The 70,364-nt window shown below is 50.3% G+C and overlaps 2 protein-coding genes across 4 annotated transcripts; both read left to right on the top strand.

The window, feature by feature from the left end:
- Nucleotides 1-4,207: 4,207 nt before the first annotated feature.
- On the top strand, nucleotides 4,208-17,422 carry LOC309856914 (RNA-binding motif protein, X chromosome-like). Of its 3 annotated transcripts, none has more exons than XM_082718706.1 (9): nucleotides 4,208-4,266; nucleotides 6,573-6,692; nucleotides 7,173-7,279; nucleotides 10,607-10,781; nucleotides 12,154-12,306; nucleotides 15,122-15,236; nucleotides 16,088-16,213; nucleotides 16,291-16,379; nucleotides 16,859-17,422. In XM_082718706.1, the coding sequence occupies exons 2-9, from the start codon at nucleotides 6,584-6,586 to the stop codon at nucleotides 17,158-17,160; spliced, it is 1,176 nt and encodes a 391-aa protein (XP_082574832.1). In that variant the 5' UTR covers nucleotides 4,208-4,266; nucleotides 6,573-6,583; the 3' UTR covers nucleotides 17,161-17,422. The 3 variants fall into 3 exon arrangements, with proteins under 3 accessions (XP_082574832.1, XP_082574831.1, XP_082574833.1); XM_082718705.1 differs by having other exon boundaries at nucleotides 10,607-10,826; XM_082718707.1 differs by lacking the exon at nucleotides 16,291-16,379 and having other exon boundaries at nucleotides 10,607-10,826; nucleotides 16,859-16,945.
- Nucleotides 17,423-29,044: 11,622 nt separating this feature from the next.
- LOC309856935 (uncharacterized protein) lies at nucleotides 29,045-34,517 on the top strand (the record flags this gene model as incomplete). The annotated part of the gene is made up of 6 exons (XM_082718742.1): nucleotides 29,045-30,160; nucleotides 30,548-30,625; nucleotides 30,764-30,875; nucleotides 30,975-31,120; nucleotides 31,215-31,299; nucleotides 34,450-34,517. 6 exons carry the CDS (start codon nucleotides 29,045-29,047, stop codon nucleotides 34,515-34,517), a joined length of 1,605 nt encoding a protein of 534 aa, XP_082574868.1.
- Between the last annotated feature and the right edge of the window lie 35,847 nt (nucleotides 34,518-70,364).

The following is a 70,364-nucleotide window of genomic DNA, read 5'->3' as shown; positions in this document are numbered from 1 at the left end:
TAGTGATTATTCTATATCAAAGAATTATAGGAAATTTATATGGTTTGACTCTCTTATACATACTATACCTGCCTAACATTTCTATGGGCCAATTTTTTTTAATTATTCATGTATGTAGAAGAAATTTGTATTCAATTTGGAAAATATCGATTCTATTTGTTGGATCTGCTGCATTTAGCCATGTGACCCTTTGAATCTACTAAACTTCAGTTCCTTTAAATCTAAAATAAAAGATTAAAACTCAGGGCACCTGGGTGGCTCAGTGGGTTAAGCCGCTGACTTCGGCTCAGGTCATGATCTCAGGGTCCTGGGATCGAGTCCCGCATCGGGCTCTCTGCTCAGCGGGGAGCCTGCTTCCTTCTCTCTCTCTCTCTGCCTGCCTCTCAGTGTACTTGTAATTTCTCTCTGTCAAATAAATAAATAATATCTTTAAAAAAAAAGATTAAAACTCAGTGTCTAGGTGTATCTCCAAATATAAGACTATATAATGGCCCCCCAAAAAAGAATAGTAATTTATAGTATAGTGGCAATAATCAAATGAGATAATCAAGTTAAAAGTAAATGAAGACATTTCCTATAATATCAAGCAGAAAGTACTCATTATGTTTTTTTTTTTATTTTCAGCATAACAGTATTCATTATTTTTGCACCACACCCAGTGCTCCATGCAATCCATGCCCTCTCTAATACCCACCACTTGGTTCCCCCAACCTCCCACCCCTGGCTGCTTCAAATCCCTCAGATTGTTTTTCAGAGTCCATAGTCTCTATGTTTTTGCTTTTATTTTACCTTTGGGCCTGCAGTATTTATTTCCATTTAGGAAATGATCCTCTTTCTAATTTATAATTTGTATTATCATATAGTTCTTTTGTCTTATATTTGGAGGTTATGTCTGTAAAATGAATTGACATATTTAACTTTTGTCTCCTGAGTTCTACAAAAAACAAAATACTATAAAAATTGTATGTATGTTTGCTTACATTTATAAACAGTATAAATTTTTCAGACAACCCCTTCAAATTCACTATGAACTAATTATCTCAGGATTTCTATTTCTTCTTGCATAATTCTTGACAAATTATGTTTTTTAAATCTGTTATCTCATTTTCAAGTGAGTTCTATTACTAGAAGAAGGCACCAAATATTTCCTGTAATTCTTTTAAAATTTTTTCTATTGTTAATTTACTCTCTACTCCAAACTTGTGTGTCAGTGTTCTGTCATACCTTTCTATCCCTTTTTAAGGCATATTATTAGTGAAAGCATGTAATAATGATTCACTTTATGGAAAATATCCAGAGCAGCCAATTCTGTTTAAAATGCAGCTTTTTAAAAAAAATTAGTTTCAGAGGTAGAATTCAGTAATCCATCAGTTACATTTAATACCCAGTGCTCATTACATCAAGTGTCCTTCTTAACACCCATCACCCAGTTGCCCCATTCCCTCACGAACCTCCAATCCAGCAACACTTAGTTTGCTTCCTAGAGTTTAGCATTTCTGTGGTTTGCTTCCCTCTTAATTTTCATCTTATTTAGTTTTGATAGTGTTTACCAGTCCCTAAACAATGTGTGGCTTTTAGACCTCCACTTAAAAGAAAGAACCATGAGAGACTGTGGACTCTGAAAAACAACCTGAGGATTTTTGAAGGGGCGGGGGTTGGGAAGTTGGGGGAACCAGGTGGTGGGTATTAGAGAGGGCACCGATTGCATGGAGCACTGGCTGTGGTGCAAAAACAATGAATACTGTTACGCTGAAAATAAATTTAAGAAATTTTAAAAAAAGGTAATTATATAATTTCTACCATTTTTTGAATTCTGTATTATGTATTATGTTTCAGGTTTTGTGTTCACAGGGTGCTCAGGACATTATTTAACTTTAACTCAATAGACTTATTTGATAATACCATTATTATCTCTATTTTGCAGATTCAGTGAATTTAAGAGGTTAAGTATTTTACTTAATTTCATAGAACTGCTACATTTTGAAGTTTAGATTCTTTTTGCTAACTCTGACTACTTTACAGTGTTGTGTTAATCAACAGATACACTCTATTTTGTAGATCTTAATATTGCTGGTCAAAATTCTTCCCCTTTTGCATTTAACATTGCATGCTTCTGTACCTTTTCCCAGGCAAATCACATTTTATAATGTTCCCTTTTTTCTCTTCTTCTACATTATTTTTAGTAATCCCACGACTCTGCAAATGTTATCCCTGTCTAGGATATTCCTTAAGTAGTAAGTCTTAGGTTATTTTTTAAAGATTTTATTTATTTGAGATAGATAGATACATAGACAGATAGACAGACATATAGACAGACAGACTGATTATGGGTGGGAGAAGGAGAGGGAGAGGAAGAGGGAGAGGAAGGAGGAGAAGCAGACTCCCCATTGACAAGGGGGCTTGATGCACAACTTGATCAAAGGACCCTGGGATCATGATGTCAGCTGAATACAAGACACTTAACCTCTTGAGCCACACAGATGCCCCATGTCTAATAAGTTATAATTCATTCAAAACACATCTCAGTAAATTTTTAACATGCATTTATGTAGCAGTTTTCTTTAACAACAAAGTATCTGGGGACCATTAGATTTAAATCTTTAGATTTAATCATTTAGATCATTAGATTTAAATCATAATTTTTCTAGAGATAGATCCTTGAAACTAAAAAAGGTTTAATGTTCTGTTTGTTTCCTCTCTTGAAAATGAACATAATGCTACAGGAGTTCCCAATGTTAACTGGCTAAGACTGTACATAGAGATATTTTATCTAAATAGCTGATCCTGATAATTGTTTACAAAATGATAGTCACTAGTATGTGTACTACTTTTTAAAAAATAACTGGAACATTATCTCATCCTGTTTGTGGCCTATAACACATTGCATTATTTCCATGTCTACTTTCCCAATGAGGTACTTTCACTGGCTAATATCTTGATTGTTCATTTGTATTAACTATCAATTGGTAGTGATTTATTATTTAATTACTCATAATATTATTTATAAAATTATTAGTAAAATTCATTAATAAAATCCATTTCCCCAAGAAAGGGGACATATTAATTATACAAAATTTTTAAAAAAGTAATTGTTAATGTTGATCTGACTATGGTAAAATCAATGTATTTCTGTTAAGAATATAATACATATGGGGATATGATGTTAGAATGGTTTACGAAACTGTCAGTAAAAGCAAATTTCTAAAATAATATTAGGTATGAAAATAACTTTACCTTTCACACATAACTTCACTGCTGAGTTATTTACCTGAAAAAAATACTGAAATGAAAAATTAAGATTTTAGTGCAGAATGGTACATCTAAAAATTCTCAGCACTTAAAAATTTGAGAAATATTGTAAAAATTGACAGATATAGGTTTGTTAAAAAAGATATGAACACTAAAAATGGTAACTATAGTACCATTTTTAACTTGTAAATTCTGATGTAAGACAAATTGTCTATGCTAAATGTGTTGACAAATTCTAGAGAATTTCACAAAAATAAGTTTTAGTTGTATTCTGCAGTTATTTAAATGTATTCTCTCATGTTAGGTTGCATTTTGCAAATGAACTAATTAAAAGGAATAATTTTATTATAACAAATAGTATCGGCTAATAAGTATGTTTTTCAGGAATAGTAGTATATTTTACCACATAGAATTATTTATTAAGGGTTGTGTTTATTATACAAAGATTGAGGTCCGAAAAATTGAGGTCACAGGTTTGTTATTTTTCTTAATTTTTATAAGTTTTGTTCAAATACGTACTTACTGAGGATAACAGCATTACATTTTTCAAATATGTGTATTTCAAAGATAGTGAAGCTTTGGATTAGAAAATACTGTTACTATTTTTATTCATTTCTCTATTGTATATTCAATCACAATACTATTATTTTTCCTTTTCAGTCTTAAAAAGTTTTAGACACCATGTGGTAGTGTACTGACAATATTTGAGACAGTGATGTTACAGATGGTTAATAATAAAAATTTAGTTCCTCCTTTACCTGGATTAAAGTCACCGGAGAAAGACACATTTTGTCTTTCAATCTTTTCTCAGTGTTTTCCCTCAGGATTCTCTCGGCTCACTCTTCCACATTACCCATATTCCTTATTCCCTACTTCCTCTGCGGTTCATCATCCAGTTACATCCGGGTTCCTTAGCGCAGTTAAATTGGTTGCGCAGTTGTTTTCGGCCGTTAGTTGAGCTAGTGGTCGCTCGGCGAAGGGTTGAGGCGGGACGTTAGGAAAGCTGGAGGAAAAAAGGTAAGGAATTCAGGGTTTTAAGGATGAAAGAGAAATTTATACCTCTGAAATAATAGCGAATACCGATATTGTGGTTTATATATACTTACGTTGTGGTAACTAGTTCTTTTAATTTTTTTCTCAAGCATTTTCAGTAAACTTTAAGAGCACGTGCACAATGTAGTTGAATATATGTGTGCATAGAATATTTAGAGGAGTTAGCTGCCTTTTTTATTGGAAAGTATGTTTATGCTTTTCTTCTGCTGGGGAATGTGTTCCTGCTGCAGCAGTGGAAAGTCCGTGAAGTTCTCGGCTTTTGTTCATGAATGGTGGGGGGATGGGTTAAAAATGTATAGGTGTAATGTTTGGGATCAAATATACAATTATAGAGTACCTTATACTCAGGCAGAGAAGTTTTAATTTAATGACCTTATGTACATGTTTTGCTGTATAACTTGGCTTTTTTCTTTATATTATGGTACATCATTGTGGGTTGTCGGACATATAGCGAGGGCGCCATTTTGATTCATGTGCATTTTCTTATATGATTTTTTAAATTAAGTTGATTTATTTATTTTCAGAAAAACAATTCATTATTTTTGCACCACACCCAGTGCTCCATGCAATCCGTGCCCTCTATAATATCCAGCACCTGGTATCCCGACCTCCCACCTCCCGCCCCTTCAAACCCCTCAGATTGTTTTTCAGAGTCCATAGTCTCTCAATATTCACCTCCCCTTCCAATTTACCCCAACTCCCTTCTCCTCTCTAACTCCCCATGTCCTCCATGCTATTTGTTATGCTCCACAAATAAGTGAAACCATATGATAATTGACTCTCTCTGCTTGACTTATTTCACTCAGGGGTTTAAGAAAACTCAGTTTAATTTCACTCAGGAATTTAAGAATACTCCTTAAAAAAAAAGTGCATAATCTCTGGAAGAGATTGCACTTTTTTTTTAAGGAGTTTTCTTTATGATTCCGGTGTTAAGTGAGAAAATTGTATGCAAAATATTTAACCACTGTGATTACAAACTTTTTTACTAGTCAGACATCAAAATATTGATTCACTACACAGGAATTCTCAAGTGTTTAGCATCCATTAAAAAATCACACAATTTTAACCAAAATTTGCTAAAGTCTTTTCTCCATATATATTCATGGCTTAAATTCCATCAATGAAGGTTTTAATTTGTGCCTTAATATTATGACTTAGCATTTTAGAAATTTTTTTTTGATGTTTTAACTTTTTATTTTTTATAAACATATATTTTTATCCCCAGGGGTACAGGTCTGTGAATCACCAGGTTTACACACTTCACAGCACTCACCAAAGCACATACCCTCCCCAATGTCCATAAGCATTTTAGAAATTTTTGAATAAAGCAATTACCTATTGCTTTTGGAGAAAGCAATTACCTTGGTCACCTATTTGATAGGTGACCAAGATAAATGGAAATAGATTTGGGCAGGGGAAAACCTCTAAATAAATTTGTCATATTTATGTGCACTTAAGAAAAGTTTAAATGTTAAGTCTTAAGTGCAGAAACTCATTTGTTGTCACTTAAAAAAAAAAAAACCCACACTATGGATGCCTGGGTGACTCAGGCTCAATGCCTTAGGTATCTAACTTTCAGCTCAGGTCATGATACCAGAGTCCTGGGATGGAGCCCGCTTTGGCTCCTTTTTTTTTCCCACAGTGTCTGTTGCTCCCTCTCCCAGTTACCTTGACTTGTGCTTCCTCTCTCAGGACCTCTTTTTCAAAAGTAAGTCTTAAAATTATCCACACTTAAAAAAAAAAGCCTGCATATTGCACACAAAACGAATGGAGTGGGCTTCAAAAACATAAGGTTTTTATGAACTACACAGGCATTTCCTCATTTTAAGTTTTTATTTATTTTTCAATAATCTCTAACACTGATTGTGGAGCTGGAACTCATGACTGTGATATTGAGAGTAGCATGGTGCTATGTTGAAACAACCAGACACGCCAAGTTGCACTTTTTTTTTTTTTAAGATTTTATTTATTTATTTGACAGAGATCACAGTACACAGAGAGGCAGGCAGAGAGAGAGAGAGGAGGAAGCAGGCTCCCTGCGGAACAGAGAGCCCAATGCGGGACTCGATCCCAGGACCCTGAGATCACGACCGGAGCCGAAGGCAGTGGCTCAACCCACTGAGCCACCCAGGCGCCCCCAAATTGCACTTTTAACTAAAAAACAAAACAGAGCTTATTACCATTGCTTCATTTAAATTTTACATACACTTTATAACAAAATTAGGTCTTTTGGCTTATATGTTTTATGATGTGTTTATGTTTTAAACCAGTTAACAGCAAAATGGTGGAAGCAGATAGACCTGGGAAGCTGTTTATAGGAGGCCTCAATATTGAGACTAATGAAAAGACTCTTGAAGCAGTATTTGGGAAATATGGTCACATAGTGGAAGGTAACAAGACCAATATCTCTGTAAATGTTCAAAGTAAATTATACTAAACATATATAATTGAACAGCTAAGCTAAAATTCTTTTCTGTCTTTTTAATTTATATGAGCACTTTTCCTTAATATTTTTGTTTTATATTGGGAAAGCACTAATAGCAATAAATGAAAGTATCCACCTACAAGTCTTTTACCATTGAGAAGAGAAAATAAATAAAGTATGTATACTGTGGAGGTAGGGCTTAAAATGGGATAAAATAGACTAACTATAGAGTTCTTCAGTATTAATTTTTAGCAACTCATAATGATGTAAAATGTAAAGTTTTTAAGAGAACTAGCAAGTTTTTTTTTTTTACTGTTATATCCAGGATGTCAGTTAAGTTAAAAAGAACTTAGGGAAAATCACCAAAGGGTGAATTGATAATTTTCAAAATCTTAAGAAAGCATTTTTTATGTGCATCAAGTTTAAAATTTTATATGCATTACAGTTCTTTTGATGAAGGATCGGGAAACCAAGAAGTCCAGAGGCTTTGCTTTTATTACATTTGAGAGTCCTGCTGATGCTAAGGATGCTGCCAAAGATATGAATGGGAAGGTAAAGGAGTCTCTTAAAAGTTTTCTAGCTCTATTTTTCATTGAAGAGTATTTCTATGATGTTTTATTTTATTTTTCTAATTTTTAAGGTATCATAATGTGTATTCTAGAATTCTTTACTTATCACTTTGTCACAAAAATACTGGAGATCATGGTTAAAAGGGCTGAAATGAACGTTAGCTTTAGCAGTATACGTTAATGCATTTCTACATTAACATTCCAGTATTTATTTTTTAAGTTCTTTTTTTATTATTATGTTAGTCTCCATACAGTAGGTCATTAGTTTTTGATGTAGTGTTCCAAGATTCATTGTTTGCTTATGACACCCAGATCTCCATGCAATATGTGCTCTACTTCAGCAGTTGACTCATTATTATTTTTCTCTCTTCAAAAATTGAGTGCCTATATGAAAGTTAATGTTTTGTTCAAGTAATAACCTTTTTAAGAATTGTTTTCTTCATAAAACAGAAATTAATCTTTTCTATTTGTCTTGCTAGGTTTTTATACTACAGAACACTTCTATGAATTTCAATAGATTTTTATAAACTCTTCTGTATTATTTTTGTGCAGACTGAGCAGAACCTTTACATTCATACAGACATTCAATTCTTTTGTTTCAAAGATTTTTTATTTATATATTTGGGAGAGAGAGAGATCACAAGTAGGCAGAGAGGCAGGCAGGGGGGTGCAGAGAGCCTGATGTGGGGCTCCATCCCAGTGCCCTGAGAAAATGACCTGAACTGAAGAAAGATGTTTAACGAACTGAGCCACTCAGGCACCCCAGCATTCAATTCTTGAGGACAAAAATAATAATGAGTAAACTGTTGCAGTGGTAATCAAAATAATTACTTGGTCACCTTACCTAACTTTCCTGTTTTTTATTCTATAATCAGTATTTTTTGTAAAATTGATAAGTGATTACTATAGTGGTTGAGGGTTTATTTTGATCCGGTCTTTAATGTACTGATAAATAAAGCAGATAGTTTTATTTTCTTTCTGGATTTTAAAGTCAATAATTATGTATCTCCTATATACTTTGAAGTTTTTCAGTGATTCTGTTAAAATACTGAATACTTTATTGCACTCTATATCATTCCATTCTATAATTTTTGGATTCTTTGTTTCTTAGATTATTCTAATCTATTTTATAGCTTTATTTTTCGTTAAGCTGTCCCCAACATTTGTTTGGACATGTCAATACCTGGGTCAGCCTGATAAATAGCATTTTGGTCTTCAAAAACTCAAATTGAATATTTATTCTAAAATTTTATCTTTTCCTTATTTTATATTGTAGGTGTTATCTTTTTATACTCATACTATAAGTTCATTTTCTAACTATTCAGTTATTTTATTTTTTAATATTTTTATTGTGTATATTTAGTTAATTTTTAAATTATTTGAAGGACTTTTTAATTTCACATAGTGTAGAATACATCTTAGTTTTCTTGTTTTCCCTGCAGATTGGTTTCTGGTAAAAAGCAGGCTCTCATTACATACTGACTTTTTTAATGTTATATTTTATGGCTATTAGCATGCAGAATTTGGGTTTGGCTAAGGATTTTGTATTGTGTATGGTGGTAAATTAGACTTACTTAGAATAATTGATTATTCCTCTGTTTTCTGGTTTTTTAAGGGCAAGGGCATGAGTTTGTATAGACATTAATTACTAAATTCTTTCATTCAGTAGATGTTTTATTGAGAACTTATGTGTTAGCTTTTGATAAAGCAACTGAGTAATGGCTATAAATCACATTAGCTATTTTCTTGCATTTGAGACTGTATAAATAAAAATAATTAGTTCCATAAAAATAATTTAAAATAAAATAATAAATAATGAGCAACTTGTTTTATATGTATAAGAATTTCATAAGAAATAAAAGGAGTAATAGAATGTACAGGGGGAGTGGACAGGACATTGTTTTAATCCATAAAGATCAAGGGTTTTAGGATTTTATAAAACTGTTTTATAAAGTAAGCAGCCATACATAACTTTGCAGAAAATATTTTGGACGCAGAAATAGCAAATGTATCCCTGGTGTTGGAACTGCTAGTTGTGACTGTTTATTTTGGACTGTGGACCATACCTACCAGAAGCCTTGGTTTAGGATTTGAGATTCTTTTCCCAAAGTAATAAAAAATGGCCAGAAAAAAAAATGGCCAAAATGTTTTATATGGGATAATTATTACAAATTAGGTTTTTAAAAATCAAATTGGCCCGGGAGCACAATAAACCATTCTGAAATTATTAGGAGATTAAGAAATACAATATTATCTCTGAAAAATGAGAATAATGAAATACCATATTAACAAATTGCTTTCTAGGGACATACTTAAAGCAAAGCTGAATAATAATGGAGTATGGCAAAACATTAAGACCAAATAGTGTTCTATTAAAAGCGAAGAAAGTTACAACAGTACCTAACAGTCATATTAGGAAATTTCCTTTTAATTTTTAACAGAAAAAATACTAAAAAATAATACAGAATCTAAATCATTTTGAATAAGTAATAGTAACTTCTAATTGACAGTGCATATTGATATATCCTTGGGATACTGGAAATTTTAAATGATAGAAATGCAAAAATGGCACCTATGTGCCTCAGTCAGTTAAGAGACTGCCTTCAGCTTAGGTCATGATCCCAAGTTCCACATCCAGCTCCTTGCTCAGCAGAGATCCTGCTTCACCCTCTGCCTCCTCCTCTCTTTGTCTCTCATGAATAAAGAAAGTATGAAATAAGAAAAAAAATGAAGGGAGTTATACATTAGAAAATGAATATTTTCAGGGAGCCTGGGTGGTTCAGTGGGTGAAACCTCTGCCTTAGGCTCACATCATAATCTCAGGGTCCTGGGAGTAAGCCCCACATCCAGCTTTCTGCTTGGCAGGGAGCCTTCCCCCCCACCCCACCCCCGCATGCTACTCTGCCTCCTTGTGATCTCTCTCTCTCTCTCTGTCAAATAAAATATTTTTTAAAAAAGAAAATGTATATTTTCATGATATGTGAGAGCAATTAATTATGATACTAGATACTTGAAGGAGTCTCAATAACCAAGACACATGTATGCATACATATTAATTATCTTAATAACCAATAAATCTATACATACACTGTATACATATAATACAATAACCAATACATACATGTAATCATTCTATACATAAGAGGATTTAATGGAAAGCAGTTATTAGTTAAATGTCTAATATTTGGCAGATAAAGGACCGGATAGTTGTTTTCTTTAGTTGAACTTGATTTTTACATTCAGTAATGAGTAGATTTGTAAAATTTGCTAAATTGGTGCAATGTCCTGATATTATACTTAATCTCTTTAGTCTTTGGATGGAAAAGCAATTAAAGTGGAGCAAGCCAACAAACCATCATTTGAAAGTGGTGGAAGACGGAAGCCACCACCTCCTCCAAGACACAGAGGCAATCCAAGAAATGTGAGGTGTGGAAGAGGAGGAAGTGGAGGAGCAAGAGGGCGTTCCTCACGTGGAGGACACTTGGGTAATGTGTTAAAATATAAGGATGCAACCATAGGACTGGAAAACAGTAAGTGTGAATGTATGGAAATACCTTATTTGGGGAAATATCTAGGGGAAACATCTAGAGCTTCTTTATATTTACTCAGAAAAACATTAAAAGCCCCTGCTTCACAAATACATATGTATCTTTGTTGTGTGTATTGGAGGAATAATGAATCATTGAAAATGGTATTTATAGAAATTTTAGAGAATATGTTTTTTGTCCCATTTAAGGCAATTTTGTTTTTATTCACTAAACTGATCTTGAGAATATTTTACGTATTTCTGCCACGTATGAAAATATTCCATGAGAGACTATGGACTCTGAAAAACAATATGAGGGTTTAGAAGGGGTGGAGGGTGGGAGATTGGGGGGGCCAGGTGGTGGGTATTATAGAGGGCACATATGGCATGGAGCACTGGGTGTGGTGCATAAACAATGAATTCCGTTACGTTGAAAAGAAATTAATTTAAAAAAAAGAATATTCAATTTTTTACCTGTAAAAATACTGAAGAATGAGAATACATCTAAACATTTTTCTGGTTAAGAAGGTGAAATGATTCTTGATTATTTAATATGCATTTTTGGATTTTATTTATTTCTTTATTTGACAGACAGATCACAAGTAGGCAGAAAGGCAGGCAGAGAGAGAGGGGAAGCAGGCTCCCCGCCGAGCAGAGGGTCCGATGTGGGACTAGATCCCAGCACCCTGAGATCATGACCTGAGCTGAAGGTGGAGGCTTAACCCACAGAGCCACCCAGGCACCCTTAATATGCATTCCTAATATACCAGTAAAATTGAACATAACAAAATTTTTATTGGCTATTATTTAAGTGCATTATAAGAGTTTTATATTAACTTACTCTTTTAGATAAAGAATTTTGATGCATCTTTCCTTTTAGATTTCAAATATGTTGCTTTATTGTGAATATAAAATGCTTCTAGTTGACTTTTTCTAGGTTTTCCAAACTTTCACAATACGTCTTTGATCTGTATCATGTAAGAAAACACTGTTAATTATGAATACTGAAGACCTTACTTAGTTTTGTTTAGTAAAAATTTTCAAACAGTGATTGAAACTTAATTGGAGGGGAGAGGAACCATGACTCACCCTAACCCTAAGGTTAACCCTAATCCTAATAAACAAACTGAGGATTTTAGAGGGGAGGGGAGTGGGGAATGGGTGAGACTGATGGTGGGTATTAGGAAGGGTGTGTATTGCATGGAGCACTGGGTGTTATACATAAACAATGAATTTTGGTACACTATGTCAAAAACTAATGATATATGGTGAATAACAACACAATAAAAATGTTGATTGTACTTCACTAAAAATATTTTATTTAAACACAGATGATGGAGAATATTCTCTTAACCTCCACATGAGTTCTTCCAGGGGACCCTTTCCAGTTAAAAGAGGTCCATCTTCCAGAAGCGGAGGTCCTCCTCCTAAAAGATCTGCTCCTTCTGCTCCCGGGCGTAGCAATAGAGGGATTGGAGGAAGAGGTAAATATTGTGAATTACCAAGACAGTAGTTTATTATGAATGAAAATCAGTTATTTTTAGGAAGGTGATTTCAAGAAGCAAAATGGAAAGAAAGTATATGGTCATATTTATTGATCACTATTTATTTTGGTTATGATCTAATTCTTTAGTTTTTAATTTTAGATGCATTAGGTGATTAAGAAACAGTGTTAAGACACTAAGTTTTGTATTAAATTAAATCCACATTTGCTTTAGAATGCCTCTTCATATTTTTAAAATTTCCTGCTAACATGCTTTTGTCAGTGGGTTCCTTATATTGCATGATTTCAAGATCAAGATTTTCTTGAAAATTAAAATGTCCTGTGAGAGAGCATTTTGATGTGTAGCATAGTTGGACTGTGTATTTTGATCATCTGGTTTCTGTTAGTTATTAACTAGTTATAAATAATAAATGCAACTTGCCATATTTTTTCCTTTCTCTATTTGGACCATGATGGTGCTTTACTAAAAAGATTCTGTTTTAAATGCAGATGATGGTGGATACACAATCTGAGCATGAATTCTTTGAAAGTGTGCCAGTGATGTCCTAATCTAAGTTATTAGAAAGTTCAATTTTAAAATCCTAATTATGTGCATATATTGTTTTTGTTTTGTGAAAATACTAAGAAATGGATAAAAAGATTAGTTGCTTCCAAGAATCCTCTTCTTGGAAAGGAAATACCTAGTATTAAGGATTACATGATAAATAAATAAAAAACATTTTGTTATTTAGACCATCAGAGATCACTATGGGGTTTGATGGTTACTTAAAAAATAAGCCTTGATAGACTTAAAACATTTAAATAATCGACATATAAACTTTAAATAATTATTTAAGTTGGAGGAAATCATAGAAGTACACTTAGTTATGAAGCTATTATCATATAGTTATGAAATATTTGAAGATACAAGTTCATCACTGAGGTTGATGAAGAGATGTTTTAAACCGTAAGGTAACTGTCCTTAGGAAATTTGAAATCACTTGAGAGAATTTAAAGCAGGAAAGAGATAAGTAGAATAAAATATAAGAACAGATAATTTTGAGGAGGGGTAAGATCTTGGATTAAACAGAGTAGGAATCAAGAGGGTAAAGAATGTCTTAGTAAAGAAATAGACAATATATTTTCAAATATAGAGAATGTAAAAAGTTCAGTTATTTTAATTTGTCATTGCTGTATCTATCTCTTAGGGTAGAAGTTGTCATTATCAGATTTACCTTTCATATGTAGAAGATAAGTGAAACTAAGTATGATTTGCCGTTGTCTTAAATACAGAAGAAGCCTATACATTTCCTATGAAAGAATTAAAATAAAGGAGGGCTGAATTATAGGAACCAAGAATAATAATTCACCTGTGAAGAGAATATTTATGGGATAAAATTTCATATTTAGGATACACTGCTTTCCAAATAAGCTCTTAAATAATAATGCTAAAACAGCACTAGGCATCAACATTGCCATCATTACAAAGACCAAGCTATTAGCCATTTGGTATGATAAATTAGAAAATATATGTAAAGAATTTGGCATCTAGTGCCCCAAGGAAAGATAGTACTGTTGGTGCAAGTGGGATGAATTGAAATTAGTACTTTTTTTTTAATCTGAAAAAAGATACATACGTATTTCAGTTAGTAAACAACTTGCAGGTTTTACATGTTTTCTTTGTGCTGTTAATATTCATGAACAATTGGTAGGAAAAGAAAAAGAAAATATCTTTGAGCTGGAGCAGCTTTAATGACTGAATTATGTGAATTTTTTGTTTAAGCTTTTGAGAAATACTGACCACAAAGGAACAGTGGACTACAGAAAGCTATGGGAAATACTGAGGTGATAAGGAATATTTAGGAATTAAAGAGAAAAACAGCATTGTAAATGTGCAGTGAGGTATAGAATGCAGGGTATATCACATATACAGAGTACTAGAAGTTTTGCAGTTGGGGCAGTAAATAGAAGATAATGGAGGGGTGCCTGGGTGGCTCAGTGGTTTAAGCACTGCCTTCGGCTCAGGTCATAATCTCAGGGTCCTGGGATTGAGCCCTGCATCAGGCTTTCTGCTCGACAGTGAGCCTGCTTCCCCCTCTCTCTGCCTGCCTATGATGTCTTTCTGTCAAATAAATAAATAAAATCTTTAAAAAATTTAAAAAGGATTATTTAAAAAAGGAAATAATGGAGATACTTGATGAAAGCCAGAAAAGGCATAATTTGTTTCATGTAGTGGAGAGACAGTTTTAAGAAAAACAAGGATTTGTAGTAGAAACATATTTGAAATAATTAAAGTGACTACAGAGAAGACAGTAAAGGAAAGTGATGAATAATGGGATAATTACTTAATACCTTAAAGTGACTCATAAATCCCTTTGCTTTGACAATAGGCAAGTATGCTTGGCAGTGTCAGTATGTATACATGGGTAAACAAGAAAGCACATGGTGGGGAATCTCGAAATCTTAAAAAAAGATTATGAAATGACTAAGGTAAATAGGAAAATAGTTTGACACTTAATTGTAATAGCTTAATAAATACTATGATCTTTGAGGAGCAGTTGAAACATATCAGCTAATATGCTGATTTTTTTTTTTTTTTACCTTCTGATGGTAATGTAAAGATTGCACAAGATGGACAGAGAAGGAGAAGATACCAGAAGATGAGACATTCAGAAATATGTAAAAAGCAGGCAAAAAAAATCATAAATAGTATTTTAAGGGAGAAACCTTTAAAAATTGTGGAAAGAAATCTGTTTTGAATTTTTCTTTTTTATAAAAGTTACTGAGATACTTATTTAAGAATTTTTAAATTAAAGGTCCACAAACACGTGGAAGAGAAAATTATAGAGATCCTTCACGCAAAGAGCCAGTCTCTTCCCGGAGAGATGACTACATTTCACCAAGAGATGATGGTTACAATACCAGAGATAGGTAAATGAAAATAAAGTATATAAACTGTTAAGTCATAGTAGATTTTTTTTTTGTTTTGAAGTGGAATTCACTAACTAAATATTTTAAAGTTAATAACTCAGTAATACTTAGTACATTTACAATGTTAAGCAGTTACCATCTTTATGTAGTTCTAAAACATTTTTACCATTCCCAGATAACACTTAATTCCAGGGCCTAACAAACACCTCTCTTCTGTCTCTGGATTTCCCTATTCTGCATAGATCATACAAATGCAGTCAAAACATTGTAACATTTTGTGTCGGACTTCTTTAGCACAATTGTTTTTTCAAGAAGCATGCATGTTATAGCATGAATCCTTATTATGGATTTTTTATGGGTTTTTATATTCCATTGTATATGCAATTACCACATATTTGCGCCATTGTACAGTTGGAAGCATTAATCTACAAATATCTGAATACGGTTTTCAGTTCTTTTGGGCATATACTTAGGTGTGGAGTTTTGGGGTCCTATTATTATTATGTAATTTTTTAAGGAACCACCAGCCTTTCCCACAGGGACTGTGCTATTTTACATTTTTACTATCAATATACAGATTCTAACTTCTTTACATTACTAATATTTAATATTTTCTTTTTTTAAAAATCCAACGTATTAGGTGTAGTAAAGAAGTAACTGGTTTGTGTTTTGATTTGTATTTACCTAATGACTGAGTGAGCATCTTTTGATGTACTTGTCCATTTGTTTATCTTCATTAGAGAAAAGTTTATTCAAGTCTGCCAAATGTTTTGTCTTTTTATTGTCAGTTTTTTATGTATATTCTGGATATAAGAAACTACATTTTAAAAATTTGCTGCTTTATTTTTAAGTTATTCGAGCAGAGATTATCCAAGTTCCCGAGACACCAAGGATTATGCTCCACCAACCAGAGACTATGCTTACCGTTACTATGGCCATTCAAGTTCTCGGGATGAACATTACTCTAGAGGATATAGGTACTATGAAAATTTACATTTTTATCAAATAGCTGCTTGCAGTTCTTGTTGCATGAATGCCTTTTATTTTATTTTAGTGATCGTGATGGCTGTGGTGGTGGTCGTGATAGAGATTACTCTGAACATTCAAGTGGAGGCTCTTATAGAGAGTCATATGATAGTTATGGTAAGACTCCAATTGTTACTGAATATTCATGCAATTAGATTCAGCAGACTAGATTGTTGGGCATATATTGTGACTTTTAATTTCACAGGCAGAACTACAGCATGGCCTTTTATTAGCTTGAAGATTCTTAAATTACTTTTTTATTGTCCATAACAGGTTCCTTTTGAGGGCAAATTGATAGTCTCATCAAAAACTTTTGTCATTTTTAAAGCATAATAAAAATATGAACGTCAGAATTTCAACCCCTTTTTAGAAGCTGTGACAGAACATTTACCATTTAACCTAAAACATGCTACATTTTCATTTCCTTTTAAAATAAAAAAAAAATCTCATTAGTGCAGCATATTATCTTTTCACCAGAGGCAGATGCAAACATAATTCTTCCAAATATTTAGTACTTAAACTATGATCATGGGTGTAATGATGCCACAAAATTGTAGTGTAGTAAGTATTTTACTTTATCATTGACCTTACTACAGGTAGCTCCCGTGGTGCACCACCAGCACGTGGGCCCCCTCTGAGTTATGGTGGAAGCAGTCGCTATGATGATTATAGCAGCACACGTGATGGATATGGTGGAGGTCGGGAAAGTTACTCAAGCAGCCGGAGTGATCTCTATATAAGTCGTGAGCGTGGTGGCAGACAAGAACGAGGGTTTCCACCTTCTATGGAGAGGGTGTACCCTTCTCCTCGTGAATCGTATGGTAGCTCAAGTTGTGGGGCTTCCAGAGGAGGTCGTGGGGGGAACCGATCTGAAAGAGGAGGCCGTAGTAGATACTAAAAATAAGTTCTCTACCAATTTAAGGGAAAAATTAAAGAGAAAACTTAACTGCAACCTTTTTTTCTGTTATTCTAGTACTAATAAAAGAAAAGTGTTACTTAAATGAGAAAGGCATACATTAACTTGCCTTCCATGAATTTTTGGATAAGATGTATAAGATGAAAAAGAAGTATTCAAAGTAATTTCACAATTGTTAATGTTAATTGATGAAAACTAGATAAGCTGTTTGAATGTAATGTTTCATTGTTAAAATTTTTAGAATAAAAAATGCCATGAAATATTATTTCTTGTCTGAATTTATTACTGACTTAAAGTAAAAGCAAAAGAAAAAAATAGGAAAACAAATTTTTATGGAAGGTGAAATACAGTTTGCCTAAAATGTCTTTTACTGACACAAGTAACATACTGAAAAGCAGTATGTTACTTCTCCACAGCAAGGGGAACCTATTTTCTACTTGGGCATACTAAGCCAATTGTATGTTCTTTTTTGTTAACATAGGTGTGTAAAAGATTTGCTAAATCTCCAAAAAGGCTACAAAAGAATGTGTTTGCCTCATTACTCAAGTGTCCTCCTAAAGAAATGATGTAAGTTGAAAGAAAAATTAGATCTTGCAGGATAAGAAGTTGAGGAAATAAAGAAGTAAGCACCCATTTCTTACCCATATTAAGCAGCAAATGACAAGGGTGGGAGTAATGATAGTGAAACCAGTTTTTCATCTATAGCAAAACTCGAGACAGTTAACTTTAGAGAGAATTAAGATTTAATTAAATAAATGTTCCTAGATTTAAAAACATTGGTAAACAAGCAAAAGTATTGGTAAACAAATTTTTGTTTTGGAATTACTCATGAACTATCTTGGCACTATTTGAAAATGTAACTCAAAGGCTTCATATATTCTCTTACAAACATTGAGTTTTCAGTAAAATTAGGTGAAAATCAATAGGAAGTTTAAAAATTCATTTATGTTTGGAAGCTGAGTGTCTACAAAGCCTTGATAAGCCTGCCTAATTGAGTTTGGAAAAATACAGGAAAATTGGATTTTTTTTTTAAGGAAAACCATAAAGGAAAACACATACTGGAGCACTGGAAGTTTAACTAAACTAAAAATTCCCTTATGATACTGAAATGGTAAACGGAGACAAAAGGGAAAAACCCAAATTTTGGACTAAAGTGAAAAATCAATTTCACAAGTACTTCCAAATGTTTAACTTTTAATTCTTAAAAATACAGACTAAGGGCATCTGGGTAGCTCAGTGAGGCATATGCATTTGACTCAGGTTATAATCTCAGGGTAATTTGACCCATCCCTGCATGTTTGCCTGCTCAGCCAGGAGTCTTTCTGTTCATCTCATGCTTATGCTACCACATGCATGCATAAGTTCTCATTCTCCTTCACATAGTTGTTAAAAATATAGACCACTTTTACAAGAGGGAAGTATTTTCATGAGTAAATGTTAAGATCGGCAATAGGAATACTCAAAAGTTTAGTTAATTTGAAAAACTTAACCCCAAATAGTATTTTTCAAAGGAACCATTGCCATCTTTGTATATTTGGGTAAAATTTTTACTGTTACGAAGATGTTTTTATTCACTAATGCTGTAGGCTTATGAAGATTGAACAAGAAGGATATGAATTTCTCAGCAATCTTGCCTATTTTTACAGTGGAGGACAGGAAATAGCATCTGTGATATTCCAATCTGGGAGCTTTAAACTCCTGAAAGATTCTTGACAAGATGTTGTCATTATGGTAATATAAGTTACGTGGGAAGAGAATAATAACCCAAAATATAAAATTTCTCTCCCACTCATTAACAAGTTAGAGTAAATGTTGAATGAAAATCATAACCAGAACTGAAAGTGTATTTCCTTAAAGTTTTCATAGGAACATAATTCTCAGGGAATAAATTTAACTGTAATGCAGAGTAGAAATTTATTTAAATTGGACTTTAAAAAAAAATAAATAAATTGGACTTTTTAAAAAATTTATTTTTTAGGACTAATTTTTATTTTATAGGACTAATAAAAGGAGATGTTTTTGAGTCGGTTCTACATATAGTTTACATTAGTTGGCTTTGAAAGATAGCAATCATAAAATTCCTAATTGAACAAACGAGTCAAAGTTAATTATGGGGATGTCTGCGAGGCTCAGTAGGTTAAAGCCTCCACCTTCAATTCAGATCATGGTCTCTGTGTCCTGGGATCAAGCCCCACATCTGGCTTTGTGCTCCCCCCTCTCTCTGCCTGCCTTTCTGCCTACTTGGTCTTTGTCAAATAAATAAAATCTTTAAAATGTTAATTATGTGCTGTTCTTGATTCTAGTCATTAAAACTGGTTTGTTATCTTAAAGTATATTATGCTGCTTTTAGAAACTATGTGTAAACAAGGCCACAACAGGTTTCCTGTGTTTATTGATTCAGGAATCAATTTGCATGATCATTCGTAGGTGCTAAACATAACAGCAGTGTTTAATATAGATTCTCTTTAAAAAATGGTAATTTTTAAAAACATTTTTAAAGGAGCTGTAGGTTGATAAGGAATAAATTTCCTCTTTTTAAAAAATCCTAGCTGGAGTATGAGTGACATTTATATGAGGCAGATTAAGAGGAAAAAATTTAACTTCGTATCAATGGGGAATCTACACAAATATGAAATTCCAAATGATGTAGGAAAAACCTTTGGGTTCAAATCCAATGGCCAAGAATAAATTATTGAGACATCTTTGGTGCAAAAACGTAAATATAATACAGGGACAGGACCTGTGGGTAGAAAGCTGCACCAGGGTCATGAGGAATGGCCCATTATATACTTTGAAGTTGGGAGAGGTTTAGGGAGAGTGCAAGTCTCTAAGGAGTCTTAGAAACAAGGATTCCAGGATCTTAAGGGGCTAGCTATTGTTGGGGAAAAAGTCATCTATTACCATCTAATAAAACCTGAGTCATGAGAACCTTCAGATGTATATTTGAGGGCCATATGCTTGGAGAATTATTCCCAACATATAGCTTGGTGGGGGGGCAGTAGAAATAAAGAAGTTTCCAGAGGAATTTTTATATGTTAAAGAAGAGTTAAAGGATCTTGGGGGTCGGGATCAGGGGGTCAGATCTTGGTTGTTTTTTTTAATCTTCTATTGATTTGCATTTCTTCCCTCAAGGGCCTAGATTCCCAGCCCCTTCTTAGCACAGAATATAGTGACATATATTGCATTTATCCTGTCTTTGTGATGTGGGAAACAAAGGCAGAAGAAAAATTATTAAATTCCCTTACTCCCTAGAGCCCACTCACAAGTCCTTGAAACAGGCAGAGTGACATTCCTTGAGGAGCACAACTACCTTGATGTTAATACCTTGCTAAGGGATAACCTCTAATTCTGTTCCATATAAGAGGGTACCCTATCATTTCATTGTTTTTTCTTTCTGCCTCTGCATAGGTAAGTACCAAGTGATAAATTATAGAGGCTTTGAATCTTTTCCCCCTTTTCTCTCTCTCTTTTTTTTTTTTTTTTGAAATTTCCTTTTATTTTAAGCATAACAGTATTCCTTTTTTTTTGCACCACACCCAGTGCTCCATGTAATCCATGCCCTCTATAATACCCACCACCTGGTACCCCAACCTCTCACCCACCGGTCAATTCAAACCCCTCAGATTGTTTTTCAGAGTCCATAGTCTCTCATGATTCACTTCCCTTTCCAATTTCCTCCAACTTTCTTCTCCTCTCTAACTCCACATTTGTCATTGCAGTCCTCCATGCTATTTGTTATGCTCCACAAATAAGTGAAACCATATGATAATTGACTCTCACTGCTTGACTGATTTCACTCAGCATAATCTCTTTCAGTCCCGTCCATGTAGCTACAGAAGTTGGGTATTCATCCTTTCTGATGGAGGCAGAATACTACATAGTGTATATGGACCACATCTTCCTTATCCATTCGTCCGTTGAAGGGCATCTTGGTTCTTTCCATAGTTTGGCGACCAAGGCCATTGCTGCTATAAACATTGGGGTACAGATGGCCCTTCTTTTCATAACATCTGTATCTTTGGGGTAAATACCCAATAGTGCAATTGCAGGATTATAGGGAAGTTCTATTTGTAATTTCTTGAGGAATCTCCACACTGTTCTCCAAAGAGGATGCACCAACAGTAGAAGAGGGTTCCCCTTTCTCCACATCCCCTCCAACACATGCTGTTTCCTGTTTTGTTAATTTTGGCCATTCTAACTGGTGTAAGGTGATATATCAATGTGGTTTTAATTTGAATCTCCCTGAGGGCTAGTGATGATGAACATTTTTTCATGTGTCTGATAGTCATTTGTATGTCTTCATTAGAGAAGTATCCATCCATATCTTCTGCCCATTTTTGGATATGCTTGTCTGTTTTGTGTGTGTTAAGTTTGAGGAGTTCATTATAGATCCTGGACATCAACCTTTTGTCTGTACTGTCATTTGCAAATATCTTCTCCCATTCCATGGGTTGCCTCTTTGTTTTCTTGACTGTTTCCTTGGCTGTGCAGAAGCTTTTGATTTTGATGAAGTCCCAAAAGTTTATTTTCGCTTTTGTTTCCTTTGCCTTTGGAAACATATATTGAAATATGTTGCTATGGCTTATATCAAAGAGATTACTGCCTATGTTCTCCTCTAGGATTCTGATGGATTCCTGTCTGACATTGAGGTCTTTTATCCATTTTGAGTTTATCTTTGTGTCAGGTGTAAGAGAATGGTCGAGTTTCATTCTTCTACATATAGCTGTCCCGTTTTCCCAGCACCATTTATTGAAGAGACTGTCTTTTTTCCACTGTATATTTTCTCCTATTTTGTTGAAGATTAATTGACCATAGAATTGAGGGTCCATATCTGGCCTCTCTACTCTGTTCCACTGGTCTATGTGTCTGTTTTTATGCCAGTACCATGTAGTCTTGGTGATCCCAGCTTTGTTGTAAAGCTTGAAAGATGCCCTTAGTTTTATTTTTGTTTTTCAACATTTCCTTAGCGAATTGGGGTCTCTTCTGGTTCCAAACAAATTTCTGGGTGATTTGCACCAGCTCTTTGAAGAATACCAGTGGGATTTTGATCAGAATAGCATTAAAAGTATATATTGCTCTAGGCAGTATAGAAATCTTAACAATGTTTATTCTTCTGATCCAAGAGCATGGAATGGTCTTCCATCTTTTTGTGTCTTTTTCAATTTCTTTCATGAGTGTTCTGTAGTTCCAGGAGTACAGATCTTTAACCTGTTTGGTTAGGTTTATTCCCAGGTATCTTATTGTTCTTTGTGCTATAGTAAATGGAATCGATACTCTAATTTCCCTTTCTGTATTTTCGTTGTTAGTGTATAAGAAAGTCACTGATTTCTGTACATTGACTTCCAGTAGTTTGGGGGTGGAGTCTTTTGGGTTTTCCATATAAAGAATCCTGTCATCTGCAAAGAGAGAGTTTGACTTCTTCATTGCCAATTTGGATATCTTTTATTTCTCTTTGTTGTCTGATTGTGGTTGCTAGAACTTCTAATGCTATGTTGAACAAGAGTGGTGAGAGTGGGCATTCTTTCGTGTCCTGATCTCAATGGGAAGGCTGCAAGCTTTTTCTCATTGAAGATGATATTTGCTGTGGGCCTTTTATAGATAAATTTGATGAAGTTCAGGAATGTTCACTCTATACCTTTACTTTGAAGCATTTTAATAAGGAATGGATGCTGGATTTTGTCAAATGCTTTTTCTGCATCAATTGAGAGGACCATGTGGTTCTTCTCTCTTCCCTTATTAATTTGTTCTATCACATTGATTGATTTGCAAATGTTGAACCATCCTTGTAGCCCAGGGGTGAATCCCACCTGGTCATGTGGATAATCTTTTTAATGTACTGTTGGATCCTGTTTGCTAGGATCATGTTGAGAATCTTAGCATCCATATTCATCAGTGATATTGGTCTGAAATTCTCCTTTTGGTAGGGTCTTTTCCTGGTTTGGGGATAAGGATAATCCTGGCTTTATAGAAAGAGTATGGAAGTCTTCTGCTTCAATTTTTTGAAACAGCTTCAGGAGAATAGGTGTTATTTCTTCTTTGAAAGTTTGGTAGAATTCCCCAGGGCATCTTTCAGGTCCTTGGCTCTTGTTTTGGGGAGGTTTTTGATCACCTCTTCAATCTCTTTACTAGATATTGGTCTATTCAGGTTGTTGATTTCTTCCTGGTTTAATTTTGGTAGTTTATAGTTTTCCAGGAATGCATCCATTTCATCTAGGTTGCTTAGCTCATTGGCATATAACTGTTCATAATAACTTCTGATGATTGTTTCTACTTCCTTGGTGTTCATTGTGATCTCTCCCTTTTCATTCATAATTTTATGAATTTGGGCTTTCTCTCTTTTCTTTTGGATTAGTGAGGCCAAAGGTTTGTTGATCTTATTGATTCTTTCAAAAAACCAGCTTCTAGTTTCATTGATATGTTCTACTGTATCTCTGGTTTCTACCTCATTGATCTCAGCTCTAATCTTGATGATTTCCCTTCTTATATGTGGAGTTGATTTGATTTGTTGTTGATTCTCCAGTTCTTTAAGGTGTAGAGACAGCTGGTATGTTCTGGAATTTCAATTTTTTTGAGCGAAGCTTGGATGGCTATTTATTTCCCCCTTAGGACCGCCTTTGCTGTATCTCATAGGTTTTGGACTGAAGTGTCTTCCTTCTCATTGGTTCCCATGAATTGTTTCAGTTCTTCTTTGATCTCCTGGTTGATCCAAGCATTCTTAAGCAAGGTGGTCTTTAGCTTCCAGGTGTTTAAGTTCCTTCGGAAACTTTCCTTGTGATTGAGCTCCAGTGTCAAAGCATTGTGATCTGAAAGTATGCAGGGAATCATCTCATTCTTTTGGTATCGGTTGAGTCCTGATTTGTGACCCAGTATGTGGTCTATTCTTGAGAAGGTTCCACGTGCACTTGAGAAGAATGAGTATTCTGTTGTTTTAGGGTGGAATGTTCTGTATATATCTATGAGATCCATCTGTTCCAGTGTGTCATTCAATGCTCTTGTTTCTTTATTGATTTTCTGCTTCTATGATCTCTTTCTGAGAGAGGTATGTTAAAATCTCCTATTATTAATGTATTCCTATCAAGATGACACTATCTTGATTAACAGTTTTCTTATGTAATTGGCTGCTCCCATATTGGGGGCATAGATATTTACCATTGTTAGATCATCTTGGTCGATAGTCCCTTTAAGATTGATGTAGTGTCCTTCTCTATCTTTAACTACAGTCTTTAGTTTAAAATCTAATTTATCTGATATGAGAGTCACTACCCTGGCCTTCTTTTGAGGCCCATTGGCATGAAAGATACTTCTCCATCCCTTCACTTTCAGTCTAGGTGTATCTTTAGGTTCAAAATGGGTCTCTTGTAGACAACGTATGGATGGTTCCTGTCATTTTATCCAATCTTCAACCCTGTGCCATTTTATGGGCGCATTTAGGCCATTCACATTGAGAGTGATTATCGATAGATACGTTTTTATGGACATTGTGTTACCTTTGAAGTCTTTATTTCTGTAGATTGTCTCTTTATCTGTTCAATGCTAATCTTAGGACTTTTCCTCTTTTATAGAACCTTCCCTTAATATTTCCTGAAGTGTCACGTTGGTGGTTGCATAGTCTTTTAAGCCTTGCTGGTCTTGGAAACTCTCTATATCTCCATCCATTTTGAATGTCAGTCTTGCTGGATAGAGTATTCTTGGCTGCATATTCTCATTTAGTGCCCTGAATATATCTTTCCAGCCCTTTCTGGCTTGCTAGGTCTGTGGTCAGGTCTGATGTTTTTCTGATGGGCTTCCCTCTATAAGTAAGGAGACTTTTTGTCCTACCATCTTTCAAGAAATTATACCTACAATTATGATTCCTCAATTTGACTATCAGATGCCTTAATGTTTTTTGAAATGTTTAATCTTGGGTGGAGACCGTTCAGCCTCTAGTACATGAACACTTGTTCAAATCGCAAGATTGTGAAAATTTTCATCAAGAACTTTTCAACTACATATTCTAGACTTCTTTCTTTCTCCTCCCCTTTTTAGGGATTCCAATAATTCTGAAGTTCGAACATTTCATGGCATCATTTATTTCCCTGATTCTGTTTTCGCAGATTCTAAGCTGTTTGTTCCAGGCTTCCTCCTGATCCTTTCTCTCTATCTGTTTGTCCTCCAGATCACTAATTCTATATTCTGTCTCAGTTACCCTAGCTTTGAGAGAATTTAGATTAGATTGGAACTCATTGAGAGCATTGTGAACCTCAGCCCTGGTAGCTTTTAGCTCTGCCATAACATTGAGAACATCATCTCTGGTCACTTTCAGTTCAGCCCTATCAATTGAATTGGTCATCCATGGCTTTCTCCAACCTAGGTATTACCTGGATAATTGTTAGCCTGAATTCTCTTTCCAATATATTTTCTATGTTGATAGCCATGAGCTCTGTTGCAGAAGGTCGATCCTCTGTATTTTTCTTCTGTTGGGCATTCCTTCTCCTAGTCATTTTGGTGAGAGATGACTGAGCAGATGTAGCGGGATATATCGACTATGGTGCAGTCACAGTGCACCCTGGAACACTTCTGAACAATCAGGATTCCCCACCCAAATGAGAGAAAAGAAAAATTAAAAAAAGGAGAGAGAGAGAGAGAAGCAGGAAAAAAAGGGAAGATAAAAGAGAAGGTTCAGCCCAAATGGGCCCCAAGGTAAGGTTTATGAAGTATACAAACACAAAGACTGATTAAAGTATATGACTAGAGAAAAAATTATATATATATTTTTTTCCTCTTGTCATATATTTACTTGCTATATTTATTTATTTCATTATATATTTATTATATATTATATATTTATTTGCATATATATATATATGTTATTCCCTTATTTGGTAAATATATAATGGTTCTTCCTTTATTTGCATATATATATATATATACATATATATATATGTATATATACACACACACACACACACATACATACACACACACACACACATGATCCCGGCTCGCAGGCATGACAGTCGGCCAACAAAAACACAGTCCTGCTCATGTAAACACACAACTAAGAGATAGACACCTACACACGCGGCATCCAACACATGTTCACAAAATCTCACATGCGTGCACTGAAACCGACACACACACACAAGTCAAGCACACATGCCCACACACAGAGAGAAACCTACACACACATGCCGGCATGCACATGCTGCACATGTGAACATACCTGGCCCCTATGTACATGCAGTCACATGAAGCCTCGCAACACTTTCACCTATGGGTGTGCAAACACACAGACACAAAGCATAGACACACACTGTCGCCAGGATGCAGGCATCCACACTTCTCACACACACAAACACACATATTCGAGCACACGAAAAACACACATACATAACACCAACACACACGATGTCCTAAACACAGGGCAGCAAAAGACAACATACAATTCCACACACAACCTGTAGAATCATACACACATGGTCCCCAGCTTAGAGGAATGCTCAATAGGGCACAGGTACTTCCTCATGTACGTGCATGCACACACATACATACACACACACATGTGTGCAGGAGTGGAGCTGCCCTCAGCTGCTCCCACATAGAATACTCACCATGTCATCCATCCCATGGAGCACACCTGCATTCCCTCACACATCCGTGGAACAGACTCCTCCGCTGGGTGGTGTTACCCACAGGATGATCTGGAGCCACAGGGACCATGGGGGACCGCCTCCTCTTTGGTCCTCGCACGACCCTTGGTTTTGCGCTGGGGCTGACCAAGAGCATGCATGGCATTGCAACTCAGCAATGCAGGGCACAGTTACAGGTTCAAGGGCAACAGAAAAAGCTCTCCAAGCCATGTGAATAGGGTGGTACGAGGAGCCCAAGGGGCCCCAAGACACCACTCGTGAGCACCTTACCCCTCCTGTGTGCCCAGCTCTACAGACAAGAGTTCCCAAGAGAGCCCCGCATCTTCCCATCCTCTGCCAGATCCTGCTTAAAAGGGTGGGGTTCTCTCCCCAGGCCAAGAATGGCTGCACCCTGCCCCCTTGCTCTCCATCACCCCCACCCATGGAATCCAACAGGATGGGGGCTGGAGGGTTCCACCAGGCTTATTGCCTCCTTGCCATTTCCTGTGTCCCCAATATAAAACCACACATGGACACAAGGTGCTTTGTAACTTGTTTATGGCCCTTCTCCCTGACCCTGCAGCTAGGGGCAGGATCCTCTCTGGCGCTGCCCCTGCTGATCCTTGTCCCTTTGGCTGTCCCGTGCAGGCTGAGCACCACGGAGACGAGCCCATCCATGTCTCTCAACAGTGGAGGCCTCATCAGATTCTTCTTGGTGGTGCAACGGGGACGCTCTGTGATGTCCACTTCCACACAGCTGCCATACCTTGACACACACACACACACAGACACACACACACACAGAAATATGAAAATATACACAAAAGTCTTAGCTATTTGTGAAAATGTATGATGGTAGGGATAGTGAACGTGATGTTGTGAGCATGCCTTGTCCTCGTGGGATCCTGGTTCCTCCACAGCCAGAGCACCCTACCCTGCTTGGGATGGACGCGGCATATGTGGCCCTTTGACAACTGAGATGACTGAGATGTGGTTGTAAGAAACACATCCGTTGCTGTAATGCTGGGGGAGACCGGCTTGCAATGGTTCTACACCAGTTGCCCCAAGCCTACTTTGTTGGCCCGAAGCAACACTTTGGGTATCCTCTCTCCACGTGTGGGGGCCAGCACTGGGGACGTGATGGCCCAGCCTGAAGTTCAGCTCACGGCCTGACCTGTACAACTGCAGGGGAAGGCTAGAGAAGATGTGTTCTCCTCTGCAGGCCAGACAGGCTGGGAACGCCTTCCCCATGGCATTTGAAGCTTCACCCGAAGGCAACGGAAGACACGCTGTCTCTGCAAGTGAAGGTACGGGCCTACGTGCTGTGTCACCTGGGAGCCAGCCTCAGCTTCTTGTCTCTGGCCTTCCAAAGGGTGCATCCTGTGGTCACCCGGCCAAGGACATAATGTCCAACTGCCCATCCACAGGGTCTTCCCAGTCATCGATTCAGGGGAGGGACATCCGGGTTCCCTTTGCCGTATGCCCTTGGCTGCCCGAAAGGCACGCCTCCCTCCGTGCTCCATGCCAAACACACTGCGTGTCACTGGGTAAGTGTGTGTGCTGTGTGTGTGTGTGTGTGTGTGTGTGTGTCTGTGTGTCTGTGTGTGTCTTCGAGGATTGCGTGCGGGAAGGGCAAGGGACAGTTTCTCCCTGACAGGCTACAAACACCGGGCGGAGAGCGTGCTAAAGGAGGCGACGGGATGGAGGGGAAGGAGTTGTGGGCACTGGGGCCTGGGGCTCCTTAGGTAGAGCCCGAGGCCATCCCGGAGGAGGCGCACTGGCTGCCTCCCTGGCCGCCTCCTGCAGGGGGTGAGGGGCAGGGCCCGTGGCGGCCACGCCCACCCCCTTGAGGCTCCTGGGGCAGGGGGTCCCGCCATTGTCCTGGGCGCGGATCAGGCCTCCTGGGCGCCAAGACCCGAAGCGTGCCGCCTCCACCTCTGCCCCGTGGGCTCCTGGCCGGAAGCCCTTGTGCGCATGCGTCCCAGACTCCGCTGGCTTCTGGGAGGAGGCGGCGGACGTCCACCCTTCGCGGGGCCGCAGAGCTCCACTGCCCGGCCGCCTGCGGGAGCCGCGCGCTCACCCGCCCCTGCTCCTTTCCCCTGCAGCTGCCCCAGCCGGGCGCCACGTGGGACACGGGACTGCCCCGGAATCCTGACCAACTCAGTCGAGGGAGGGGTCCATCAGGACGCGGCTGTCCGTGGACATATAGCCCCAGCCCCGCAAGAGAGGCGAAGGTGCTGCTGGGCCTAGGCGGTGGGATGGCGGCAGAGCCTGGGCAGCAAGAGGAAGGCCGTTGGGAGAGAGAGGGCGCCATCCTGGCGGTGGAGCTTGTGCTCGTCGGGGATGACCTAATGTTGGTGTGGCAACTTGTGGTGGTCGGCGTGGCGGAGGACCCCGGGGAGACTGAGGAGGAGGAGGACGATGACCACGAGGCTAGGGAGGTTGAGAGTGAGGCTGAGGAAGACGGGGAGGCTGAGGAGGGAGAGGAGACCGAGGAGGACGACGACGAGACGGAGGAGTCCGAGGAGTCCGAGGAGGAGGCTGAGGAGAACGGGCAGGAGGATGGGGAGGAAGAGGAGGCTGAGGAGACTGGTGCGCGGGAAGAAGCGGAGGAAGAAGGGGAGCTGGGGCCTGAGGAGGGGGCGCCTGAGGAGGAGACGGAGGACGTGAAGCCCACAGAGGAGGCGGCTGAGGAGAAGGGGACAGAGGAGGGAGAGGAGCCAGAGGAGCCAGAGGAGGAGGAAGAGGAGGCAGAGGAGAAGGCTAGAGAAGCTGAGGAGGTGACGGAAGAGGAAGAGGAGCTTGGGATGGAGAAAGAGGTGGCAGAAGAGCAGGAGTGGCAGGAGGCTGAGGAGGAAGCCGAAGAGGCTGAGCAGGCCGAGGGTGGCAGGGACAAGGAGAGGGAGGTTGAGGATGTTGAGGAGGAGGAGGTGGTGGAGAAGAAAGAGATGGAGCCTGAGGGGGAAGAGAAGACTGAGGAAGAGGAGCAGGTGCAGGAGCCTGAAAAGGCTGAGGAAGAGGAGGGGCAGGAGGAGGATGAGGAGGCTGTTGAGGATGAGGTTGCAGAGGTACCTGTGCAGGAGGAGGAGAAGGCAGACAGGAGGGAAGAGGCCTGGGAGGGGAGCCAGAAGGAGGGAGACGCGCAGGAGCAGCAGGAGAAGCGGGAAGGGGAAGAACAGCCAGAGGCACGGCCAGGTCCGGCCCCGTCCCTGCTCCAGGCTCTCGCGGCCCTGCAGTCAGAGCTGGAGCCCCTGCACAAAGACGCCAGCGGGGCCTGCTCTGGGCTCAAGCTCAGGTTGTGGCAGAGGCGGCGGAGTCACCTGGACCACCGAAGCGCCCTCATCCGGGGCATCCCTGGCTTCTGGGCCAAGGCTGTATCCTTGCTACCTTCGTGGAGGGACCCCGATGTGGCCGGGCTAGTGCAGCAGACTCCTGTGGCAGGGGCCCCGTCTCACGCCTCGGTGATCGGGGCGGTTTCGAATTCCTGCTAACGGGTGGGGGTGCCCGGTGGGGCCGCAGGTTGTCCTCGATGTGCCGGGGACGGGGCCGTGGGTCCAGCTTTCTCTGTGAGCGCCCAGCAGGGAACCACCTGACTTAACGAATGCAGCGGGCCGTGCGGGGGCGCAGGGGGCCTTGACACAATCTGTGAGGAGGGAGTGGGTCCCAGCGGTAGGGACCCAAGGCTGCACTTGCTGTGCAGACGTGCTCCGTTGTTGTAGCGCTTTCTTCTACAGCCCTGGAGAGTCCTTGACCCGAAGCAGTTTGGGAACCACCCGCAGCTGTCAGCCATGCTCAGTGAGCAAGATGAAGGCATACTTGGCTCCATGACGGATTTGCAGGTCTGGCCCGGGAGATGGAGGCCAGCCTGGGGAATGGGAGAAGAGGGGATAACGGAAGCGATTTCTCCCCAAGGCCAGGAGGGGAAGGGTCTGCTGGACAGACATTTCAACCCTCCTCCCCACTTTGCCGCCCGGCAGGTGGAGGAACTCGGGTCTCCCCGTGATCGCCGCAGGGTCCTGCTCTTCTTTCGCAAGAACTCCTACTTCCGCAATGAAGTCGTTGAGAAGGAGTATGTCCTCAGGGCTGCTGGTAAGGAGCCTCTGCGTGGAGGGGTGGCAGCAGGTGGAGGCGGCAGGGTCGCACCTGATGCATTAGGCAGCGCCTTTGCACGTACCCACCTTCCTGCAGGGTACGAGCCGTCTCATTCCACTCCCATCCAGTGGCACCCCTGTTATGAACGGGAGGCCCGTAGCCGCAGACACCACAACAGCAACCTAAACTTCTTCAACTGGCTCTCTGACCACAGCTTTGCCGGGTCTAGCAGGATAGCTGAGGTGGGTCCTGGGGACAGACCGCGCACGTGAACCTGGCTGAGTTCCCCAGCAGATTGGGATGGGCCTCTGAGCCCCGCCCCGTTTCCCCTGCCAGATCGTCATGGACGACCTGTGGCCCAATCCCCTGCAGTACTACGTGAGGAAGAAGGCCCCAGCCGAGGGAACTGAGAGGAGGGCAGGTGAGACTCCCGGTACGTGGGTGCTGAAAATGCTCCGTAGGCCTCCGTGGGACCTGGGCGTCCCAGATGAGGAAACGGCGGCTCAGCGGAACGCTCTAGAGGCAGTGACCCCGTGTGCAAAGGGCATCAGCATGAGTCAGGGAGTGCGGTTTCAAACTGGTTCTGCCTGGGGAGCTTGAGGCACGCGGGTCAGGACACACCAACAAGCAGAGCTGGAGAAGCAGGCGCCTCAGCTTTGAGCACCGCCTCAGCTTTGAGCCCGCCTCAGTGCCTCTTGCCACCCTTGGCACGGATGTTTGGGTTCCCTGGTGTGAAGGCTCATGCGTCACCCCGTTAGCTTTCTGTGTTCATCGGTAGAGTTTTCCCAGCCATCTCCCAGGGCAATCTCCTGTGCCCACCGCAGTCATCCAGAGAACACTGGCCAGCTTGCACAGAGAGATTTGCTACGTGGTTGGAGGACATGTCAGGCGATCGCCATCAAGGCCCGGGGAGGGGGCAGGGCAGGGCAGAATGACCTCCGATCCCCGAAAGGGTCTTGAACCCTCTAGCAAACCTGTGTATGGCCCATAGAGGATACTCACCGGCCTCCTCATGTGTGCCTGTGTGTCTGTGTGTCTGTGTATCCGTCTCTCCCAGGAAATTCAGCATGTTGAGGTGAATACGCAAGAGCCTTGCGCTTGACCGGAAAGAGTCCAGGACCTTTCAGAGGGAGCCGAATGATCAGCTTGGGCCCTCGAGCAGGGACCCCCTCGAGCCTGGTGTCGGGGAGAAACCCAGGGCCGACAGAGGCCCCCTGTGAATTTATTAAAATGTGGAAGAGCGATGTCAGCCGTGCTTACGTGTGTTACTGTGGGTACGCTCACACAAGGTCTTCTTCATGGAAAGGGGCAGGTGGGGTGCCGGGGCTCATGGGATTCCCGTCCATGCTTACCACGCAGCCTGGGCATCCTTATTCCGTGGAAGGGAATCTGCATGCTTGCCCCGAGGTCTAGGTCACACAAGCTCTGGGACTGCATCCCAGCGTGGCGGAGGTCCTTTCCCCGGGGATGGTGGAGGTGGGCGGGGAGAGGAGATGAGCGAAAGGCCATCTGACTGAAAGGGCTCATGTCTTCCCTGAGGACAAGGAAAGGGAAGGACGAGCCAGGGCCAGACATGTCCAGTGTCAAGTTTTGGTGGATGGCCATGACCCTCTTCCAGAGATGCTCCCTGGTGGATGGGCTCAGACACAGCAAGGGTGGGACGGTAGTTTCCTTAGTCTCTTGAACCCCAGAGCCAGTGCTCTCCTTTCTTCTAAACAGGCATGCCCAGGCCCTTGCTGACACAGTCATCCTCTCAGCCCCAGATACAGCGGGAGCGAGTGGGGGCCAGGCCCTGTGGAGGGACTGTTGGAAAGGGGAAAGTGGGACGAGGGAAGGTAGGAAAGATGACACTGTCATTCTGGCCCTCCTGGCTGGACGGAAGAATGAATGCCAGGGAGAGTGTGTGTCACACACACACACACACACACACACACGGACACGGACACCATCGGTTTCAAACCTCCCTAAGCCTCAGAATATTTAGCCACTCACATACCCCGACGCATACATAAGGAGCAAAGCCAACACCCCGCACCCAACACACGTTGATTCGGTCACTCTCATGTTCTGTCATGCACACACTCTCTCACCCTCCCAGGCACCCAAAAGTCACACACTCACATGTCCTGAGACACGCTCACGCATAGGCAACCCCACGCTGCCCCATGATCCCGTTTGCGGCTTCCCTAGGAGTTTGGGTTGGTGTCCCCCAGATGGTCCGTAGAGGAGAGGGCAGAGTATAGCTGAATGCGAGACCCAGTACACCTACCCGTGTGCTCTCTGACTCATGCTGTCCCTGAGGCTGATATGCCTTCTTCCCTAGGGTCTGAAGGAAAGTGCCCAATACCCCCTATCCGGTTAGAGCACCAAAAGGGAAATGTCTCCAGAGGGCACACCTAGTCCTCACCAACTCCCCATGCAGCATGCTCCCCTGGCTAAGGGCCAAGTGCACGCAGGCTGCTTCGACCATGTAGGGCAGAGTCCATCTTCTGAGGTCTTAGCCTCGCTCCTCCCACTTTCAAATTCTTTGTGACTTTGGGACTAAAAGGCCAGTCTCTCATTCATAGCATAGATGTGGCCAGCTTTTCAAAACCTGCTCGTTCTGCTGTCGTCCACATCGTACTCCCGTGCCGTGAAGCCCCATTACTGAGCAGCCCCATTACTGACACAGGGCAGTCCACAATTGCACTACTTGGTGCCTGTGTACTCCCTGACTGTTTCCACCCTCTCTTCCTCCGTGACTTCCTCAGTCGCTGTCTCATATTTTCGGGAAACATGACAGCTGCCCTCCTCGATACCACTGGATTTAGCTCTGCTTGGCTTTCCCACGTTTGGGGGGCGGGTCCCTTCCTCACAGGCAATGTGTCCTCTGGGTCTATACGCCTTGAAAAGTATGAATTCAGCTGGAGGCAGACCCGTCCTTCCCGCCCTGCCTAACCCTTCCTGGCTGCTCCCTGCCTGTCTCTCCCTCCCCAATCCGGCACACTCCTATCCCACCTGCCCCTGTGCCTCTCTTCCCTCTCTTCCCTTCCCTTCCCTGCCCTCCCATTCCGCCAGCTCTTCTTCTCCTCTGGGCTTCTCTCTCTCTCCTCCAAGTCTCCCTTTCATCCCCCTCCCGCTGTGAGCACCGGAGCCTTCTCTCTCTCCAGGGCTTTGCTCCTTTTCCTGCAGTAATCCCAGGAGGAGCCTCCTCCAATGGCTTGGGCAGGAAGGCACATGCTGGTCAGTTTAGATTGTACCAGGAATTCTGCAGTCTGCGCAGCCTCAAGGAATGTCTCAGACATTTTTTCATCTCCCCCTAGACAGCCATGCATTTTTCTCCCTGCAGGGGTGTTTGTTTGTGTTGAGAAGCAGATTGAGAGAGTGGCACTTGTGGCGACCACACACCCTGCACTTAACGCCAAGGGAGTTCCTCCACCTTCTTTCTGGTCAAAATTGCCCAGGACACACTGACCCATTCCTTTTAAAGGAGGCCCTCCCATGATGCAACCACAAGGCTGATGGCCTTGCCGTCACCCAGGAGGCCTTCCTGACCCCTCAGGCGACATGTGTCCTATCCCGCCCGCCACAGTACCCCCGTCGCCGTTGGCTCTTGGACTCTATGAGGTGTGGTTCAGCCCGGAAGCACGTGGTATCTGAGAAAGGGCACGTGTGCTGTCAGTGCTCACTTGTCCATCCCCTCCCTGGCTGGTACTCCACTCAGTGGCGGACACAGACTAAGGCAGAACTAGGAGCAGAGCTAGAAGAAAGACACAAGAGCCCTTGCAAGAATGTCCGTGATGAAGGAGAAAGCAAAGAGGAAAAGAGACACAGAGAAAAAGGAAAAGGAGTCGGGCAGAGGAAAGCACAGTGGGAGCATTTGGCCACTGGCTTTGTCAGATAATTTGCAGTTTCTTTTTGGATTAAAAGTCTGGCCCATTAGCATACTTCCCAGTCCCAACCCAGACCTCCCTGGGGCTGCTTCGCAGCTCTGTGGGCACCCAGGTGGCCAGGGTCCTTGGCTCTTTTCGCTAATTTACTTCAGGGAAAGTATTTTGTGTGCAGTGTCTTTCTTTAAGGAAAGCCGGGAGGGAGGTGGTAGGCTCGGGAGGCAGATGGTCCCAGCTCCCAGCACCTTGGTGGTAGGCTCCTGGCTCCCTCCACCACTGGGCAGGTCAAGGGGAAAACTACAGGACAGTGATGTGGCTCAGTTGGAGCACCAGCTGATGCCCCCAGGGCTTTTCCCACCGTTCTGCTGAGAAGGAGCAGGAGAGGCTTTTGGGCGGCGGGCAGACACGGGATTCAGCCGCTGGATTTCAATTGCTAGTGACAGGCGAGGGGTCCTGGACAGACAGATGAGAAAGGGGCGAGTGGGCCTGTGATAACCAGGGCACTTGTGGGGAAGGCCTGTGATGTGTCTCTGAAAAAAAAAAACGAGAGGGGTTGAGAGGCGCGGAGGCCACCGTGGTGGCGCGGCAAGGGCAGGCTTCCTGGCTAGCTCTGGGGCCTGCCAGGGACAAGGCTGGTGGTGACCACGCCAACTGCCTCATCGCTGGTTAGACCTCGGAGCAACCAGCGTTCTGCGCAGGGATCGGAGTCTGTATCCCTCCCGGGCCGCATGCGTGACTCCCAGCTAGCACGCCGTGTCCCGCCGACTCAGCCCCGGCCCCGGATGCACGGAGGCCCTGTGCACATGCGTGCTAAAGACCCGCAACTCGGATAAGAGGCTGCTGCCCACCCTGGTGCCCGGGTGTCCGAGCTGAACCTGCCAGTCCCGCCTCCATCGCCTGCCCTCCGCAGCTGTCTGGGTTCAGGGCCACGGCCACATGGTCAGTTCCACCGCAAAACCGAGGGTCGTGGGAGGACCAAAGATGAGGCGGTCGCTCACGGTCCCTCCCTGTGGCAACAGATCCTCCTGCAGCGCAGGGGACAGTTCCACGGATGTGTGAGGGAACGCAGGTGTGCTCCATGGGATGGGGGACATCCTGAGTGTTTATGTGTGAGGGATCCGCTGAGGGCAGGTCTGCGCCTGCACACGGACGTGTGTGTGTGTCTGTGTATGTGTGAAGGGGCAATGGGGAATGGCCCTATGCCCTCGACCAGGTGTCTGCATTGTGTGCCTCCTCTTCAGTATTCAACCTGTAGTGCATGTGTGTGTGTCTGTGTCTCTCTGGGGCCTCCTTTGTACAAGGGCTGGAGAGCTATGGTGTGTGTTGTGGGTGTATGTTTCCATGTGCAGTTCTGTGTCCAGTGTTTGGGCTGAGGGTGCATGCATGAGTCCGTGAGAGAGATAGGATGTGTGCTGGGAATGCATGTGGGTTTGCATGGGCTTTTGTGCGTGTGCGTGCACGTGTGGGTGTGCTTGAGCGGTTGAGTATGCATTTCTATGTCAGGGAGGTCGTGTGTTTTCCTCATATGTGTCTGCATCCTCAGGGAGTGTGCGTTGGAGTATGTGTTTTAGACAGGTGAGAATGCCCGTGTGTCCAATTCTGTGGATGTTTATGGATTGCAGGGGACCAGGGGCAGACTTCTTTTTTGAGCAGGGTCAACTGTGTACGCCGATGCCGGAGACCTTGGATGTGTCGTCGTGTGTGCGTGTGTGCGTGTGCTTGCAAGCTTAGCTGTATGTGGGGGAGGGCAGGGATGCATGCTCCGTGTGTGTGTTTTGTGTATGTGCGTAGAGCTCGTTGTGATTGTATAAGTGTGTCAGTGTGTGTGTGTGTGTGTGTGTGTGTGTATGAGAGATTGAGAGAGTGGCTACGTGTGTGTTCTTTATGACACAGATGATGGGTTTTGTTTACATGCTTCTGTAGCCTTAGGGCTATGAGCGTGTGTGCATGCTCCGATGTGTCACGATATTATGCCTGTGGGCTCGAGGCCATAGAGGTGGTGGGGTACGCATGTTAGTATTTTTGGGCACACACGTGTATGGTCTTTATGGTGAGGCCAAATGCGTATGCCTGTGCTAGAGACCTTGTGGCAACTGGGTGTGTCCCGAGTGTTTTTGCAAGCGCCTATGTGTCTCCATGCAAGGGATGGTGAGCAGGCCTCAGATCCATATGCAGGAGTGTGTATGTAGTGTGTACAGTGGGTTCGCAAATTGCTCGCCTGTCTGCGTGTGTGGGTGTGTGTGTGTGTGTGTGTGTGTGCTGGCCTGAGTACACGTGCATTCTTTAGGATGCAGAACAAGGGTTTGCTTACATTCTTCCCTTTCCTCAAGGGTAAGTTTGTGTGAGTGTGCATGCTCTGATGTGCTGGGGTCAGTTGTGTATGCCTGTTTGCCAGATGCTTTGGATGTGTTCTCTTGTGTGTGTGTGACTACGAGTGTCCCAGGTCACACCTGGGAACATCCTTTTGAGTTGGGACCAAATGTCTATGCCTCTGCCAGAGACATTCTGTGACAGCTCTATGATGTGTGTGTGTGTGTGTGTGTGTGTGTGTGTGTGTGTGTGTGCTTACGAGCACCTCTGTGCCTGCATGCATGTCTGGTGTACATGCCAGAGTTCCAGAGATACATGTGTGTATTTAGTGTGTTCGGTGCGTTTGCGTGAGCACGTGTGTCTGTGTGTGTCTGTGTGTTTGAATGGAGCCTGATCGGGTGTGTTTCTATTTTCACTCTGTGTGTGTGTGTGTGTGTGTGTGTGCGCGCGTATGTGTGCATGTGTGTGTGTGTCTGTGTGTACATGTGGCATCTCCTTTCTTTTGTTTCAGGGACCAGGTGTGGGAATGCAGAGCCCCCTTCTGAGTGCCTGAGTGCCCGTGTGTCCGTGTGTCTGTGTCTGCGTATCTGTCCCACCCAGGGAGGTTCACGCTGCTGAGACGCATATGAGGAAGCATTGCCCTTGACCAGAAGCCGTGAAAACTTCCCACGGAGCCTGGTGCCGGGGTGAAAGACAAGGTCGACGGAGGCCCCCGCGGAAAACCACTGAAATGTAGAAGACCGATGTCACCCGTGTTCCTGTAGGTTCCTGTGTGGAGGCTCACGAGTGAGCTCCTTCCCGGAAAGGAGCAGGTGGTGTGCCTGAGCTCCTGGTATAAGGTTGTTGCTTACGATGCTGCCTTGGAATCCCCATTCTGAGGAAGGCATGGGCCCTCATGCTTGCCCAGAGGTCTAGGACACATAAGCTCTGGGACAGCATCCCAGCGGGGGGAGGTCCTTCCCGTGCGGATGGTGGTGCTGGGCAGCGGGAGGAGATGAACAACAGGCCAGCTATCAGGCCTCATGTCTTCCCTGGGGTAAAGACAGAGGTCAAGGCTAGGGAAGGATGAGCCAGCGCCAAACATGGCCAGTGTCTGGGTTTGGGGGATGGCCATGCCAGTCCTCCAGAGGGCTCCCTGCGGATGTCCTCAGGCACATCCACTGCACACAGCATGGCTGGGCCTGTAGTTTCATTTTCCATTGGACCCAGTGCCTGTGTTCGCTACCGGTCTGGCAAGGGGCCTGCCTCTTGCTGACACGGTCATCCTCTCCGGCACAGAAACAATGCTGTGGAGTGGAGGCCAGGCCTGTGCCGTCACGTCTCGGATGTCGCATCCATGCCTGGGCCCATATCAGCGCAGCTGGGCCTGCATAATGGCCTTTGGCCCTGTGAGTCTCTGCTTTGCCACAGATGCGGGGCCGTTGGCCCGACTTGAGTTTGTATGAATTTCTGGGCCCCGTGTTCTTCAACGTGGAGTGAGATGAGGCCGGGGCTGTCTCAGTAGTCTTCGAGGAGTCCTTGGCTGCCAGCGCCGTAAGCCATGTGGTGACGCATCCTTGGGAACAGAGGAACAGCCCCGCTCTTACTGCCGGCCAGCGAGGGGGAGGGATCTCCGGGGCCACGCCTAGGTCATCAGGTCCCTCATCTCTCTCACTCGTCCCACTTTCAAATGCTCTGTGGCTACGGGACGAAAAGGTCAGTCTCTCGCACGGAGCGTAGGCAGGGGCAGCTTTGTAAAGGCTGCCCGTTGTGCCGTCGTCTACATCGTCCTAGATGGCTGTGAAGACTCCTTACTGACCAGGGCCGCCTGGCGCCCACCATTGCTAGACCCGGTTCCTGTGTAAGCCCCTGTCTGTTTCCACCCTCTCCTCCGCCGCCGTGACTTCCTGTTTGGCTGTCTGACCGGTGTTTTCAGGGAACACGATTGCTGACCTCTTTGACACCACTGGATGGAGCTCTGCTCAGCGGACCTTTGGCTTCCGCAATCGGGTGTGTGTTGGGGGGGTCCCTTCTGCATAGGCGGTATGTCTTTCGGGCCAGTACGCCTTGCACCCTCTGTACGACCAAAGCCTCCCTCTGTGCCTCCGGCCTTCCTCGCTCCGTCGCCGTGTCTCCCTCCCCACACCTGCACACTCGTGTCCGTCCTGAACTCTGTCCGTCCTTCCCATTGCCCCCCTCGCTCCCCAGCTCTTCTTTTCCCCCTGGGCTATGGTGCCTCTCCTCCCAGTCTCCCTGTCTTCCCCCTCTCTCTGTCACCACCGCAGCCTCGCCCATCTGCAAGGCTGTGCTGTTTCGAGGGCACTTCTGCCTCGGGACCCTCAGGACCCTCCTCTTGGTCAGTTTGGATGGCACCAGTCACGCCAACGCCGGGACCTTTTCAGGGACAGTCTCAGATAATTTGCCTGCTCGCCACAGGCGGCCATGCCTTTTTCTCACTGCAGGCGTCCCTCTCTGCACTGACAGCTAACGTGGGGAACGGAGACACTTGGGCCCACCAAGCAGCCTGCCCTTCATCTCAAGGAAGCTCCTCCTGCTTCTTTCGGCTCAAAAACCCCCAGGACACACCCACCCATCCTTCGTATGGGAGGCACTCCCATGAGGCAACCGTAAGGCTGGCAGCCTTGCCATGCCCCGCGGGGACTTCCTCACACCTCGATGACCGGCGTCCTATGTGGCCCATGATCCCCCCCTGGAGTGCACCTGCATGAGGTGTGGTTCGGACCCCAAGGACCTGCTGAGAAAGGACACATGTGCTGTCAATGCGCACCTGGTTGGTGTGCCATCCCCTCCCCGGCTGGTACCCACTCAGCGCGACGGACCCAGACAAAGGGAGCACTCAGAGCAAAGTTGGAAGGAAGACCCCGAGAGCCCTTGCATGAAGGTCTGGCGGCGACAGAAGAGAATGCAAAGAGGAAAAGAGACAGAGACGGGAAAGGGAAAGAGGTCGGGCAGAGGAAAGTCCAGCGGGAGCCGGTTTTGGCTGGTTTTAGCAGCAGCGGGCTCCCAGAAAGATGCATTTAGTCCCCGGACTTGAGGTCTGGCCCCTTAGCATGCCTCCCAGTGCGAGTGGGGGAGCTGGCTGGGGCCGGCTTAGAAGCTCTGTGTGCACCCTGGTGGCCAGGGACTGTGGCTCTTGGCTACGTAATTTCAGGGCAAGGATATTGTGTGCAGATTCCTTCTCTGAAGGAAAGCTGGGTGGAGCGGGGTGGTGCTGGGGTGTGGAGGGGGGTGGCCCCTGCACACAGCAGCTTGGTGGTAGGCTCCTGGCTCCCTCCACCGCTGGGCTGTTCCAGGGCATAAGCTCGGCGACAGTGACGCGGCTCCGTTGGAGCACCAGACGGTACCCCCAGGGCTTTCCCCGGGTTCCGCTAAGAAGGAGCGTGGGAGGCTTTCGGGCGGCGGGGAGACACGGGATTCAGCCGCTAGATTTCAAAAGCTAGCGTCAGGCGAGGGGTCCCAGAGGGACGGATGTGAAAGGGACGAGCGGGACTGTGACACGAGGGCACCTGCGGGAAGGCCTGCGAGGTGTCTGTGCAGAAAACGTTAGGGGTTGGGAGGCGCGGAGGCCACCGCGGGGGGGCGTCCCGGGCGCCCTTCCTGGCTAGCTCTGGGGCCTGCAGGGGCCTAGGAGGGTGGTGGCCACGCCCACGGCCTATCCCGGGCGAGACCCGGGAGAACCCCGCATCCTCTCGGGGCTCGGAGTCTCTGCTGCTCCCAGGACGCATGCGGGTCTCCCCCAGGCACGCCCCGCCCCGCCCCGCGCCGCTTAGCGCCGGCCCCAACCTCCCCGGGTCCCTGTACGCATGTGTGCCCCGGGCCCGCGCATTCTGAGAGGCTGCTGCTGCTCACCGCCGACGCCCGGCGCGGGAGCGGAACCTGCCGGTCACGCTTCCATCGCCTGCCCTCCGCAGCTGCCTGGGTTGAGGGGCACGGCCACATGGAGAGGGAGTCGACGTCCGGTGAAGGCGGGGGTGCCCCAGAATCCGGGACCAACTTGGTCCCAGACGGGGGCGGTGAGGAGGCGGGGGCCCTCAGGGAGACCGGGTCCTGCGGGCACGCGGGGGCGCTTCTGGTCCTGGAGGCTGCCGGGCTGGTGGTCGCGGCTGTGCGCGAAGCTGAGGCCCCGCGTGGCCCAGAGGAGGCCGGCGCGGGGCAGGTGTTGGTGCTTGTGGTGCAGTATATCGTGGCGGATGTGGAGGTGGTGGCGGTGGAAGACGAGGATGTGCTGGCGGCGCAAGAGGAGGAGGTGCTGGCGGTGCAAGACGAGGAGGTGGCGCAAGCAGAGCGGGTCGAGAAGCCGAAGGAGCTGTCGCAGGCAGAGCCGGTGCCGCGGCCCTACACAGCCGTGGCCGCACTTGCCGCGCTGCAGGTGGTTCAGGAAGCGCTCCGCTCTGTGGATGTCCAAGCCACCAGGGCCTACCTGCGGCTCAAGCGCAGGATGAATCAGAAGCGGAGTGGTCACCTGGCTCGAAGGAGGGCCATCATCCAGGGCATCCCTGGCTTCTGGGCACGCGCCGTATCCTTCCTTCATCGCGCCGGCTGGGTGTTGGCCCCTGGGGAGGACAGTGGGAGCAGGGCAGCAGGGAGCAGAGCCTGAGCCTGAGCCAGGGGTAGAGAACTGTGAAGCTGGGCCGGGCTCCCCCAACCATGGACCCCACCCTTCCAGCAATGGGCACCTGCCAGCAGTAGGCCGCTGGGCCAGCAGGGGGCGCAAAGCCCCGAACCCTGGGCCTACCCTTCTTCTGCGCTGCCTAGGGGGCTGGGGTCCAGCAGTGGGTGGTCCGGGAGGAGGTGGGTGCGGGCAGTGCGCGTTGGCGGGAAAGGCAGAGCCTGAGACCTGTGGAGTCCTCTGTGAGTGGAAGCTCCGTACCAGTGCTTTGGGGCTCAGCACCCCCACACGCCTCTGCGGTCCCGGAACCCGTGTCAACACTCTTGACTCCTAGTGAAGCCCAGCCCACTTGGCTCAGAGCACATGTTGGAAGGAAAGGATTTGGGGGGTAAATGGGGCAGATGGAGAGGCTGCCTGCCTCATTCCGTGTCCTTCAGACGGTGTATGGTTGCCGAGTTCCCGGGAAACCTAGGGTTCTGTGCGGCACTTGCATGCATTGAGAGTCAGCAGGCTGCCTGATTTCAGCGCTATAAACTGTGCTATAAACTGTGTCTCCACAGACCCTCCTGAAGCAGGCCGAGGCCGCTGGCCCAGGTGCTCACAGACACGTTTCCTCCCTCCCTAGCTCTCCCTCTCCATGACCCCCACCCACTCGCGCTCTCTCTCTCTCTCTCTCTCAACCCTCCCAGCCCTCCTTCTACATCTGTCGTCAGGGTTTGGGTGTGTCTGTCTCTCTGTCTCCTTCCTCCCGCCCTACCCCTTTCCTCCCTGTGTGGCTGACTCTGCCAGGCCCTTGCTCGGGACCCTGGGTGTGCAGCCATGCTGCAAGCGAGCGGAGCAGCCCCCTTGTGGGCACAGAAGGTCCCTCAAGGGCCCAGGGCCTCGGGTGAGCACACAGGCAAACGGGGCCGTGAGGGGGACCGAGCCCATCCAGACATCCAGAGTGGTGACTGACTGCCTCCTGGCCTCCTGGCCCAGCCAAGCACGGGCACAGGCCACAGAGGACGTAGGCAGGGAGAGCGGGTGGGCTCTTGGCCTTGCCCTCTTGGGCCCCGGGAGCCTCAGCCCTGTTGATCCTCAAAGCCCTGCGATGCCCCACGGCAGAGCATGGGTGATGAAAGGGCAAGCGCTGGGGAGGTAGAGAGGGGGCAGTGCCTGCTTTTTCTGCACAGGCCGCATTCCGTCCCTGGCTCTCAGTTGGGAAGGGCCGGGGCGTTCCTGGTTCTCTTCTTGTCGCCCTTGACGTCGAGGCTCCTTGACCCAAGGCAGATCCTGAATCACCCCCAGTTATCAGCTGTGATATGTGACCAGGACACAGACATGCTCAGCTACATGACCAATTTAGAGGTTAGCCCTGGAGCCTGAGGTCAACGGTGGTGCCTTGGGAGTGGGGTTTGTGCTGGAGTGGGTGCAGTTGAGTTGCTGAGAGTTGCGGTCAGTCAGTCACGCAGAACACCTAGGGTCAACGACCCCTCCCCGTCCCCCTCCTCTTGCTTTCCTGCGGCAGGTGGAGGAACTGGGTCGTCCCAAGTACCGCTGCAGGTTGAAGTTTTACTTTGGGAGCAACCCCTACTTCCAGAACGACGTGATCGTTAAGGAGTATCACCTTAGCATCGGCGGTAGGTGTGGGCTGGAGGTTCAGAGGAGCTGGTGGAGGGCTTCCCGGCATGAGGGCCCGGGGGTGGAAAGGGAGGAGTGCGGGGTCCTCGGGGCAGTGCAGGGATTTGGCACAGGAAGGGGGAGAGGTCGTCGGTTGAGAGCGAGAGCTGGCGTGGGTCCTAGGCCTCGGAGAGCCTCCCTTACGTTTCCTCGTCCCGCAGGATATAGGGAGACTCGTTGCACTCCAGTCCAGTGGTTCTGGGATTATGAACGTGGTGCTGCCAGCCGCAGGCGAGACCCCAGCGGCCTGAACTTCTTCAACTGGTTGTGTGACCCCAGCTGCCCAGGATCCAACAGGATCGCCGGGGTGAGGCCCCTGCCAGCCTTCGTCAGCAGCGCAGATGCTGGAGTCCCGGCTGCTGGGGAACGGGGTCGGGGGCCCTGTGCTCAGCTGACCTTTTGTCCCCTACCAGATCATCATCGAGGACCTGTGGCCCAATCCTTTGCAGTACTACCCGAGGCAGGAAGGCGGCCTATGGGAATGAGCTGAGAGGACGACCTGTCGGTGAGGAGCCAGGAGGGCTGGGTCCAGAGCCCTGTGGGGTGGGGTGCCAGGGGACAGTCAATTTAGTGGCAGGGAAACTGAGGCTCAGAGGAGCTTGGACCCATGGAGCAGGTGGCAGGGTGGGAAGTGAGCCTGGGGGAACTCAGAGCGCACACACAGGGCCGAGGATGGGTCTAGTCCGGCAGGTTCATGCCTGCCATGCTGTCCTTCGGAAAACCCCTGGCCAATCCGGACAAGCAAGGCTCCCCCAGCCCATTTTCCTGAAGTGTCTCCCATGGCTGTCGGCCCCTCTCTGGGTCCTCCTGCCACTCATTCAGTTGCCGATGGCCTGCCTGTCTTTGGGAATCGGGCTCCTTGTCCCAGCCCACTCTTGGACCACGCCTCCCTGACGGCCGTCCACATGCCTGAGCACCGCGTGTCCTCCCACCGCCGTTCACATGTCCTTGGGAATGGTCCCAGGCCATCCCAAGCAGGGTCACGGGGCCCTGGCTGTGGAGGAACCGGGATCCCACGAGGACAAGGCATGCTCACAACATCACGTTCAGTATCCCTGCCATCATACATTTTCACAAAGAGCTAAGACTTTTGTGTGTATTTTCATGTTTCTGTGTGTGTGTGTGTGTGTGTGTGTCAAGGCATGGCAGCTGTGTGGAAGTGGACATCACAGAGCATCCACGTTGCACCACCAAGAAGAATCTGATGAGGCCTCCACCGTTGAGAGACATGGATGGGCTCGTCTCCGTGGTGCTCAGCGTGCACGGGACAGCCAAAGGGACTAGGATCAGCAGGGGCAGTGCTAGAGAGGATCCTGCCCCTAGCTGCTGGGTCAGGGAGAAGGGCCATAAACAAGTTACAAAGCACCTTGTGTCCACGAGTGGTTTTATATTGGGTGCACAGGAAATGGCAAGGAGGCAATAAGCCTGGTGGGACCCTCCAGCCCCCATCCTGTTGGATTGCATGGCTGAGGGTGATGGAGAGCAAGGGGGCAGGGCGCAGCCGTTCTTGGCCTGCGGAGAGAACCCCACCCTTCCAAGCAGGATCTGGCAGAGGATGGGGAGAGGCGGGGCTCTCTTGGGAAGTTCTGTTCTGTAGAGCGGGGCACACAGGAGGGGTAAGGTGCTCCCGAGCGCGGCCCTGGGGTCCCCTGGGCTCCTCGTACCACCCTATTCACATGGCTTGGAGAGCTTTTTCTGTTGCCCTTCAACCTGGAACTGTGCCCTGCATTGCTGAGTTGCAATGGCATGCGTGCTCTTGGTCAGTTCCAGCGCAAAACTGAGGGTCGTGGGAGGACCAAAGATGAGGCGGTCGCTCACGGTCCCTCCCTGTGGCAACAGATCCTCCTGCAGCGCAGGGGACAGTTCCACGGATGTGTGAGGGAACGCAGGTGTGCTCCATGGGATGGGGGACATCCTGAGTGTTTATGTGTGAGGGATCCGCTGAGGGCAGGTCTGCGCCAGCACACGGACGTGTGTGTGTGTCTGTGTATGTGTGAAGGGGCAATGGGGAATGGCACTATGCCCTCGACCAGGTGTCTGCATTGTGTGCCTCCTCTTCAGTAAACAACCTGTAGTGCATGTGTGTGTGTCTGTGTCTCTCTGGGGCCTCCTTTGTACAAGGGCTGGAGAGCTATGGTGTGTGTTGTGGGTGTATGTTTCCATGTGCAGTTCTGTGTCCAGTGTTTGGGCTGAGGGTGCATGCATGAATCCGTGAGAGAGAGAGGATGTGTGCTGGGAATGCATGTGGGTTTGCATGGGCTTTTGTGCGTGTGCGTGCACGTGTGGGTGTGCTTGAGCGGTTGAGTGTGCATTTCTATGTCAGGGAGGTCGTGTGTTTTCCTCGCATGTGTCTGCATCCTCAGGGAGTGTGCGTTGCAGTATGTGTTTTAGACAGGTGAGAATGCCCGTGTGTCCAATTCTGTGGATGTTTATGGATTGCAGGGGACCAGGGGCAGACTTCTTTTTTGAGCAGGGTCAACTGTGTACGCCGATGCCGGAGACCTTGGATGTGTTGTCTTGTGTGCGTGTGCTTGCAAGCATAGCTGTATGTGGGGGAGGGCAGGGATGCATGCTCCGTGTGTGTGTTTTGTGTATGTGCGTAGAGCTCGTTGTGATTGTATAAGTGTGTCAGTGTGTGTGTGTGTGTATGAGAGATTAAGAGAGTGGCTACGTGTGTGTTCTTTATGACACAGATGATAGGTTTTGTTTACATGCTTCTGTAGCTTTAGGGCTATGAGCGTGTGTGCATGCTCCAATGTGTCACGATATTATGCCTGTGGGTTCGAGGCCAAGGAGGTGGTCGGGTATGCATGTTAGTGTTTTGGGCACACACGTGTATGGTTTTTATGGTGAGGCCAAATGCGTATGCCTGTGCCAGAGACCTTCTGGCAACTGGGTGTGTCCCGAGTGTTTTTGCAAGCGCCTATGTGTCTCCATGCAAGAGATGGTGAGCAGGCCTCAGATCCATATGCAGGAGTGTGTATGTAGTGTGTACAGTGGGTTCGCAAATTGCTCGCCTGTCTGCGTGTGTGTGTGTGTGTGTGTGTGTGTGTGTGTGTGCTGGCCTGAGTACACGTGCATTCTTTGAGGATGCAGAACAAGGGTTTGCTTACATTCTTCCCTTTCCTCAAGGGTAAGTTTGTGTGAGTGTGCATGCTCTGATGTGCTGGGGTCAGTTGTGTATGCCTGTTTGCCAGATGCTTTGGATGTGTTCTCTTGTGTGTGTGTGACTACGAGTGTCCCAGGTCACACCTGGGAACATCCTTTTGAGTTGGGACCAAATGTCTATGCCTCTGCCAGAGACGTTCTGTGACAGCTCTATGATGTGTGTGTGTGTGTGTGTGTGTGTGTGTGTGCTTACGAGCACCTCTGTGCCTGCATGCATGTCTGGTGTACATGCCAGAGTTCCAGAGATACATGTGTGTATTTAGTGTGTTCGGTGCGTTTGCGTGAGCACGTGTGTCTGTGTGTGTCTGTGTGTTTGAATGGAGCCTGATCGGGTGTGTTTCTATTTTCACTCTGTGTGTGTGTGTGTGTGTGTGCGCGCGTATGTGTGCATGTGTGTGTGTGTCTGTGTGTACATGTGGCATCTCCTTTCTTTTGTTTCAGGGACCAGGTGTGGGAATGCAGAGCCCCCTTCTGAGTGCCTGAGTGCCCGTGTGTCCGTGTGTCTGTGTCTGCGTATCTGTCCCACCCAGGGAGGTTCACGCTGCTGAGACGCATATGAGGAAGCATTGCCCTTGACCAGAAGCCGTGAAAACTTCCCACGGAGCCTGGTGCCGGGGTGAAAGACAAGGTCGACGGAGGCCCCCGCGGAAAACCACTGAAATGTAGAAGACCGATGTCACCCGTGTTCCTGTAGGTTCCTGTGTGGAGGCTCACGAGTGAGCTCCTTCCCGGAAAGGAGCAGGTGGTGTGCCTGAGCTCCTGGTATAAGGTTGTTGCTTACGATGCTGCCTTGGAATCCCCATTCTGAGGAAGGCATGGGCCCTCATGCTTGCCCAGAGGTCTAGGACACATAAGCTCTGGGACAGCATCCCAGCGGGGGGAGGTCCTTCCCGTGCGGATGGTGGTGCTGGGCAGCGGGAGGAGATGAACAACAGGCCAGCTATCAGGCCTCATGTCTTCCCTGGGGTAAAGACAGAGGTCAAGGCTAGGGAAGGATGAGCCAGCGCCAAACATGGCCAGTGTCTGGGTTTGGGGGATGGCCATGCCAGTCCTCCAGAGGGCTCCCTGCGGATGTCCTCAGGCACATCCACTGCACACAGCATGGCTGGGCCTGTAGTTTCATTTTCCATTGGACCCAGTGCCTGTGTTCGCTACCGGTCTGGCAAGGGGCCTGCCTCTTGCTGACACGGTCATCCTCTCCGGCACAGAAACAATGCTGTGGAGTGGAGGCCAGGCCTGTGCCGTCACGTCTCGGATGTCGCATCCATGCCTGGGCCCATATCAGCGCAGCTGGGCCTGCATAATGGCCTTTGGCCCTGTGAGTCTCTGCTTTGCCACAGATGCGGGGCCGTTGGCCCGACTTGAGTTTGTATGAATTTCTGGGCCCCGTGTTCTTCAACGTGGAGTGAGATGAGGCCGGGGCTGTCTCAGTAGTCTTCGAGGAGTCCTTGGCTGCCAGCGCCGTAAGCCATGTGGTGACGCATCCTTGGGAACAGAGGAACAGCCCCGCTCTTACTGCCGGCCAGCGAGGGGGAGGGATCTCCGGGGCCACGCCTAGGTCATCAGGTCCCTCATCTCTCTCACTCGTCCCACTTTCAAATGCTCTGTGGCTACGGGACGAAAAGGTCAGTCTCTCGCACGGAGCGTAGGCAGGGGCAGCTTTGTAAAGGCTGCCCGTTGTGCCGTCGTCTACATCGTCCTAGATGGCTGTGAAGACTCCTTACTGACCAGGGCCGCCTGGCGCCCACCATTGCTAGACCCGGTTCCTGTGTAAGCCCCTGTCTGTTTCCACCCTCTCCTCCGCCGCCGTGACTTCCTGTTTGGCTGTCTGACCAGTGTTTTCAGGGAACACGATTGCTGACCTCTTTGACACCACTGGATGGAGCTCTGCTCAGCGGACCTTTGGCTTCCGCAATCGGGTGTGTGTTGGGGGGGTCCCTTCTGCATAGGCGGTATGTCTTTCGGGCCAGTACGCCTTGCACCCTCTGTACGACCAAAGCCTCCCTCTGTGCCTCCGGCCTTCCTCGCTCCGTCGCCGTGTCTCCCTCCCCACACCTGCACACTCGTGTCCGTCCTGAACTCTGTCCGTCCTTCCCATCGCCCCCCTCGCTCCCCAGCTCTTCTTTTCCCCCTGGGCTATGGTGCCTCTCCTCCCAGTCTCCCTGACTTCCCCCTCTCTCTGTCACCACCGCAGCCTCGCCCATCTGCAAGGCTGTGCTGTTTCGAGGGCACTTCTGCCTCGGGACCCTCAGGACCCTCCTCTTGGTCAGTTTGGATGGCACCAGTCACGCCAACGCCGGGACCTTTTCAGGGACAGTCTCAGATAATTTGCCTGCTCGCCACAGGCGGCCATGCCTTTTTCTCACTGCAGGCGTCCCTCTCTGCACTGACAGCTAACGTGGGCAACGGAGACACTTGGGCCCACCAAGCAGCCTGCCCTTCATCTCAAGGAAGCTCCTCCTGCTTCTTTCGGCTCAAAAACCCCCAGGACACACCCACCCATCCTTCGTATGGGAGGCCCTCCCATGAGGCAACCGTAAGGCTGGCAGCCTTGCCATGCCCCGCGGGGACTTCCTCACACCTCGATGACCGGCGTCCTATGTGGCCCATGATCCCCCCCTGGAGTGCACCTGCATGAGGTGTGGTTCGGACCCCAAGGACCTGCTGAGAAAGGACACATGTGCTGTCAATGCGCACCTGGTTGGTGTGCCATCCCCTCCCCGGCTGGTACCCACTCAGCGCGACGGACCCAGACAAAGGGAGCACTCAGAGCAAAGTTGGAAGGAAGACCCCGAGAGCCCTTGCATGAAGGTCTGGCGGCGACAGAAGAGAATGCAAAGAGGAAAAGAGACAGAGACGGGAAAGGGAAAGAGGTCGGGCAGAGGAAAGTCCAGCGGGAGCCGGTTTTGGCTGGTTTTAGCAGCGGCGGGCTCCCAGAAAGATGCATTTAGTCCCCGGACTTGAGGTCTGGCCCCTTAGCATGCCTCCCAGTGCGAGTGGGGGAGCTGGCTGGGGCCGGCTTAGAAGCTCTGTGTGCACCCTGGTGGCCAGGGACTGTGGCTCATGGCTACGTAATTTCAGGGCAAGGACATTGTGTGGAGATTCCTTCTCTGAAGGAAAGCTGGGTGGAGCGGGGTGGTGCTGGGGTGCGGAGGGGGGTGGCCCCTGCACACAGCAGCTTGGTGGTAGGCTCCTGGCTCCCTCCACCGCTGGGCTGTTTCAGGGCATAAGCTCGGCGACAGTGACGCGGCTCCGTTGGAGCACCAGACGGTACCCCCAGGGCTTTCCCTGGGTTCCGCTAAGAAGGAGCGTGGGAGGCTTTCGGGCGGCGGGGAGACACGGGATTCAGCCGCTAGATTTCAAAAGCTAGCGTCAGGCGAGGGGTCCCAGAGGGACGGATGTGAAAGGGACGAGCGGGACTGTGACACGAGGGCACCTGCGGGAAGGCCTGTGAGGTGTCTGTGCAGAAAACGTTAGGGGTTGGGAGGCGCGGAGGCCACGGCGGGGGGGCGTCCCGGGCGCCCTTCCTGGCTAGCTCTGGGGCCTGCAGGGGCCTAGGAGGGTGGTGGCCACACCCACGGCCTATCCCGGGCGAGACCCGGGAGAACCCCGCATCCTCTCGGGGCTCGGAGTCTCTGCTGCTCCCAGGACGCATGCGGGTCTCCCCCAGGCACGCCCCGCCCAGCGCCGCTTGGCGCCGGCCCCAACCTCCCCGGGTCCCTGTGCGCATGCGTGCCCCGGGCCCGCGCATTCTGAGAGGCTGCTGCTGCCCACCGCCGAAGCCCGGCGCGAGAGCGGAAGCTGCCGGTCTCGCTTCCGTCGCCTGCCCTCCGCAGCTGCCTGGGTTGAGGGGCACGGCCACATGGAGAGGGAGTCGACGTCCGGGGAAGGCGGGGCTGCCCAGGAATCCGGGACCACCTTGGTCCCAGACGGGGGCGGTGAGGAGGCGGGGGCCCTCAGGGAGACCGGGTCCTGCGGGCACGTGGGGGTGCTTCTGGCCCTGGAGGCTGCCGGGCTGGTGGCCGCGGCTGTGCGGGAAGCTGTGGCCCCGAGTGGCCCAGAGGAGGCCGGCGCGGGGCAGGTGTTGGTGCTTGTGGTGCAGGATATCGTGGCGGAGGTGGAGGTGGTGGCGGTGGAAGACGAGGAGGTGGTGGCGGTGGAAGACGAGGAGGTGCTGGCGGCGCAAGACGAGGAGGTGGCGCAAGCAGAGTGGGTCGAGAAGCCGAAGGAGCTGTCGCAGGCAGAGCCGGTGCCGCGGCCCGACACAGCCGGGGCCGCACTTGCCGCGCTGCAGGTGGTTCAGGAAGCGCTCCGCTCTGTGGATGTCCAAGCCACCAGGGCCTACCTGCGGCTCAAGCGCAGGATGAATCAGAAGCGGAGTGGTCACCTGGCTCGAAGGAGGGCCATCATCCAGGGCATCCCTGGCTTCTGGGCACGCGCCGTATCCTTCCTTCATCGCGCCGGCTGGGTGTTGGCCCCTGGGGAGACAGTGGGAGCAGGGCAGCAGGGAGCAGAGCCTGAGCCTGAGCCAGGGGTAGAGAACTGCGAAGCTGGGCCGGGCTCCCCCAACCATGGACCCCACCCTTCCAGCAATGGGCACCTGCCAGCAGTAGGCCGCTGGGCCAGCAGGGGGCGCAAAGCCCCGAACCCTGGGCCTACCATTCTTCTGCGCTGCCTAGGGGGCTGGGGTCCAGCAGTGGGTGGTCCGGGAGGAGGTGGGTGCGGGCAGTGCGCGTTGGCGGGAAAGGCAGAGCCTGAGACCTGTGGAGTCCTCTGTGAGTGGAAGCTCCGGACCAGTGCTTTGGGGCTCAGCACCCCCACACGCCTCTGCGGTCCCGGAACCCGGGTCAACACTCTTGACTCCAAGTGAAGCCCAGCCCACTTGGCTCAGAGCACATGTTGGAAGGAAAGGATTTGGGGGGTAAATGGGGCAGATGGAGAGGCTGCCTGCCTCATTCCGTGTCCTTCAGACGGTGTATGGTTGCCGAGTTCCCGGGAAACCTAGGGTTCTGTGCGGCACTTGCATGCATTGAGAGTCAGTCAGCAGGCTGCCTGATTTCAGCGCTATAAACTGTGCTATAAACTGTGCTATAAACTGTGTCTCCACAGACCCTTCTGAAGCAGGCCGAGGCCGCTGGCCCAGGTGCTCACAGACACGTTTCCTCCCTCCCTGGTTCTCCCTCTCCATGACCCCCACCCACTCGCGCTCGCTCTCTCTCTCTCTCTCTCTCTCAACCCTCCCAGCCCTCCTTCTACGTCTGTCGTCAGGGTTTGGGTGTGTCTGTCTCTCTGTCTCCTTCCTCCCGCCCTACCCCTTTCCTCCCTGTGTGGCTGACTCTGCCAGGCCCTTGCTCGGGACCCTGGGTGTGCAGCCATGCTGCAAGCGAGCGGAGCAGCCCCCTTGTGGGCACAGAAGGTCCCTCAAGGGCCCAGGGCCTCAGGTGAGCACACAGGCAAACGGGGCCGTGAGGGGGACCGAGCCCATCCAGACATCCAGAGTGGTGACTGACTGCCTCCTGGCCTCCTGGCCCAGCCGAGCACGGGCACAGGCCACAGAGGACGTAGGCAGGGAGAGCGGGTGGGCTCTTGGCCTTGCCCTCTTGGGCCCCGGGAGCCTCAGCCCTGTTGATCCTCAAAGCCCTGCGATGCCCCACGGCAGAGCATGGGTGACGAAAGGGCAAGCGCTGGGGAGGTGGGGAGGGGGCAGTGCCTGCTTTTTCTGCACAGGCCGCATTCCGTCCCTGGCTCTCAGTCGGGAAGGGCCGGGGCGTTCCTGGTTCTCTTCTTGTCGCCCTTGACGTCGAGGCTCCTTGACCCAAGGCAGATCCTGAATCACCCCCAGTTATCAGCTGTGATATGTGACCAGGACACAGACATGCTCAGCTACATGACCAATTTAGAGGTTAGCCCTGGAGCCTGAGGTCAACGGTGGTGCCTTGGGAGTGGGGTTTGTGCTGGAGTGGGTGCAGTTGAGTTGCTGAGAGTTGCGGTCAGTCAGTCACGCAGAACACCTAGGGTCAACGACCCCTCCCCGTCCCCCTCCTCTTGCTTTCCTGCGGCAGGTGGAGGAACTGGGTCGTCCCAAGTACCGCTGCAGGTTGAAGTTTTACTTTGGGAGCAACCCCTACTTCCAGAACGACGTGATCGTTAAGGAGTATCACCTTAGCATCGGCGGTAGGTGTGGGCTGGAGGTTCAGAGGAGCTGGTGGAGGGCTTCCCGGCATGAGGGCCCGGGGGTGGAAAGGGAGGAGTGCGGGGTCCTCGGGGCAGTGCAGGGATTTGGCACAGGAAGGGGGAGAGGTCGTCGGTTGAGAGCGAGAGCTGGCGTGGGTCCTAGGCCTCGGAGAGCCTCCCTTAAGTTTCCTCGTCCCGCAGGATATAGGGAGACTCGTTGCACTCCAGTCCAGTGGTTCTGGGATTATGAACGTGGTGCTGCCAGCCGCAGGCGAGACCCCAGCGGCCTGAACTTCTTCAACTGGTTGTGTGACCCCAGCTGCCCAGGGTCCAACAGGATCGCCGGGGTGAGGCCCCTGCCAGCCTTCGTCAGCAGCGCAGATTCTTGAGTCCCGGCTGCTGGGGAACGGGGTCGGGGGCCCTGTGCTCAGCTGACCTTTTGTCCCCTACCAGATCATCATCGAGGACCTGTGGCCCAATCCTTTGCAGTACTACCCGAGGCAGGAAGGCGGCCTATGGGAATGAGCTGAGAGGACGACCTGTCGGTGAGGAGCCAGGAGGGCTGGGTCCAGAGCCCTGTGGGGTGGGGTGCCAGGGGACAGTCAATTTAGTGGCAGGGAAACTGAGGCTCAGAGGAGCTTGGACCCATGGAGCAGGTGGCAGGGTGGGAAGTGAGCCTGGGGGAACTCAGAGCGCACACACAGGGCCGAGGATGGGTCTAGTCCGGCAGGTTCATGCCTGCCATGCTGTCCTTCGGAAAACCCCTGGCCAATCCGGACAAGCAAGGCTCCCCCAGCCCATTTTCCTGAAGTGTCTCCCATGGCTGTCGGCCCCTCTCTGGGTCCTCCTGCCACTCATTCAGTTGCCGATGGCCTGCCTGTCTTTGGGAATCGGGCTCCTTGTCCCAGCCCACTCTTGGACCACGCCTCCCTGACGGCCGTCCACATGCCTGAGCACCGCGTGTCCTCCCACCGCCGTTCACATGTCCTTGGGAATGGTCCCAGGCCATCCCAAGCAGGGTCACGGGGCCCTGGCTGTGGAGGAACCGGGATCCCACGAGGACAAGGCATGCTCACAACATCACGTTCAGTATCCCTGCCATCATACATTTTCACAAAGAGCTAAGACTTTTGTGTGTATTTTCATGTTTCTGTGTGTGTGTGTGTGTGTGTGTGTGTCAAGGCATGGCAGCTGTGTGGAAGTGGACATCACAGAGCATCCACGTTGCACCACCAAGAAGAATCTGATGAGGCCTCCACCGTTGAGAGACATGGATGGGCTCGTCTCCGTGGTGCTCAGCGTGCACGGGACAGCCAAAGGGACTAGGATCAGCAGGGGCAGTGCTAGAGAGGATCCTGCCCCTAGCTGCTGGGTCAGGGAGAAGGGCCATAAACAAGTTACAAAGCACCTTGTGTCCACGAGTGGTTTTATATTGGGTGCACAGGAAATGGCAAGGAGGCAATAAGCCTGGTGGGACCCTCCAGCCCCCATCCTGTTGGATTGCATGGCTGAGGGTGATGGAGAGCAAGGGGGCAGGGCGCAGCCGTTCTTGGCCTGCGGAGAGAACCCCACCCTTCCAAGCAGGATCTGGCAGAGGATGGGGAGAGGCGGGGCTCTCTTGGGAAGTTCTGTTCTGTAGAGCGGGGCACACAGGAGGGGTAAGGTGCTCCCGAGCGCGGCCCTGGGGTCCCCTGGGCTCCTCGTACCACCCTATTCACATGGCTTGGAGAGCTTTTTCTGTTGCCCTTCAACCTGGAACTGTGCCCTGCATTGCTGAGTTGCAATGCCATGCGTGCTCTTGGTCAGTTCCAGCGCAAAACCGAGGGTCGTGGGAGGACCAAAGATGAGGCGGTCGCTCACGGTCCCTCCCTGTGGCAACAGATCCTCCTGCAGCGCAGGGGACAGTTCCACGGATGTGTGAGGGAACGCAGGTGTGCTCCATGGGATGGGGGACATCCTGAGTGTTTATGTGTGAGGGATCCGCTGAGGGCAGGTCTGCGCCTGCACACGGACGTGTGTGTGTGTCTGTGTATGTGTGAAGGGGCAATGGGGAATGGCCCTATGCCCTCGACCAGGTGTCTGCATTGTGTGCCTCCTCTTCAGTAAACAACCTGTAGTGCATGTGTGTGTGTCTGTGTCTCTCTGGGGCCTCCTTTGTACAAGGGCTGGAGAGCTATGGTGTGTGTTGTGGGTGTATGTTTCCATGTGCAGTTCTGTGTCCAGTGTTTGGGCTGAGGGTGCATGCATGAATCCGTGAGAGAGAGAGGATGTGTGCTGGGAATGCATGTGGGTTTGCATGGGCTTTTGTGCGTGTGCGTGCACGTGTGGGTGTGCTTGAGCGGTTGAGTGTGCATTTCTATGTCAGGGAGGTCGTGTGTTTTCCTCGCATGTGTCTGCATCCTCAGGGAGTGTGCGTTGGAGTATGTGTTTTAGACAGGTGAGAATGCCCGTGTGTCCAATTCTGTGGATGTTTATGGATTGCAGGGGACCAGGGGCAGACTTCTTTTTTGAGCAGGGTCAACTGTGTACGCCGATGCCGGAGACCTTGGATGTGTTGTCTTGTGTGCGTGTGCTTGCAAGCATAGCTGTATGTGGGGGAGGGCAGGGATGCATGCTCCGTGTGTGTGTTTTGTGTATGTGCGTAGAGCTCGTTGTGATTGTATAAGTGTGTCAGTGTGTGTGTGTGTGTATGAGAGATTAAGAGAGTGGCTACGTGTGTGTTCTTTATGACACAGATGATGGGTTTTGTTTACATGCTTCTGTAGCTTTAGGGCTATGAGCGTGTGTGCATGCTCCAATGTGTCACGATATTATGCCTGTGGGTTCGAGGCCAAGGAGGTGGTCGGGTATGCATGTTAGTGTTTTGGGCACACACGTGTATGGTTTTTATGGTGAGGCCAAATGCGTATGCCTGTGCCAGAGACCTTCTGGCAACTGGGTGTGTCCCGAGTGTTTTTGCAAGCGCCTATGTGTCTCCATGCAAGAGATGGTGAGCAGGCCTCAGATCCATATGCAGGAGTGTGTATGTAGTGTGTACAGTGGGTTCGCAAATTGCTCGCCTGTCTGCGTGTGTGTGTGTGTGTGTGTGTGTGTGTGCTGGCCTGAGTACACGTGCATTCTTTGAGGATGCAGAACAAGGGTTTGCTTACATTCTTCCCTTTCCTCAAGGGTAAGTTTGTGTGAGTGTGCATGCTCTGATGTGCTGGGGTCAGTTGTGTATGCCTGTTTGCCAGATGCTTTGGATGTGTTCTCTTGTGTGTGTGTGACTACGAGTGTCCCAGGTCACACCTGGGAACATCCTTTTGAGTTGGGACCAAATGTCTATGCCTCTGCCAGAGACGTTCTGTGACAGCTCTATGATGTGTGTGTGTGTGTGTGTGTGTGTGTGTGCTTACGAGCACCTCTGTGCCTGCATGCATGTCTGGTGTACATGCCAGAGTTCCAGAGATACATGTGTGTATTTAGTGTGTTCGGTGCGTTTGCGTGAGCACGTGTGTCTGTGTGTGTCTGTGTGTTTGAATGGAGCCTGATCGGGTGTGTTTCTATTTTCACTCTGTGTGTGTGTGTGTGTGTGTGCGCGCGTATGTGTGCATGTGTGTGTGTGTCTGTGTGTACATGTGGCATCTCCTTTCTTTTGTTTCAGGGACCAGGTGTGGGAATGCAGAGCCCCCTTCTGAGTGCCTGAGTGCCCGTGTGTCCGTGTGTCTGTGTCTGCGTATCTGTCCCACCCAGGGAGGTTCACGCTGCTGAGACGCATATGAGGAAGCATTGCCCTTGACCAGAAGCCGTGAAAACTTCCCACGGAGCCTGGTGCCGGGGTGAAAGACAAGGTCGACGGAGGCCCCCGCGGAAAACCACTGAAATGTAGAAGACCGATGTCACCCGTGTTCCTGTAGGTTCCTGTGTGGAGGCTCACGAGTGAGCTCCTTCCCGGAAAGGAGCAGGTGGTGTGCCTGAGCTCCTGGTATAAGGTTGTTGCTTACGATGCTGCCTTGGAATCCCCATTCTGAGGAAGGCATGGGCCCTCATGCTTGCCCAGAGGTCTAGGACACATAAGCTCTGGGACAGCATCCCAGCGGGGGGAGGTCCTTCCCGTGCGGATGGTGGTGCTGGGCAGCGGGAGGAGATGAACAACAGGCCAGCTATCAGGCCTCATGTCTTCCCTGGGGTAAAGACAGAGGTCAAGGCTAGGGAAGGATGAGCCAGCGCCAAACATGGCCAGTGTCTGGGTTTGGGGGATGGCGATGCCAGTCCTCCAGAGGGCTCCTTGCGGATGTCCTCAGGCACATCCACTGCACACAGCATGGCTGGGCCTGTAGTTTCATTTTCCATTGGACCCAGTGCCTGTGTTCGCTACCGGTCTGGCAAGGGGCCTGCCTCTTGCTGACACGGTCATCCTCTCCGGCACAGAAACAATGCTGTGGAGTGGAGGCCAGGCCTGTGCCGTCACGTCTCGGATGTCGCATCCATGCCTGGGCCCATATCAGCGCAGCTGGGCCTGCATAATGGCCTTTGGCCCTGTGAGTCTCTGCTTTGCCACAGATGCGGGGCCGTTGGCCCGACTTGAGTTTGTATGAATTTCTGGGCCCCGTGTTCTTCAACGTGGAGTGAGATGAGGCCGGGGCTGTCTCAGTAGTCTTCGAGGAGTCCTTGGCTGCCAGCGCCGTAAGCCATGTGGTGACGCATCCTTGGGAACAGAGGAACAGCCCCGCTCTTACTGCCGGCCAGCGAGGGGGAGGGATCTCCGGGGCCACGCCTAGGTCATCAGGTCCCTCATCTCTCTCACTCGTCCCACTTTCAAATGCTCTGTGGCTACGGGACGAAAAGGTCAGTCTCTCGCACGGAGCGTAGGCAGGGGCAGCTTTGTAAAGGCTGCCCGTTGTGCCGTCGTCTACATCGTCCTAGATGGCTGTGAAGACTCCTTACTGACCAGGGCCGCCTGGCGCCCACCATTGCTAGACCCGGTTCCTGTGTAAGCCCCTGTCTGTTTCCACCCTCTCCTCCGCCGCCGTGACTTCCTGTTTGGCTGTCTGACCGGTGTTTTCAGGGAACACGATTGCTGACCTCTTTGACACCACTGGATGGAGCTCTGCTCAGCGGACCTTTGGCTTCCGCAATCGGGTGTGTGTTGGGGGGGTCCCTTCTGCATAGGCGGTATGTCTTTCGGGCCAGTACACCTTGCACCCTCTGTACGACCAAAGCCTCCCTCTGTGCCTCCGGCCTTCCTCGCTCCGTCGCCGTGTCTCCCTCCCCACACCTGCACACTCGTGTCCGTCCTGAACTCTGTCCGTCCTTCCCATCGCCCCCCTCGCTCCCCAGCTCTTCTTTTCCCCCTGGGCTATGGTGCCTCTCCTCCCAGTCTCCCTGACTTCCCCCTCTCTCTGTCACCACCGCAGCCTCGCCCATCTGCAAGGCTGTGCTGTTTCGAGGGCACTTCTGCCTCGGGACCCTCAGGACCCTCCTCTTGGTCAGTTTGGATGGCACCAGTCACGCCAACGCCGGGACCTTTTCAGGGACAGTCTCAGATAATTTGCCTGCTCGCCACAGGCGGCCATGCCTTTTTCTCACTGCAGGCGTCCCTCTCTGCACTGACAGCTAACGTGGGCAACGGAGACACTTGGGCCCACCAAGCAGCCTGCCCTTCATCTCAAGGAAGCTCCTCCTGCTTCTTTCGGCTCAAAAACCCCCAGGACACACCCACCCATCCTTCGTATGGGAGGCACTCCCATGAGGCAACCGTAAGGCTGGCAGCCTTGCCATGCCCCGCGGGGACTTCCTCACACCTCGATGACCGGCGTCCTATGTGGCCCATGATCCCCCCCTGGAGTGCACCTGCATGAGGTGTGGTTCGGACCCCAAGGACCTGCTGAGAAAGGACACATGTGCTGTCAATGCGCACCTGGTTGGTGTGCCATCCCTTCCCCGGCTGGTACCCACTCAGCGCGACGGACCCAGACAAAGGGAGCACTCAGAGCAAAGTTGGAAGGAAGACCCCGAGAGCCCTTGCATGAAGGTCTGGCGGCGACAGAAGAGAATGCAAAGAGGAAAAGAGACAGAGACGGGAAAGGGAAAGAGGTCGGGCAGAGGAAAGTCCAGCGGGAGCCGGTTTTGGCTGGTTTTAGCAGCAGCGGGCTCCCAGAAAGATGCATTTAGTCCCCGGACTTGAGGTCTGGCCCCTTAGCATGCCTCCCAGTGCGAGTGGGGGAGCTGGCTGGGGCCGGCTTAGAAGCTCTGTGTGCACCCTGGTGGCCAGGGACTGTGGCTCTTGGCTACGTAATTTCAGGGCAAGGATATTGTGTGCAGATTCCTTCTCTGAAGGAAAGCTGGGTGGAGCGGGGTGGTGCTGGGGTGTGGAGGGGGGTGGCCCCTGCACACAGCAGCTTGGTGGTAGGCTCCTGGCTCCCTCCACCGCTGGGCTGTTCCAGGGCATAAGCTCGGCGACAGTGACGCGGCTCCGTTGGAGCACCAGACGGTACCCCCAGGGCTTTCCCCGGGTTCCGCTAAGAAGGAGCGTGGGAGGCTTTCGGGCGGCGGGGAGACACGGGATTCAGCCGCTAGATTTCAAAAGCTAGCGTCAGGCGAGGGGTCCCAGAGGGACGGATGTGAAAGGGACGAGCGGGACTGTGACACGAGGGCACCTGCGGGAAGGCCTGCGAGGTGTCTGTGCAGAAAACGTTAGGGGTTGGGAGGCGCGGAGGCCACCGCGGGGGGGCGTCCCGGGCGCCCTTCCTGGCTAGCTCTGGGGCCTGCAGGGGCCTAGGAGGGTGGTGGCCACGCCCACGGCCTATCCCGGGCGAGACCCGGGAGAACCCCGCATCCTCTCGGGGCTCGGAGTCTCTGCTGCTCCCAGGACGCATGCGGGTCTCCCCCAGGCACGCCCCGCCCCGCCCCGCGCCGCTTAGCGCCGGCCCCAACCTCCCCGGGTCCCTGTACGCATGTGTGCCCCGGGCCCGCGCATTCTGAGAGGCTGCTGCTGCTCACCGCCGACGCCCGGCGCGGGAGCGGAACCTGCCGGTCACGCTTCCATCGCCTGCCCTCCGCAGCTGCCTGGGTTGAGGGGCACGGCCACATGGAGAGGGAGTCGACGTCCGGTGAAGGCGGGGGTGCCCCAGAATCCGGGACCAACTTGGTCCCAGACGGGGGCGGTGAGGAGGCGGGGGCCCTCAGGGAGACCGGGTCCTGCGGGCACGCGGGGGCGCTTCTGGTCCTGGAGGCTGCCGGGCTGGTGGTCGCGGCTGTGCGCGAAGCTGAGGCCCCGCGTGGCCCAGAGGAGGCCGGCGCGGGGCAGGTGTTGGTGCTTGTGGTGCAGTATATCGTGGCGGATGTGGAGGTGGTGGCGGTGGAAGACGAGGATGTGCTGGCGGCGCAAGAGGAGGAGGTGCTGGCGGTGCAAGACGAGGAGGTGGCGCAAGCAGAGCGGGTCGAGAAGCCGAAGGAGCTGTCGCAGGCAGAGCCGGTGCCGCGGCCCTACACAGCCGTGGCCGCACTTGCCGCGCTGCAGGTGGTTCAGGAAGCGCTCCGCTCTGTGGATGTCCAAGCCACCAGGGCCTACCTGCGGCTCAAGCGCAGGATGAATCAGAAGCGGAGTGGTCACCTGGCTCGAAGGAGGGCCATCATCCAGGGCATCCCTGGCTTCTGGGCACGCGCCGTATCCTTCCTTCATCGCGCCGGCTGGGTGTTGGCCCCTGGGGAGGACAGTGGGAGCAGGGCAGCAGGGAGCAGAGCCTGAGCCTGAGCCAGGGGTAGAGAACTGTGAAGCTGGGCCGGGCTCCCCCAACCATGGACCCCACCCTTCCAGCAATGGGCACCTGCCAGCAGTAGGCCGCTGGGCCAGCAGGGGGCGCAAAGCCCCGAACCCTGGGCCTACCCTTCTTCTGCGCTGCCTAGGGGGCTGGGGTCCAGCAGTGGGTGGTCCGGGAGGAGGTGGGTGCGGGCAGTGCGCGTTGGCGGGAAAGGCAGAGCCTGAGACCTGTGGAGTCTCTGTGAGTGGAAGCTCCGTACCAGTGCTTTGGGGCTCAGCACCCCCACACGCCTCTGCGGTCCCGGAACCCGTGTCAACACTCTTGACTCCTAGTGAAGCCCAGCCCACTTGGCTCAGAGCACATGTTGGAAGGAAAGGATTTGGGGGGTAAATGGGGCAGATGGAGAGGCTGCCTGCCTCATTCCGTGTCCTTCAGACGGTGTATGGTTGCCGAGTTCCGGGAAACCTAGGGTTCTGTGCGGCACTTGCATGCATTGAGAGTCAGCAGGCGCCTGATTTCAGCGCTATAAACTGTGCTATAAACTGTGTCTCCACAGACCCTCCTGAAGCAGGCCGAGGCCGCTGGCCCAGGTGCTCACAGACACGTTTCCTCCCTCCCTAGCTCTCCCTCTCCATGACCCCCACCCACTCGCGCTCTCTCTCTCTCTCTCTCTCAACCCTCCCAGCCCTCCTTCTACATCTGTCGTCAGGGTTTGGGTGTGTCTGTCTCTCTGTCTCCTTCCTCCCGCCCTACCCCTTTCCTCCCTGTGTGGCTGACTCTGCCAGGCCCTTGCTCGGGACCCTGGGTGTGCAGCCATGCTGCAAGCGAGCGGAGCAGCCCCCTTGTGGGCACAGAAGGTCCCTCAAGGGGCCCAGGGCCTCGGGTGAGCACACAGGCAAACGGGGCCGTGAGGGGGACCGAGCCCATCCAGACATCCAGAGTGGTGACTGACTGCCTCCTGGCCTCCTGGCCCAGCCAAGCACGGGCACAGGCCACAGAGGACGTAGGCAGGGAGAGCGGGTGGGCTCTTGGCCTTGCCCTCTTGGGCCCCGGGAGCCTCAGCCCTGTTGATCCTCAAAGCCCTGCGATGCCCCACGGCAGAGCATGGGTGATGAAAGGGCAAGCGCTGGGGAGGTAGAGAGGGGGCAGTGCCTGCTTTTTCTGCACAGGCCGCATTCCGTCCCTGGCTCTCAGTTGGGAAGGGCCGGGGCATTCCTGGTTCTCTTCTTGTCGCCCTTGACGTCGAGGCTCCTTGACCCAAGGCAGATCCTGAATCACCCCCAGTTATCAGCTGTGATATGTGACCAGGACACAGACATGCTCAGCTACATGACCAATTTAGAGGTTAGCCCTGGAGCCTGAGGTCAACGGTGGTGCTTTGGGAGTGGGGTTTGTGCTGGAGTGGGTGCAGTTGAGTTGCTGAGAGTTGCGGTCAGTCAGTCACGCAGAACACCTAGGGTCAACGACCCCTCCCCGTCCCCCTCCTCTTGCTTTCCTGCGGCAGGTGGAGGAACTGGGTCGTCCCAAGTACCGCTGCAGGTTGAAGTTTTACTTTGGGAGCAACCCCTACTTCCAGAACGACGTGATCGTTAAGGAGTATCACCTTAGCATCGGCGGTAGGTGTGGGCTGGAGGTTCAGAGGAGCTGGTGGAGGGCTTCCCGGCATGAGGGCCCGGGGGTGGAAAGGGAGGAGTGCGGGGTCCTCGGGGCAGTGCAGGGATTTGGCACAGGAAGGGGGAGAGGTCGTCGGTTGAGAGCGAGAGCTGGCGTGGGTCCTAGGCCTCGGAGAGCCTCCCTTAAGTTTCCTCGTCCCGCAGGATATAGGGAGACTCGTTGCACTCCAGTCCAGTGGTTCTGGGATTATGAACGTGGTGCTGCCAGCCGCAGGCGAGACCCCAGCGGCCTGAACTTCTTCAACTGGTTGTGTGACCCCAGCTGCCCAGGGTCCAACAGGATCGCCGGGGTGAGGCCCCTGCCAGCCTTCGTCAGCAGCGCAGATGCTTGAGTCCCGGCTGCTGGGGAACGGGGTCGGGGGCCCTGTGCTCAGCTGACCTTTTGTCCCCTACCAGATCATCATCGAGGACCTGTGGCCCAATCCTTTGCAGTACTACCCGAGGCAGGAAGGCGGCCTATGGGAATGAGCTGAGAGGACGACCTGTCGGTGAGGAGCCAGGAGGGCTGGGTCCAGAGCCCTGTGGGGTGGGGTGCCAGGGGACAGTCAATTTAGTGGCAGGGAAACTGAGGCTCAGAGGAGCTTGGACCCATGGAGCAGGTGGCAGGGTGGGAAGTGAGCCTGGGGGAACTCAGAGCGCACACACAGGGCCGAGGATGGGTCTAGTCCGGCAGGTTCATGCCTGCCATGCTGTCCTTCGGAAAACCCCTGGCCAATCCGGACAAGCAAGGCTCCCCCAGCCCATTTTCCTGAAGTGTCTCCCATGGCTGTCGGCCCCTCTCTGGGTCCTCCTGCCACTCATTCAGTTGCCGATGGCCTGCCTGTCTTTGGGAATCGGGCTCCTTGTCCCAGCCCACTCTTGGACCACGCCTCCCTGACGGCCGTCCACATGCCTGAGCACCGCGTGTCCTCCCACCGCCGTTCACATGTCCTTGGGAATGGTCCCAGGCCATCCCAAGCAGGGTCACGGGGCCCTGGCTGTGGAGGAACCGGGATCCCACGAGGACAAGGCATGCTCACAACATCACGTTCAGTATCCCTGCCATCATACATTTTCACAAAGAGCTAAGACTTTTGTGTGTATTTTCATGTTTCTGTGTGTGTGTGTGTGTGTGTGTGTGTGTCAAGGCATGGCAGCTGTGTGGAAGTGGACATCACAGAGCATCCACGTTGCACCACCAAGAAGAATCTGATGAGGCCTCCACCGTTGAGAGACATGGATGGGCTCGTCTCCGTGGTGCTCAGCGTGCACGGGACAGCCAAAGGGACTAGGATCAGCAGGGGCAGTGCTAGAGAGGATCCTGCCCCTAGCTGCTGGGTCAGGGAGAAGGGCCATAAACAAGTTACAAAGCACCTTGTGTCCACGAGTGGTTTTATATTGGGTGCACAGGAAATGGCAAGGAGGCAATAAGCCTGGTGGGACCCTCCAGCCCCCATCCTGTTGGATTGCATGGCTGAGGGTGATGGAGAGCAAGGGGGCAGGGCGCAGCCGTTCTTGGCCTGCGGAGAGAACCCCACCCTTCCAAGCATGATCTGGCAGAGGATGGGGAGAGGCGGGGCTCTCTTGGGAAGTTCTGTTCTGTAGAGCGGGGCACACAGGAGGGGTAAGGTGCTCCCGAGCGCGGCCCTGGGGTCCCCTGGGCTCCTCGTACCACCCTATTCACATGGCTTGGAGAGCTTTTTCTGTTGCCCTTCAACCTGGAACTGTGCCCTGCATTGCTGAGTTGCAATGGCATGCGTGCTCTTGGTCAGTTCCAGCGCAAAACCGAGGGTCGTGGGAGGACCAAAGATGAGGCGGTCGCTCACGGTCCCTCCCTGTGGCAACAGATCCTCCTGCAGCGCAGGGGACAGTTCCACGGATGTGTGAGGGAACGCAGGTGTGCTCCATGGGATGGGGGACATCCTGAGTGTTTATGTGTGAGGGATCCGCTGAGGGCAGGTCTGCGCCTGCACACGGACGTGTGTGTGTGTCTGTGTATGTGTGAAGGGGCAATGGGGAATGGCCCTATGCCCTCGACCAGGTGTCTGCATTGTGTGCCTCCTCTTCAGTAAACAACCTGTAGTGCATGTGTGTGTGTCTGTGTCTCTCTGGGGCCTCCTTTGTACAAGGGCTGGAGAGCTATGGTGTGTGTTGTGGGTGTATGTTTCCATGTGCAGTTCTGTGTCCAGTGTTTGGGCTGAGGGTGCATGCATGAATCCGTGAGAGAGAGAGGATGTGTGCTGGGAATGCATGTGGGTTTGCATGGGCTTTTGTGCGTGTGCGTGCACGTGTGGGTGTGCTTGAGCGGTTGAGTGTGCATTTCTATGTCAGGGAGGTCGTGTGTTTTCCTCGCATGTGTCTGCATCCTCAGGGAGTGTGCGTTGGAGTATGTGTTTTAGACAGGTGAGAATGCCCGTGTGTCCAATTCTATGGATGTTTATGGATTGCAGGGGACCAGGGGCAGACTTCTTTTTTGAGCAGGGTCAACTGTGTACGCCGATGCCGGAGACCTCGGATGTGTTGTCTTGTGTGCGTGTGCTTGCAAGCATAGCTGTATGTGGGGGAGGGCAGGGATGCATGCTCCGTGTGTGTGTTTTGTGTATGTGCGTAGAGCTCGTTGTGATTGTATAAGTGTGTCAGTGTGTGTGTGTGTGTATGAGAGATTAAGAGAGTGGCTACGTGTGTGTTCTTTATGACACAGATGATGGGTTTTGTTTACATGCTTCTGTAGCTTTAGGGCTATGAGCGTGTGTGCATGCTCCAATGTGTCATGATATTATGCCTGTGGGTTCGAGGCCAAGGAGGTGGTCGGGTATGCATGTTAGTGTTTTGGGCACACACGTGTATGGTTTTTATGGTGAGGCCAAATGCGTATGCCTGTGCCAGAGACCTTCTGGCAACTGGGTGTGTCCCGAGTGTTTTTGCAAGCGCCTATGTGTCTCCATGCAAGAGATGGTGAGCAGGCCTCAGATCCATATGCAGGAGTGTGTATGTAGTGTGTACAGTGGGTTCGCAAATTGCTCGCCTGTCTGCGTGTGTGTGTGTGTGTGTGTGTGTGTGTGTGTGTGCTGGCCTGAGTACACGTGCATTCTTTGAGGATGCAGAACAAGGGTTTGCTTACATTCTTCCCTTTCCTCAAGGGTAAGTTTGTGTGAGTGTGCATGCTCTGATGTGCTGGGTCAGTTGTGTATGCCTGTTTGCCAGATGCTTTGGATGTGTTCTCTTGTGTGTGTGTGACTACGAGTGTCCCAGGTCACACCTGGAAACATCCTTTTGAGTTGGGACCAAATGTCTATGCCTCTGCCAGAGACGTTCTGTGACAGCTCTATGATGTGTGTGTGTGTGTGTGTGTGTGTGTGTGTGCTTACGAGCACCTCTGTGCCTGCATGCATGGTCTGGTGTACATGCCTGAGTTCCAGAGATACATGTGTGTATTTAGTGTGTTCGGTGCGTTTGCGTGAGCACGTGTGTCTGTGTGTGTCTGTGTGTTTGAATGGAGCCTGATCGGGTGTGTTTCTATTTTCACTCTGTGTGTGTGTGTGTGTGTGTGCGCGCGTATGTGTGCATGTGTGTGTGTGTCTGTGTGTACATGTGGCATCTCCTTTCTTTTGTTTCAGGGACCAGGTGTGGGAATGCAGAGCCCCCTTCTGAGTGCCTGAGTGCCCGTGTGTCCGTGTGTCTGTGTCTGCGTATCTGTCCCACCCAGGGAGGTTCACGCTGCTGAGACGCATATGAGGAAGCATTGCCCTTGACCAGAAGCCGTGAAAACTTCCCACGGAGCCTGGTGCCGGGGTGAAAGACAAGGTCGACGGAGGCCCCCGCGGAAAACCACTGAAATGTAGAAGACCGATGTCACCCGTGTTCCTGTAGGTTCCTGTGTGGAGGCTCACGAGTGAGCTCCTTCCCGGAAAGGAGCAGGTGGTGTGCCTGAGCTCCTGGTATAAGGTTGTTGCTTACGATGCTGCCTTGGAATCCCCATTCTGAGGAAGGCATGGGCCCTCATGCTTGCCCAGAGGTCTAGGACACATAAGCTCTGGGACAGCATCCCAGCGGGGGGAGGTCCTTCCCGTGCGGATGGTGGTGCTGGGCAGCGGGAGGAGATGAACAACAGGCCAGCTATCAGGCCTCATGTCTTCCCTGGGGTAAAGACAGAGGTCAAGGCTAGGGAAGGATGAGCCAGCGCCAAACATGGCCAGTGTCTGGGTTTGGGGGATGGCGATGCCAGTCCTCCAGAGGGCTCCCTGCGGATGTCCTCAGGCACATCCACTGCACACAGCATGGCTGGGCCTGTAGTTTCATTTTCCATTGGACCCAGTGCCTGTGTTCGCTACCGGTCTGGCAAGGGGCCTGCCTCTTGCTGACACGGTCATCCTCTCCGGCACAGAAACAATGCTGTGGAGTGGAGGCCAGGCCTGTGCCGTCACGTCTCGGATGTCGCATCCATGCCTGGGCCCATATCAGCGCAGCTGGGCCTGCATAATGGCCTTTGGCCCTGTGAGTCTCTGCTTTGCCACAGATGCGGGGCCGTTGGCCCGACTTGAGTTTGTATGAATTTCTGGGCCCCGTGTTCTTCAACGTGGAGTGAGATGAGGCCGGGGCTGTCTCAGTAGTCTTCGAGGAGTCCTTGGCTGCCAGCGCCGTAAGCCATGTGGTGACGCATCCTTGGGAACAGAGGAACAGCCCCGCTCTTACTGCCGGCCAGCGAGGGGGAGGGATCTCCGGGGCCACGCCTAGGTCATCAGGTCCCTCATCTCTCTCACTCGTCCCACTTTCAAATGCTCTGTGGCTACGGGACGAAAAGGTCAGTCTCTCGCACGGAGCGTAGGCAGGGGCAGCTTTGTAAAGGCTGCCCGTTGTGCCGTCGTCTACATCGTCCTAGATGGCTGTGAAGACTCCTTACTGACCAGGGCCGCCTGGCGCCCACCATTGCTAGACCCGGTTCCTGTGTAAGCCCCTGTCTGTTTCCACCCTCTCCTCCGCCGCCGTGACTTCCTGTTTGGCTGTCTGACCGGTGTTTTCAGGGAACACGATTGCTGACCTCTTTGACACCACTGGATGGAGCTCTGCTCAGCGGACCTTTGGCTTCCGCAATCGGGTGTGTGTTGGGGGGGTCCCTTCTGCATAGGCGGTATGTCTTTCGGGCCAGTACGCCTTGCACCCTCTGTACGACCAAAGCCTCCCTCTGTGCCTCCGGCCTTCCTCGCTCCGTCGCCGTGTCTCCCTCCCCACACCTGCACACTCGTGTCCGTCCTGAACTCTGTCCGTCCTTCCCATCGCCCCCCTCGCTCCCCAGCTCTTCTTTTCCCCCTGGGCTATGGTGCCTCTCCTCCCAGTCTCCCTGACTTCCCCCTCTCTCTGTCACCACCGCAGCCTCGCCCATCTGCAAGGCTGTGCTGTTTCGAGGGCACTTCTGCCTCGGGACCCTCAGGACCCTCCTCTTGGTCAGTTTGGATGGCACCAGTCACGCCAACGCCGGGACCTTTTCAGGGACAGTCTCAGATAATTTGCCTGCTCGCCACAGGCGGCCATGCCTTTTTCTCACTGCAGGCGTCCCTCTCTGCACTGACAGCTAACGTGGGCAACGGAGACACTTGGGCCCACCAAGCAGCCTGCCCTTCATCTCAAGGAAGCTCCTCCTGCTTCTTTCGGCTCAAAAACCCCCAGGACACACCCACCCATCCTTCGTATGGGAGGCACTCCCATGAGGCAACCGTAAGGCTGGCAGCCTTGCCATGCCCCGCGGGGACTTCCTCACACCTCGATGACCGGCGTCCTATGTGGCCCATGATCCCCCCCTGGAGTGCACCTGCATGAGGTGTGGTTCGGACCCCAAGGACCTGCTGAGAAAGGACACATGTGCTGTCAATGCGCACCTGGTTGGTGTGCCATCCCTTCCCCGGCTGGTACCCACTCAGCGCGACGGACCCAGACAAAGGGAGCACTCAGAGCAAAGTTGGAAGGAAGACCCCGAGAGCCCTTGCATGAAGGTCTGGCGGCGACAGAAGAGAATGCAAAGAGGAAAAGAGACAGAGACGGGAAAGGGAAAGAGGTCGGGCAGAGGAAAGTCCAGCGGGAGCCGGTTTTGGCTGGTTTTAGCAGCAGCGGGCTCCCAGAAAGATGCATTTAGTCCCCGGACTTGAGGTCTGGCCCCTTAGCATGCCTCCCAGTGCGAGTGGGGGAGCTGGCTGGGGCCGGCTTAGAAGCTCTGTGTGCACCCTGGTGGCCAGGGACTGTGGCTCTTGGCTACGTAATTTCAGGGCAAGGATATTGTGTGCAGATTCCTTCTCTGAAGGAAAGCTGGGTGGAGCGGGGTGGTGCTGGGGTGTGGAGGGGGGTGGCCCCTGCACACAGCAGCTTGGTGGTAGGCTCCTGGCTCCCTCCACCGCTGGGCTGTTCCAGGGCATAAGCTCGGCGACAGTGACGCGGCTCCGTTGGAGCACCAGACGGTACCCCCAGGGCTTTCCCCGGGTTCCGCTAAGAAGGAGCGTGGGAGGCTTTCGGGCGGCGGGGAGACACGGGATTCAGCCGCTAGATTTCAAAAGCTAGCGTCAGGCGAGGGGTCCCAGAGGGACGGATGTGAAAGGGACGAGCGGGACTGTGACACGAGGGCACCTGCGGGAAGGCCTGCGAGGTGTCTGTGCAGAAAACGTTAGGGGTTGGGAGGCGCGGAGGCCACCGCGGGGGGGCGTCCCGGGCGCCCTTCCTGGCTAGCTCTGGGGCCTGCAGGGGCCTAGGAGGGTGGTGGCCACGCCCACGGCCTATCCCGGGCGAGACCCGGGAGAACCCCGCATCCTCTCGGGGCTCGGAGTCTCTGCTGCTCCCAGGACGCATGCGGGTCTCCCCCAGGCACGCCCCGCCCCGCCCCGCGCCGCTTAGCGCCGGCCCCAACCTCCCCGGGTCCCTGTACGCATGTGTGCCCCGGGCCCGCGCATTCTGAGAGGCTGCTGCTGCTCACCGCCGACGCCCGGCGCGGGAGCGGAACCTGCCGGTCACGCTTCCATCGCCTGCCCTCCGCAGCTGCCTGGGTTGAGGGGCACGGCCACATGGAGAGGGAGTCGACGTCCGGTGAAGGCGGGGGTGCCCCAGAATCCGGGACCAACTTGGTCCCAGACGGGGGCGGTGAGGAGGCGGGGGCCCTCAGGGAGACCGGGTCCTGCGGGCACGCGGGGGCGCTTCTGGTCCTGGAGGCTGCCGGGCTGGTGGTCGCGGCTGTGCGCGAAGCTGAGGCCCCGCGTGGCCCAGAGGAGGCCGGCGCGGGGCAGGTGTTGGTGCTTGTGGTGCAGTATATCGTGGCGGATGTGGAGGTGGTGGCGGTGGAAGACGAGGATGTGCTGGCGGCGCAAGAGGAGGAGGTGCTGGCGGTGCAAGACGAGGAGGTGGCGCAAGCAGAGCGGGTCGAGAAGCCGAAGGAGCTGTCGCAGGCAGAGCCGGTGCCGCGGCCCTACACAGCCGGGGCCGCACTTGCCGCGCTGCAGGTGGTTCAGGAAGCGCTCCGCTCTGTGGATGTCCAAGCCACCAGGGCCTACCTGCGGCTCAAGCGCAGGATGAATCAGAAGCGGAGTGGTCACCTGGCTCGAAGGAGGGCCATCATCCAGGGCATCCCTGGCTTCTGGGCACGCGCCGTATCCTTCCTTCATCGCGCCGGCTGGGTGTTGGCCCCTGGGGAGGACAGTGGGAGCAGGGCAGCAGGGAGCAGAGCCTGAGCCTGAGCCAGGGGTAGAGAACTGTGAAGCTGGGCCGGGCTCCCCCAACCATGGACCCCACCCTTCCAGCAATGGGCACCTGCCAGCAGTAGGCCGCTGGGCCAGCAGGGGGCGCAAAGCCCCGAACCCTGGGCCTACCCTTCTTCTGCGCTGCCTAGGGGGCTGGGGTCCAGCAGTGGGTGGTCCGGGAGGAGGTGGGTGCGGGCAGTGCGCGTTGGCGGGAAAGGCAGAGCCTGAGACCTGTGGAGTCCTCTGTGAGTGGAAGCTCCGTACCAGTGCTTTGGGGCTCAGCACCCCCACACGCCTCTGCGGTCCCGGAACCCGTGTCAACACTCTTGACTCCTAGTGAAGCCCAGCCCACTTGGCTCAGAGCACATGTTGGAAGGAAAGGATTTGGGGGGTAAATGGGGCAGATGGAGAGGCTGCCTGCCTCATTCCGTGTCCTTCAGACGGTGTATGGTTGCCGAGTTCCCGGGAAACCTAGGGTTCTGTGCGGCACTTGCATGCATTGAGAGTCAGCAGGCTGCCTGATTTCAGCGCTATAAACTGTGCTATAAACTGTGTCTCCACAGACCCTCCTGAAGCAGGCCGAGGCCGCTG

Source organism: Mustela nivalis (assembly GCF_964662115.1).
Source record: "Mustela nivalis genome assembly, chromosome: Y".
Lineage (NCBI taxonomy): Eukaryota > Metazoa > Chordata > Mammalia > Carnivora > Mustelidae > Mustela > Mustela nivalis.
The sequence above is the reverse complement of the archived record's forward strand: the minus strand, read 5'-3'. Positions and strand labels throughout refer to the sequence as shown.

Excerpts from the sequence above, each read along its gene's own strand:
- LOC309856914 (XM_082718705.1), top strand. The coding sequence starts at position 6,584 with ATGGTGGAAGCAGATAGACCTGGGAAGCTGTTTATAGGAGGCCTCAAT. Across the intron at positions 10,827-12,153 it reads AACCATAGGACTGGAAAACA|ATGATGGAGAATATTCTCTT; the intron begins GTAAGTGTGAAT and ends ATTTAAACACAG. Across the intron at positions 12,307-15,121 it reads TAGAGGGATTGGAGGAAGAG|GTCCACAAACACGTGGAAGA; the intron begins GTAAATATTGTG and ends TTTAAATTAAAG.